This window comes from Aegilops tauschii, chromosome 2 (genome assembly GCF_002575655.3).
Source record: "Aegilops tauschii subsp. strangulata cultivar AL8/78 chromosome 2, Aet v6.0, whole genome shotgun sequence".
Taxonomy (NCBI): domain Eukaryota; kingdom Viridiplantae; phylum Streptophyta; class Magnoliopsida; order Poales; family Poaceae; genus Aegilops; species Aegilops tauschii.
In genome coordinates, this window is record NC_053036.3 from 649,362,032 (window position 1) to 649,434,120 (window position 72,089).

The 72,089-nt window shown below is 43.8% G+C and overlaps 3 protein-coding genes and 1 non-coding gene across 4 annotated transcripts; 3 read left to right on the forward strand and 1 right to left on the reverse strand.

Moving 5' to 3' along the window:
* Nucleotides 1-6,365: 6,365 nt before the first annotated feature.
* On the forward strand, nt 6,366-8,714 carry LOC120973924 (disease resistance protein RGA4-like). The gene is made up of 2 exons (XM_045233505.1): nt 6,366-8,445; nt 8,546-8,714. Exon 1 carries the CDS (start codon nt 6,370-6,372, stop codon nt 8,416-8,418), a length of 2,049 nt encoding a protein of 682 aa, XP_045089440.1. The 5' UTR covers nt 6,366-6,369; the 3' UTR covers nt 8,419-8,445; nt 8,546-8,714.
* Nucleotides 8,715-18,876: 10,162 nt separating this feature from the next.
* On the forward strand, nt 18,877-40,213 carry LOC109784953 (uncharacterized). The gene is made up of 8 exons (XM_040400809.3): nt 18,877-18,959; nt 19,055-19,691; nt 19,810-20,017; nt 33,997-36,129; nt 36,222-37,097; nt 37,462-39,538; nt 39,616-39,663; nt 39,826-40,213. Exons 2-6 carry the CDS (start codon nt 19,103-19,105, stop codon nt 38,738-38,740), a joined length of 5,085 nt encoding a protein of 1,694 aa, XP_040256743.1. The 5' UTR covers nt 18,877-18,959; nt 19,055-19,102; the 3' UTR covers nt 38,741-39,538; nt 39,616-39,663; nt 39,826-40,213.
* LOC141041447 (uncharacterized) lies at nt 38,825-39,526 on the forward strand. Its single transcript, XM_073507597.1, has one exon. The coding sequence runs from the start codon at nt 38,825-38,827 to the stop codon at nt 39,524-39,526; it is 702 nt and encodes a 233-aa protein (XP_073363698.1).
* A 2,893-nt stretch (nt 40,214-43,106) lies between the features above and the next one.
* On the reverse strand, nt 43,107-43,302 carry LOC120975198 (U2 spliceosomal RNA). Its single transcript, XR_005771022.1, has one exon. It is a non-coding gene; the product is annotated as a U2 spliceosomal RNA (small nuclear RNA).
* Between the last annotated feature and the right edge of the window lie 28,787 nt (nt 43,303-72,089).

The following is a 72,089-nucleotide window of genomic DNA, read 5'->3' on the forward strand; positions in this document are numbered from 1 at the left end:
AGTTCACCGTCCCGCAGGAGCGTGACGTACTCAGGGCCCGGTACCATTGGGATCCAGTCAAGAAGGTTTTCGAGACGGGCCCGGTCACGATGGAGTTCATGAGACTGCTGATAATTTTTAATGTACCCCCTAATTTTAGCTTCTGATCAATTTGACTACATGTTTAGTCATATTTGTAAACATCCTTGTTCCTTTTGCAGAGAGAGCAACACAGGATCGCGGACGAAAGCGACTTGCCGTCTGAGGCTTTGGCGAGGCCCAAGTGGGACACCCCATTCAACTGGGCCTTGAACATATTGAAAGGACTCCCGGTGGATACTCGGCCGTCGTATGGACGCGTGCACGGCGTCGGAGATGGCGCCACGTGGAAGAAGTACTACCGTGAGTCCACGGAGGAGAGAAAGGAAAAACGGAGGTTAACTGAAGAAAACATCGGCAAGAAGGTTAGGATTGCGGTTGATAAGAAATCAACCGAGACAGTCAAAGCAGTGGTAGCTGCCGCAAAAGAGGAAATGGCAGCTTCGTATGGTGTGCTGCTTCCGGCTATCGTTGCTTGGAGCAGGGAAAATCCAAATAAAGATGCAGCGGACTTTCCCCTTTCCAACTTCTTCGGGAGTAGCTTGACTAGCGTTGCACCAGCACTTGCTCCCGCACCAGCTCCTGCACCGGCTTCCGCACCTGCTCATAGCAGCCTGTCCTCCGTCTCGGACGTGCTCGGCGGTGCTTCGTCTTTGGCTGAGCTCGATGCCCTCACAATACCTGTCACACCGGCCCTCTTCAATAAATGTATAATCTCCCGTTTCCGTTGCCTTTCGGATGTATCATGTCGCAGACATGTCTTTGCAGGCCGACGAAACCCCGTGCACCATACTGTACACTATTAGCGGCTAGAAGGTGGACGTGGGGAAGGCGACGATAGTGACGCCGAAGGAACCATTGTTCCACAGCCGGCCGATCCCCCCTGACGTCTTCAAGGTTTCCGTGGCAAGTGTCAAACCGGGCCACGAGAATTTGGCTTCTCCAGTACTAGGGGGAGATGACGATGAGACCCCGCGGCGGCTTGGCGATTGCAAGACTTGGGTCTGTTGTGGCCAAAGAGTCTGCTTCGTCTGGAGGCGGCCGGGACACCCACCACGAGCACGCAGCCTCAGCAAGGTATGAACATCAACACCCCACCTACCCAATTAGCACCTCCTGTCGTGCCGGGTGATAGTGGACGGGGTGAGGAAGAGGCTCCATTAGTCGCTGATGACGTCGCCGCCATCGAAGAAGCAATGCATGATGCCATCGACGAGGATGATGATGACCCTCTACAGTATCTCAATACTGGCGCCTATGATGACGGAGGATTGATGGCTCATCAGTATGAGTACTCAGGGTTTGAGCGTCATGAGTCGGTGCCTGAATTGCCGGAGGATGAACGTATTATAGACGACCTTTCGGTAGCAAAGAAGCATAGGAAAAGACTGAGAAAAGGCAACAAAGCTGCTTCTATGGTCCAGCCGCCTTAGTAGCGTCGGGTTCAAGACCATATACCTATCCCCGGTGTGGCAAAATTGCATATCACCAATGAACCAATCCTACCTAAGGCAGTGGTAGAGGCCATATACGACGATCTAAGGAGACTTCATGACGATGCGCTGCGGAGAGAGAAAAGCCTCATCGCCTCAGAAAATCTAGGATAACCACTCTACGTGGTTAACGTGCCGCGGAAAAGGTCGTACGTCGACACATTCCCCGTGGAGAAGTTCTTCCTTCGATTCGATTACATCTTCGACATGTTTCACTTGAAGAAGCTGGATTTTACGTTTGTCCTCCTTTATGCCTTGTACATGAACTACATCATCGGGATTGAGCATATACCTTATATCTGTGTCGTTGACCCGTACTTCATGCACGAGGGCTTCTTGGCAGTCTGCGCAGAGCACCCTGAATACGCAAATGACTACATCGTCGATTTCATGGTCTCCAATAAGGACAAGGAGACGATTCTCGTGCCTTATCATCCCATGTAAGTCATCCGCGCGGATATCCTTCCTTCGATTTCAATCATTCATTTGCATAGTGGAGGCTATTTAATTTGAGGTGTACTTATTTTGCGTAGCCACGGGCGCGCCATCCTCATCATCCTTTACCCCCGATACTCCCACGCTCTTTACTTGGACTCGTCGAAGAACATGAACAAAAAGGATTACACCCACATCAAGTCTGTTCTCGACAGTGCTATCTTTTACTACGGCGTACAGGGTGGAGAGATCAAGGCCAAGAAGGCTAGGAATGGCAGGCCCGCCTTCGGCCATAAGACTGACTTTTGTTGCATCCAGCGAGTGATACTCTTAGTGATGGATTCTATGTCCTACACCACATGCTGAAGTACAGACGGGATCAGCAGAACCTTCGCATGTCAATTACATCCGACGATGCCCATATTCTACAATGGGCAAAGAACGTAGGAGATATCCCGATTCATCGACTTCGAGCAGAGTTCTATCACATCCAACATGAACTTGCCCAAATCATCATGAAGGAGGTCCTCGAAAAAACAGGGATGTTCTACGAGGAAGGGAAAATATCGCGAGAAGACGTCCGAACACGCGTAGCCGCTCAGCGTCTCGACCTGAAGCCTTTCACTAAGCTCGGGGACTATCTCTCCTGACTTGGATGGATGGCGCGACATGTTGGAGTGATTGTCGATATATGACAATGTGTCCGTTTAGTCCATACTTTCTGAATGACAAAACTTTGAGTTATGCACGACGAAACTTCATTTGTGATGTAATTAAACCGTCCTCCTCAACTAGCGAAGATCACTCTAGTTAGGGCATTTTGGGTACGATGAACTTTGTTATTTATGCTTATGATATGTTGCTTCTATTTTTGTCAAGTCCGTCTCTTTCTGTTGCTCAACTATATATGTTGCATATCATCGACTCATGTGACAATGCAGGTGCATAGATCATCGATGACGAAGAAGTGCTACGCCAGGAGTGTACGATGAGTGGCCGGAGTGTCAGGCCCAGGTGTACCGGTTTCTGGTTTCGGAGCGACATCCAGTAGTTAGTTTAGGTTCATGCTAGTGCGAGAGAGGGATACGAACCGACGCCTCAAGAAGTACTACATTATGTATGATGAGACATGTCATGTTACTTGTATAGCTATATCGTGATTATGATGTGACGACATGATTTGTGTTGGATGAATGATGAGACTATTATGTATATGATATAATGAAGCATATTGCATGTTTATGATATGATTAGAATACTGTATAAAACCTATACAAAAACATCGCAAATACGCAGAAAAAAAAGATATGAGAAAATATAGCAGTGGCGCTCTTTAGCGCAGGGGACAGGAAAACGCTACTGCTAAAGCAGTAGCGCGTGTTGACACGTGCTACTGCTAAACGTTAGCTGTAGCGCCTTATCAGTAGCGCGGTAACCCGTGCTACTGATACACCAAATACCCGCGCTACTGCTTGGCTTTTCCCTAGTAGTAAATGGAAACACTAAAACAAGACAACTATGCAATAAAAACAAAATGTGTCAAAAAACAGAACCATTTGTAATGATCTGAACTAAAACTACACTTATGTAACTCTACAAATTCTGAAAAATTAGGGCAACGTAGGAAATTTGTATCACAATACAATATAATTTTTTTAGAAGATTATCATGCTTCAGTAAAATCTGAAAATTCATATACTGGACGCAAAAGTTTTTATTTTTGCACATAATAAAATCAACAAGTATACACACTATCCCAAAGGTTTTACTTGGCACATTATTGAAAGAAAAACACAAAACATGATTACTACATTAGCTTTAAACTTGTAAACACACAAAAATAGAAAATATAAATATTGGGTTGCCTTCCAACAAGCGTTTTTTAAGCCTTTTAGCTAGGCATGATGATTTTAATGATACTTACGTAAGAATAGGAATTGAAACATATAAGAGAGCATCATGAATAATATGGCAAGCACATTTATGCTTAACCCACTTCCTATGCATAGGGATTTTGTACTCAAACAATCTATTGGAGCAAGAATCAACTAGCATAGGATGGTAAAACAAGCATGACTTCAAAACTTTCAACATAAAGAGAGGAAACTTGATGTTGTTGAAATATATATAAGCATATATTCCTCTCTCATAATAATTTCAAGTAGCATCATGAGAAAATTCAACAATATAACTATCACATAAAGCATTCTTTTCATGATCCACAAGCATAGAAATTTTATTACTCTCCACATAAGCAAATTTATTCTCATTCATAATAGTGGGAGCAAACTCAACAAAATGATTATCATGTGGTACTTGACTGACATAACCCAGTTGAACATTAAAATCATGATGACAAGTTTCATTGTTATCATTACTTTTTATAGCATACATGTCATCACCATAATCATCATAGCTAGCCACTTTGTTGTCATAATCAGTTGAAACCTCTTCCAAAATAGTGGAATCATCATTAAATAAAGTCATGACCTATTCAAATCAATTTTCATAATTATTACAATGAGATTCTACACCCTCCAAAATAGTGGGATCACTATTACATGAAGTTGACGCTCTTTCAAAACCACTTTTATTATTGTAATCATCATAAATAGGAGGCATGTTATCATCATAATAAATCTCCGCATCAAAATTAGAGGGGACTAAAAAATACATATTCATCAAACATACCATCCCCAAGCTTATGGCTTTGCATATCATTAGGATCATGTATATTCAAAGAATTTATACTAATATCATTGCAATCATGCTTAACGTTCACACAAAACATTGTGTTAAATTCTTATTTTAACACTTCATAGCAATTATCGGAATTCATATTTTCAAGAAAGACTCCATAAAGATAAAGAATTTTGATGCAACTTCAATTTCATTTTTATTTTTATTTTATAAACAAAATTAGTGAAAAGCAAGAAACTAGAATAATCAATTGCAAGATCTAAAGATATACCTTCAAGCACTCACCTCCCCGGAAACGGAACCAGAAATACCACCCCATATAGCTCGTGGACTCCAAGTCATCGGGTTGATCCACCCTGGTGCTAAAGGGTATACCCAGGGGCCATGAAACCATCAATTAGTTACGACTTCAACCTTCGCACGCTCTCCGCCACACCACTGTAGTTGCTGATGGCCGGCCCACCCACCCTCCTCGAATCCGATCGTAAGCTAATGTCCCACCAAGTCTGACCCCCTTATTTCCCGACCAATGATGTGATGTTGAAACTTTGAGATTATATCATCTGGTCCCCCAACATGACTGCCGGCCAGTCGCTCAAATCGGCACACCAAATGAAACCAACACCGACAAAGGATTGACAACAGGGCGAAAGAAAATCACATGAGCTTTAAAAGTACACGAGTATTCATTCTCAAACTTTGTGAACGTTGTTGCGCCACCTAAATACTTGTTTTTAGCTACAAGGATACTTTTTCCAGCAAAAAATAGACTTTTGGAATATACATGAAAATAAAAATTTGGACTCCACTACAAATTTGACATCAGATTTTTGACCATGGCAAATCAAACATTTTTTATGGCAATTTGTATTTGCCGAGGATGGAAGTTTACTTAGCAAGCATGGCAAATCCATCTCAATTCATTATTTTTTCAGAAAATTGCCGTGCTCGTAAACTAAATTTGTCATCCTGGCCACTAACTAACTTTGTCATAAAAAATGTTCAATTCACCATGCTTAAAATTCCGTCTTCAGATTTTTGGCATTACCCTGGGGGTTGTACGTATTTTTCTGTTTTGCAATATAGAAGACCTGGGCAGGATCAAGAGGTGATCCAACGGCTGGAAACAACCATGACACTAGATCCGGCGGCCTATGGCCCTACAGGTCTGGAAATTTGCTCTTCACACCTATGGGGAGGTGATGTGGAAGTGGAAGTGGAAGTGGAACCGTGGAATTGGATGGGCATAGCGCTGCCTGTACCCGCTGATCTTCTCTTGATCCTGGAGTCCCAGCGGAGGACCTGATCACCACTGCCCGTCTGAGGCTGCCGCGCACACTCTGTCTTGAGCGTGTTGCCTCTACCCTGCAGCCGAGAGGATGGCGGATAATCACACCTGAAGCTCCACATCACCACTGCCAGTATAGATCCGCTGCCGCCGGAGTCTTTTGGCGCGCACACTCCGCGTTGACCATGCCCAGCCTCCGCGCTGAAGGCGAGAGGAAACACGGCTGAAGCTCCCTCCACAGCAGTAGTGATGTTCTGAGCCATCCACTACTCGATCAGCGGTATGCGCCTCCTCACCCCCTCCTTCTGCTTCTCCTTTCCATTGAAGCAACACTGACCTCGCCTTGACATGCATGCAGATCTAGGGGAAAGCGAGATGGAGATTGCCGCAGCGTTAGTCGGTGCCGTAGCTACCGCTGCTGCTACCACCGCTGCGTCCAAGCTCACCACCCTGATAGGCAACCGACATTGTGAGGCGACGGTGAAGGAGAAAGCCCAATTCATCAAAGATGAAGTCCGGTTTATCAATAGTCTCATAAAGTCGATGCCCAAGGAGCTGGGGCTGTCGCCCTTACAGACTCAATGCATTGTACAACTGAGTCGCTTGGCATGTGAAATCGAAGACTGCGTAGATTTGTTCCACACCGGCAAGACCAATACTTTGACTTATGATATTGATCGACTCAAGACCAAATCACTTGAGATGAGAGAACGGATACACACATATTTGGAGATAGAAAAAAAGATGGTCCCCATTGGGACTGATAGACTTGTTGAAGACCACAGACGCTTGCTAGGGACTTCACACTGGGGTGTCGAAAGAGCTTCACAATGGGCTGCTGCTGTCCCCCAAGAGCTTCGGGATCTTCTTGATGACTCGAACCACCGTTTTTGGGTTGATAAGAATTTCAACTGCTTGCTATATTTGTGCTTGTTCCCTCCTAATCAAGATGTCAGTACTAAGCCCCTAATGAGGAGATGGGTGGCTGAAGGACTAGTGGATGGAGCCAATGTCGCTGCTGAGAATCTGCGCTTCTTCATCGACAAAAGTATCATCAGATCCATCCACACAAGCAACAATGGCGAGGTGGAGACATGTCAATCTACCAGCCAGATGCACGCGTGCATCTCTGAGAAGTCCAAGTCCCAGAATTTCGTCCTGGTGTGTGACGGCGCGGCCCGCATAACAGAGCTGGCCGAGGCCCGCAGGCTATCTGTGCATCCTCCCGCAAACGGCATTCCGGAGCTGAATTTGCTTGATGATTTACCTCGTCTACGGACCCTGGCGGTATTCCCTGCTGATGAGGCGAATCCCGACAGGTATGAAGCTGCTCTTGATTTTTTCAGGTATAAAGTGCTGCGGGTGTTGGATCTGAAAAAATGTGCTCCCTTGAGTGAGCAACGTCTCAAGGATATCATAATCAAGCACCCGCAGTTTCTGATGAAATATCTGAGCATCAATTTGGGCAACATTAACGAGCTTCCAAGGTCAATCATGGAACTGAATCAGTTAGAGACACTTGACCTGAGTGGAACTGCTAGCGAAACAGTGACGGTGCACAAAGAAGTCCTCCTGCTGCCCAAACTAAAGCATCTCCTTGGCAAGTTCCAGCTTAACATAATGGAGAGCAACCCATTGAAGTCTCACTCGGGTCTAAGGGACTTCCTGACAAACAAGAGTACACTGGAGACGCTGGAAGGATTTGTGACCGGTACGAGATATGGATTTCAAGCTCTGATGAGTCTGATGAAGTGTTTGAGGATAGTGAAGATATGGTGCAAATCCGACGCAAGTCAAGCAAACCTGGATATTCTTTCAAGCGCCATTAGGAAGTTCATTCGTCGTGGGACCGATGAGCCTCATTGCGGTCGGTCCTTATCGGTCGACTTCGAAGCATGCTTGAGAGGATTCATGAATGAAATAGACCCAGTGACGGCCGGCATACTTGCCTCGCTCCAGCTACACGGCAAACTAAGCCAATTCCCTCCGTTTGTTGCAGGACTTAGTGTTATTGAGGAGTTGTGCCTCTGTTCCACTGGTCTGAGCTGGGAGGTTATTCAAAATGGGTTGATCATGGTGAAGGGGCTGAAATATCTCAGGCTTGTTGAAGATAACCTTGTGCACTTCGACATGCCGCCTAAAGCTGACCACCTCAGGAGCATTGAGCGGATATCCATTGTGTCCTCGCGAAGGCTAGACATAACAATCCCAGATGAGGAGCTGCCACTTCTTGTGTCACTTCAAATCCTCTGTCAAGCTCTGGATGTTAGTCCTGCAACTGCCAACATCCAAATCAACCACATGAACAAGCTGGAGAAAATCACGCTCCATCATCAGCTCGCGAGTGGAATAAGAACTAAATGGGAAGAAGGAACAAGTGGCCATCCCAATAAGCCCGTCCTATCATTCATTAAAGGCCCCTGATCGACAATGCAGATTTCATCAAACAAGGTTAGTTCTCATCTCTTCCCCTCTTTCGTCTTCACCTGGAGTATATATCTTTCATTCTAGTTAATTAAAGCATGCATACTCTTTCACTATGTTGGTGCAGTGCAAATGAACAATGGAGATACCCCCAGCTTTGCTGCCTGCTGGATCTATGCAACAACTTGACCTGAATCCTTCTACAATGAAAAAGTTTCATGCACCCACAATGAAGGGTACAATGAGAGCAAATAAAAAAAACGTCATGGCATTGTTTATGAACAAATGTTTTAGGAGCTTGCTCTCTCGTTGTATGGAGTTTTTACTACAATAAGATTTCATATGTGTTCGATTTACAATTTCCATGTTAGGGGTGTGCATCGGATCATTATATCTTTTGCTTTGATGTTTCGGAGAGATCAGTCCTTCCACTTATTGTACCTTTTGTTTTATACCTTTAAATTAACAACTTTTGCTATTAATGTTGTGTCATCTGTACTTAGGTTGAATCTTTCCTGTTTTGCTCTATGTGTTGAACAAGCTTTGGAGGTCCTGACCGTTGTATTTCTTTCATAGGGTCGTGGTAGTGCTAATTCGGCCAGCAAAAGGAAAACATTTTGCATCGATGGCCGGTCGCGTCCACTCGCTTACGCACCCAGCGATTCAAGCTGCGACAAGTGGGGTGCGAGGAGCCACCCCCACCCACGACGCCTTACTCTTCCCTTAGTCTACTCATAGTAAGGAGTATCATATACTAATATCATGCATATGATACTAGTGTATGATACTATCTTCATAGTGCATAGTATCATAAATTAGTATTATAGATGACCTTATTTATGGCCATGCATGACACAAAGTAGTATATTATTTATTGTATTGCGGTATCTACCTATGGTACTCTAACCCTGTCTCTCTTCTTTAATTCTCTGCCACATCATCATGTTTACTATTCCTGAGTGCATGATACCGGCTATGATACCCCCACTATGGCCAACCTTATCCAGCCACTCACGCTCATTGACCTTTTTCTTTTCTTCTTCACCCACGCTAATCTGCGCGCGGCTGAACCCGGCCGTCCTTCTCCTCCCTCTCACCCCCCGCAGATCTCGTTTTGCCCCAACCCATCTTCTCTTCCTCCCAGTGCCCTGCCCCACCATTGTTTACTGTTTTAGCTGCAACTTGCAAGGTGACGAGTTGCATCCTGCAAGCGGCGAGCTACAACCTCCCGGTGCCCTCCCCCGCCATTGTTTGTGCAGGCACGCGGGCGAGCTGCATCCTTGCAAGGTGGCGAGCGCAATTGCACCGCAGAATGCTGGGAAAACCTTTGCCAGATGCTGGAACCACACCCGGCAGCTGCTACCACGAACGATGCTGTCGTCTTCATTAATGTTGCAACCGTGGGTCAGCGGCACCGACGAGGAACGGGTTTATGGTCGGCGCCGTGGGGCGGCCACCACGGATGCAACACAGAAGGCGGACAAAAAAGTTGATACAGTCAATGGCTTTTGTTACGGTTGACAACGACGAGTATCAGTGGCGAGGCTGGATGACATGCATCGCATGGACGAGGCAAAGAGGTGAGGGCGGTAACAGGTGTTGCAGGGGCGCGAGGGAGAGGGGGGATTGCATGCGGCAAAATACGTGCGGAGGAGAACAAGGAATAGTCGCGAAGCGGGGGGCCAATCCAAGGTCTAGCGCGCAACCGCCGAAATTTAGGCGGGCCGGCGCCTACTACTACCAAAAAATAAAAAGCACCTCTAAAATATAGCCATGAGCAAAGAAACATCATAGTCGGCAACACACCTCGGCTCCCGGTCCTACTAAGCGACCATTTGTACGACATTTTGAAGGATCCGTAAATAAAATAGTATTCATCACTGGTGTGTTGTGTGACTAATGCTGCGTTTATCTCCAACAAGAATTAATGTGGTGGGCCCGTTGAATTTTTTATCCAAAAATTGCAATGCGGCCATCACAAGAAAGGAACATTACAACAAAATATTGATGGGAGCTATCTCTTTTATCGAAAAAGGCTTTCACCCCGCTTTATATATAAAGCACATATCAACATCACCTGGTACAAATGCACGCCATCATAACACATGCACACACCCATGGCAAGATACATAGGCGTTGAGCGCAGCAACACCATCCCTAGCACTATCTTGAAGAGACGAAGCCGCATACGACGAACCGTAGGCTCCAAGACGGCGCCTTCAGAAAGGATACGACACCAGAGCGCGCCACCGCCCGATCCGAGGATCAGAGTTTCCCCTGGAGCCGCACGAAGGGCAGTGAGAGCCGTGACGACGCCTTCAAGAAGGGAACGAGTTTCGCCGCCGCCGGTCCATTCGAAGATAGAACAGGTTTTCACCCCGAACAACACTCACCGCCACCGATCTCCACACCCCGGCTACCAGGCCGCCCACACGACCATGGCCACCAAGCAGCACCAAGCCACAGGCTCGGCCTAAAAGCACCGCGCAACCAACACCCCCAGGGCCGCCGCCCCAGCATCCGAGACCTAGACACCATCTCACCCGAGATCCGCCGCTACCCCAACCAAAGAGACGAGTGGAAAGATCCCGACTTTCCCACCCCTGGACATCCCCAGCGCCGAGACCCAATAGGTCGGCCAAATCAGGCCTCCATCGACACGTCATGCCGCACCGGGCGCGGGACAAGCTCGGTCCTGCTGCACCATGTGTGAGACGAGGTCGGTCCTGCTGCACTGTGCGCGAGACGAGCTCGGTCCGATGACACCGTGCGTGAGATGAGGTCGGTCCCGCCGCACTGGGCGCGAGACGAATGATGGACCGCAACTGGGAGAGGACCAGCTGAGGGAGTCATGGATTAAGGGATCCTCGGATGGTCGAGCTATGTGGCGTGGGCCGGCCTAATGGGCCATGAAGCTACAAGATAGAAGGCCTTTCCTCATGTCCAGATGGGGCTCTCCTTGGCGTGGATAGCAAGCTTGACGGCTAGTCGTATATTTTCCTTTCTCTGTAAACCGACTTTGTATGACCCTAGCTCCCTCCGGTGTCTATATAAACCGGAGGGTTTTGTCCGTAGAGGCAATCATAATCATACAGGCTAGACATCTAGGGTTTGGCCATTACGATCTCGTGGTAGATCAGCTCTTGTAACCCTTATATTCATCAAAGTCAATCAAGCAGGAAGTAGGGTATTACCTCCATTAAGAGGGCCCGAACCTGGGTAAACATCGTGTCCCTGCCTCCTGTTACCCTCGATCCTAAGACGCACAGTTCGGGACCCCTACCCGAGATCCACCGGTTTTGACACTGACATTGGTGCTTTCATTGAGAGTTCCTCCGTGCTGTCGATAGCAGGATCGATGGCTCGCCTCGTCATCAACGACAAAATCACCTCCGGAAGGGCCATAGCTCCTGGGCAGATCCTCCAGATCGGCAATTTCACCATAGGCGCCTGCCCAACCATTAAGCCCGAGGCGGCCCCTCGGATTGCCGAAAATCATCTCCGCATCAACCCTGAAAGTGTCGATAAGATGGATCCGGCCGATGTCTCGTCTTTAAACGAACTGCTAGATCGCATCGCGCCCTGGGGGTCACAACAGATTATGATCTGATTAGGCTTAAACCCGATCAGAGGGAAATCAGGTCTCCACCTGTCACCCACCTGGTGACTGTCCGTGGAAGAACAAGTTGAGGATACCGCTCCTCCTATGCTGAAAACAATCTATGTTTGGATCTCTGAGCCCTACGAGCCAGATACTTATCTTCGAGAAGAGATCATCTGTCCTCCGAACATAGAATCAGGTCCTGAGTCTAAAAACCCCCAGGACACTCCGGATCCTGGACCAATGACTTCAGAAATTTTTCAAAATCCGGATTTCACAGTGGGTCAGGGTTCAGATTTAAGCCCACCCACCCACCACAATCAATACTCTCCAAGCAATTCCGGTCCCCCGGACATATGCGATTTAATGTATATACGACAGCAACCTCAGGAAACAGTCCATCACTTTTGGGCTAGATTCCTACTTGTTAAAAACAAGATCAAAGATTGCCGCGACCATGATGCGGTATCAGTCTTTTGCCGCAACTGTACGGACGAAGCGATCCTCAATGCCCTCAATCGGCGCCACATACTGCACTTTGCAGATTTGGCACACATAGTACAGAAGTATTGCGCAATGGAAAGCGCTTGGAAAGCCCAGACAGCTCGGTGGGAACCACCGGCCTTTAAGCCACCGACCAGCCGGACAAAAAGGATGCACCCTTACGGGGCACCTAATCATCACTTCACGGAAAGAAAAATTAAGCCCTTACCGGGACACATAACTGTCCTTGATGAATGGCTCGACAAGCCCTGTCAGATACACGCAACGCCAAATTCTAAACCAACTCATAGCCTTCGGGCATGTTGGATACTCTGGCAGGTGGCTAAAAGCGAGGAGGCTATTCTCACCAACACTACCCCGGCAAGGCATTCCCCCGAGGACAACGACCTCAATGTGTTCACGGTCTTCGAGACTTTTTCTTCAAACAACTGGCGTAAAAGGGCGCTCCGCGACCTCACCGAAGTCAATCACGTAACCGCAATAAATCCTTGGAACGATATGGCAATAACCTTCAACGCCAATGACGAGCCAAGGGCCCGATTAGTCCGAGCACCAGCCGCTTTGGTTCTAAACCCAATTGTAGACGGCTTTCGCCTCACTAAAGTGCTCATGGATGGCGGCAGCGGATTGAACCTCATCTACGAAGACACACTCAATAAAATGCAAATGGACAGGAGTCGCATTGAGCAAAGTAATACAACCTTTCAAGGAATTATCCCCAGTCGGGAAGCAAGATGCTCGGGGAAAATTAAACTCGACGTGGTATTCGGCACGCCAGAGAACTATAGGTCCAAAGAGATAATCTTCCAGGTGGCCCCTTTCAACAGCGGATACCATGCCCTGTTAGGGCGAGACGCATTCACACGCTTTCAAGCCATACCTCATTACGGGTACAAGAAGCTCAAAATGCACGGGCCCAACTGTGTTATCACTATCGCCAGTGATCCGGACATAGCACTCCATGCCGAAAACAAAACCGCATCACTGGCCCTCGAGGCACTGTCCGAAGCCCTGGCGGCCGAGGAGCTCAGCGCTCTGCGTTCCACAGTGGATAGAGGCGACGTAGTTCTTGATAAAAGGCCTAAATCCACTTCTTTCAAGCCAGTAGACGAAATAGTCAAATTTCAAGTTCACCAGACGGACCCCAAGAAGACAGCTTCCATTGGGGCACAACTGGATCCGACGGTCGACACCGCATTACGCGCGTTATTGCGCAAGAATTGGGACATCTTCGCCTGGCACCCCTTAGATATGCCAGGAATCCTACGCGCGCTGGACGAACATAGTCTCAATATACTGAAGGGATACAAACCAGTCAAGCAAATGTTGCGGCGATTTTCTGAACCCAAATGACAGGCTATGGGTGAGGAGCTAGCCAAGTTACTCGAAGCCGGGTTTATCAGAGAGATCAAACATCCGGACTGGCTAGCAAACCTGGTCATGGTGCCGAAGAAGGATAAATTAGGTGCTTGTGTGTCGACTTCAAAGACCTTAACAAAGCCGACCAGATTATTGATGCAACCGCAGGACACGACTCACTGTGTTTCCTCGATGCATACTCCGGATACCATCAAATCAAAATGAAGGAATCCGACCAAGCCGCAACAGCATTCATCACCCCATATGGGCCATTCTGCTTTAACACCATGCCCTTCGGGCTCAAAAACGCCGGCACCACATACCAATGCATGATTCAAACGTGCCTGGAAAAGCAAATCGGCAAGACAGTTGAGGCATATGTAGATGATGTCGTCATCAAAGCTAAGCATGTCGAGTCATTGGTGGACGACTTGCACCTTACATTCGACAACCTCCGAAGATACGACATACGACTCAATCCGGAAAAGTGCGTTTTCGGCGTTCCCGCCGGAAAATTGCTTGGGTTCATTTTTTCCAGTAGGGGAATCGAAGCAAACCCAGCTAAAATCCGAGCCCTGTCATAGTTGGCTACACCAACAGATCTCAAGCAGGTCCAAAAACTAGCCGGGTGCGTGGCAGCTTTGAGCCGCTTTATCTCCAGATTAGGAGAAAAGGCACTGCCATTGTATTGCCTGCTCCGACGCACCGACCACTTTGCGTGGACGGATACTGCAACGGCCGTACTGGAAGAAATAAAAGCTTTGTTAGCAAGCAACCCAATCCTGGTCGCGCCAAATGTCGGCGGACCCATGTTACTATACATATCTGCAACGCACCAGGTGGTGAGAGCGGTGCTCGTCGTCGAACGAGAGGAAGAGGGACATAAATTCCCACTTCAAAAACCAGTATACTATGTATCGACCGTCCTCACACCATGCAAATCCCGATACCCACACTATCAAAAAATAGCGTATGCGGTCTTCATGGCATCCTGGAAACTGTGGCACTACTTTCAAGAGTGTTCGATCACAGTGGCTTTCGAAGTACCACTTAATGATATCATAAACAACCGGGACGCCACCGGCCGGATTGCCAAATGGGCTATTGAGCTCCTACCATTTGAAATAATGTATAAGCCACGCCGAGCCATTAAATCTCAGGTGTTGGCTGACTTCGTCGCCGAATGGATAGAGGCCGAACTCCCTAAAGAGTACGACACATATTCCAACTGGGTGATGCACTTTGATGGCTCTAAAATGCTAGCCGGACTTGGGGCTGGTGTCGTCTTGACATCCCCCATAGGAGACACAGTCCGTTATGTGCTCCAAATACTGTATACAGACTCTAATAACGCAGCCGAATATGAGGCCCTATTGTATGGTCTTCGAATGGCCGTCTCCATGGGCATACAACGCCTCGAGGTGCACGGGGACTCAAACCTCGCAATATCCCAAATAAACGGAGAATTTGATGCCAAAGATCCGAAGATGTCGGCTTACCGCAACGCCGTACTTAAAATTTCAGCTTGGTTTGAGGGCTCGAGTTTCATCATGTGGCCCGAGAAAGTAATCAAGCAGCGGACATCCTTGCTCGCATGGGCGCTAAGCGCGACCCCGTCCCACCCAATACCTTTGTAGAGAGGCTCTTAAAGCCATCCGTGGTATGGCAGGACGAGAGCAGCAACACCAGTCCGGAGCCGATCATACCCCCAGACTCCAAACACAATTCCGATCTCATCGGGGGCTCGGCCACCGAAATAACACCATCGGCCCATGTAATTATGGCAGTAATCGCCCCATGGACCGAACCCTTCCTGGCCTACCTTGGCAAGAGCTCCCTGAGGACCAGAATGAGGCTCGATGCATCGTTCGACGCTCGAAAGCCTACAAGGTTCATGAAAGAGAGCTCTATAAGAAAAGTACTACCGGAGTCCTTCAAAGATGTATCTCTGAAGAAGAGGGGCGGCAGCTCTTGGCTGAAATCCATGCTGGTTTTGGCGGCCATCACGTCGCAGCCCGGGCCCTTGTAAGTAAGGCCTTCCGTACCGGTTTTCTCTGGCCTACGGCCCGAGCAGACGCACAAGACCTCGACCAACGTTGTGTAGGATGCCTGCTTTTCTCCAATCAAAGCCATATGCTGCCTACCACCCTACAAACAATCCCCATTACTTGGCCTTTTGCGGTCTGGGGGCTTGACATGGTCGGACCCCTTAAAGGGGGAAGCCATAAGAAAAAATACTTGCTGGTCATGGTAGATAAATTCACTAAGGGGATAGAGGCCAAACCAGTTAAAATGGCCGAAGCCAGACCAGTGATAGATTTCACATCCAGTGTCGTACACCGTTATGGTGTCCCACATAGCATCATCACCGATAACGGCTCTAACTTCACAGCCGACGAAGTAAAAACTTGGTGTGCTAATCTGGGCAGCAAGCTCGATTATGCCTCCGTCTATCACCCTCAAACACACGGTCAAGTCGAACGGGCTAATGGCCTGATAATGAGCGGCACTAAACCCAGACTAGTGCGATCCTTAAAGGAGTCAGATAAACACTGGTTTGAGGAGCGAGGGACGAGGCAGAAAAACTTACGCCACAACTCGAAATGGGCCTCACAGCCCAAGAACAGCTCGCAAAGAGCAACGAAACCCGCGATATGCAGGATGGAGCCCGGCGTCAGATTGTGCAGTTGAAGGCCATAATACTCCAGAAGACCTCTGAGGAAAGGATGAATAGGGAATCCTACGCCTCTCAAGAGGAAGGAAACAAAGCACACCCGCTCCTCTTTAGAAGGGTTGGGGAAATTCTCCGCTAAAGCTTTGTCGTCGATGGAAGTTAATCCAGCCCGAACGGAGACTAGATCCGTGGGAGGAAGGTACCCCTGCATCTGAAGCTTTCTAAGATGAGCATGGGATACCGAACAACTCTCCCAGTCGCCTTTTTTAGGGCCGTCGGGTCACGAGGAGGAGCTTGGAGCGCTGGCCATGTTTGGGCAATTTCCTTGGGCTGATTCTAAGGATTTCTGCGTGGTGGGGAATGGTTGCTCAGATCCAATCTCTCTATATAGGCACCTTTCCCGCCTGGTCGAGGGGTTATTTGTAAAAACACCAAAACTGTTCACATTCATTTGACCCGTGGAAGCCGAGGCGACGGCGCTGAAGACACGGTATTTAATGGGCAGCCGAACTCTCATCGATCCAAGTATAATGAAGAACCTGTCTTGCAAAGCCGAAGACAAAAAACCGGATACTACATCGTCATTGAAGGCAAGTTCGGGGGCTACTGAGGGAGTCTTGGATTAAGGGGTCCTCGGATGGTCGAGCTATGTGGCGTGGGCCAGACTAATGGGCCATGAAGGTACAAGATAGAAGGCCTTTCCTCTTGTCCGGATGGGGCTCTCCTTGGCGTGGATAGCAAGCTTGACGGCTAGTCATATAGTTTTCTTTCTCTGTAAACCGACTTTGTATGACCCTAGCTCCCTCCAGTGTCTATATAAACCAGAGGGTTTAGTCCGTAGAGGCAATCATAATCATACAGGCTAGACATCTAGGGTTTGTCCATTACGATCTCGTGGTAGATCAACTCTTGTAACCCTTATATTCATCAAGAGGGCCCGAATCTGGGTAAATATCGTGTCCCTGCCTCCTGTTACCCTCGATCCTAAGACGCACAGTTCGGGACCCCGTACCCGAGATCCGCCGATTTTGACACCGACACCAGCCCTTCGATAAAAGTAGAGCCCAAACGACAAGGAGATGAAGCGAAGGTCGACACGGTCCGACCGCAGACGAGCCGACACCGGAGGAGAACCGGCCGTCGCCGCGGGCAGCGCCGCCGAACCACCGTGTAGCTGCCGCGCTGCCGGACGGCCGCCGCATGGACCCTACAACACCGCGGCCGCCCAAGGCCGGAGCAGCAACCACGCCGGGCCACTGCCCCAACCCGCACCGCCCGCCAGATTCCAGCCGTGAGACCCGGCCGGGCACGCAACCACCCGAAGCCGCTGCTCCGCCGCCACCATCCGCCCCCAGAGAACCAACCAGAGCTGGAGAAGACCGACGCAAGACCTCCCGAGCCGTCCGCAACCCACCGACGCCCAGATCTGATCCAGGACACGGTCACGGGCACGTAGCCGCCGCGTTGCGGGCCGCAGCCGCCAGGACGCCGTCGTGCCGCGGCATGTCGCCGACCGTAGCCGCCGCCGCAGCGCCGCCAGGCCCCACGTGCACCTGACGCCTCCAACGGGCAGGCCACCCCGCGTCGCCCACATCCGAGCGGAGGAGGAAGAAGCCCCCGCCGCCAGCCACCGCAGGGGCTTTGCCCTGGCGGCTCCGGCCAGCGGCGGCGTGGAGGAAGAGCGAGGGAGGAGGCTAGAGATGGGAGACGGCGGCGCCAACCGAGCCGCCCGCGGGGGAGGCGGCGCAGGGTGAGGAGCACGTCTGCACAATCTCAAAACCAGCTATCTCTTTTCTTCGGTGCTATTCATGGTCTATCAGACCCGACGACTTGCGTTGGAGTTAGTTGCGTGTAGAGAAGCTCTTGCCCTTGCTACTGATCTAGGTCTCGATCATCTTCACGTTGCTTCAAATTGCAAAGTGTCATGAAGGATGTGCAAGAATGTTCAAAAGGGGTATATGCCGGCATACTTGAGGAAATTTGAGACTGGATGGTTTCTTGTCCCTCTTGTAACTTTGCTTTCGAAAGTAGGAGCTGTAATTATGAAGCTTATAGCCTAGCTAGCTTTTCTTTATCCTTAGATAATGGCCCTCATATCTTGTTGGGTACGTATCATGACACCGATATCATACCTGTGATTTTGTTACTCGATCGATCAATAAAGCCTAGCAGGTTTCCGTATAAAAAAAGCCATCACGAGAAGTATCGACCGCCCGATACAGAACCAGCTGGCGCATGATCAAAAACGAATATTCCGCTCTCTCCGCCTACAAAGAGACACCCGCCGGCTTGTCGAGTTGGGTTGTTTCACTTTTTATCTCTCGTCTGACAACTCGACAAAAAAAAACTCTCTCCCATCTGGTAGCCTCCGCGTCGTGCTCGTCAAAATTGAGATTGCCTTCGGTAATATTTCCCGTTTGTCTCATATATTATCTGTAGGTTTGCTTCTCATGGATGCGTACAATCAGAAAAACATAATCATCTGGTTTTTACTTCAGGTGTAGATGGATGTTCTGGTAATCTAATTCCTGGCGCTCTCGGCTAAGATGGAGGATCTAGATGCCGCATCGTCTCTGCCGGCGATGGCGGATCCTGATCCTGTTTTGCTTCAAGTGGCGATGCAAGATCCTATTACTGCCTGGCTGGGGCCTGTCGGCCCCCTCCTCCGGAAACTCCATCTCGCACACAGTCTGCCTCCAGATCTGCTCAGAGATGATGATGATATTCGTCGTCTCAAGGACTTATGCATGTGCCTGAAAATTATGTCGGAAGACCAGGACGCTAACTGCATGGTCCAGTGGTGGATGAAGATGGCTCGGGAGCTTTGTTATGACACGGATGATCTCCTAGACGAGTTCAGCGGCATCGGGCTTCATCTCCATTTTCCAGCTCGTGCGAAGGGTGAACTTTCAGGATTACTTGCCCGTGTTAAGGATGCGTGTGAAAGGCGACAGCGTTTCCAGTTGTCTTCTCCAAAGGCTGGCGGGGCGGAAGCCGGTGCCAGCGGCCTCACAGTTCCCATCTCCGGCTGTAGCACAGTTAGTCATGTGGAGCTCCCAGAGCAACTTGTGGAGCTGCTAGCTTTAGACGACGACCAGAAGACACTCAAGGTGATACCTATAACTGGATGTGCAGGTAGGTACAAATCTATCTTAAAACTCCAATTTCAAGCCTTCTCCAACTCCATTAATACTAGAATACATCAAGTTTCTCCTGCACAATTTTTTTTTTTTTACTTTTTAATGATTTGCAGGTGTGGGGAAGACAACAGTTGCAAGAGCCTTGTATCACAGGCATGGGTGGAAATTTCAGTGCCGGGCTTTCGTAACTGTGTCACGGAATCCACATATGAGGGGATTTCTCACTAGCATGCTCTCACAGCTTAAAGCGCCATGGCTCAATGGCTTTCCTGATGTGCCGGACCTTATTCATGCTATCAGCAAACATCTCCGAGGCAAAAGGTAATTAATCTCTATACTACTATATAACCTTAAAAAGTGATAACTGTGTCTAATTCAAAAAATCAGAGAAATTTTTTTAGTGTCATTAAATTATTGATTGTTTATTTCTCGAAAATATTGTGTTCTATTTTTCTTAGAAAGGAAATAGGTGTTCTGGTTGCACCATAACACACATCCTAAGCAACAATTGCTAGGCTTATGGACAGATCCCTACGTGATTTTTGTTACTGACTCATGTGTAAAGTTCTGGTTAACTACGTTGCATGTATACTTGGATATGTATCGGATACGCGACACGGGGACATGCCCGATACGCCAATTTTTTAAAAATATGGATACGGGAATACGTTTATATATAGATATTACATATATTAATTATTAAAAGTAGGGAAAAATAAGGAGCTTCCAGGACAAAGAATGCCTCAGTAGTTCCAGAAAATCTGATTTCCAATAGTGCAAGTACATTTTGAGTAATTTTGTGTTTTCTGTATAGACCTCCTCGGATGTCATTTGACCACCAAAATTTACAAGCCTCTCTAACATTTTTGATGATTATTCCCACAAAGTTTTAGATTTTTTCGAAATATTTTGATATATTTTCTTGCGTGGGCGCACCGTGGGTGCACCAAGGGTAGGTGTAGAAAAACCACTCTCAAAACATATGTAGTTCAGACTAATCATGTTAGAATAAATCCGAGGCACACCGTCGATCATCCGAGGACCAAGCAATCACACGAGCACGACACCGAGATTTGTTAACGAGGTTCACCGATATGGCTACATTCCCGGGGCCTGACTACAGGCGCTCCTCTCCGTCACACCGTCACAATACCTCACCCAGTCGGCCTGGACACCGGCACATGCCGGCGGCTTCCCCTGCGTTCCGGTGCTATTATGTTGGCATAGGTTACATTGTGTGTCTAACCCCGCTATATATGAGAGATCTAGGATACAATTGTCCTACTAGGACACGACTCCATATCCTATCTAAACACAATACAACTACAAGTCCAACTGTAACCTACCTCGTACACTATATTCGACACAACTCTAACAAACTCCACCTTGGCGAATATTCTCCACCACCTTGAATTCGTCCATACTCAAACTTCCATGTACATTGGACTTGAGCTTATCCCATGAGCACCGCTACTACACCAAAGACTCCATATGACTCCACCTGCAACTTGTAGTCCTTTCTTTTCTAGACCACAGTCAACACTCGAGCAAAATTAAGTTCCTTGTTACTCTAGTTTGTGCTCCCAAGTTTCAGAGTATCAGTCCAACGCCATCACACACTGATCACTGACCTGTGTGAAAGTGAACAACTCACATTGGGTGTCACACATAAGAGTTACCTGAACTCAACATCACCGCTCCTTTCTTGACCGCCTGTCTGAAACTCAAATTCGCAGTTGTCTCATCATATGTATGACCACCAGAGCCCTGGCCCGTCTCCATGTCCCGTGCGTACCGCACGCCTCGCCGCTATTACCGCGTTGAGCCTCCGTTGTCCCGGTCGAGTCTCAAGGGTCGTGAAACCACACCACTCAACCCCCACTGCAGAGTACCACCGATCATCACCGACCGATGACGAGTTTCACACTTCCATCAGACCACTGGGCTCCAGTCTGAACTGCATGTCACTCGCTTTTCCTACTGAATAGGCTTCGATTCTCTAGATCCTTACACCGTAGTCCCTCAATCCAGCTCCACCTTCAACATGACTCCATGGTAGATGATCAGTCCACCCCACGCCACGTCGACTTCAAGCTCCGTGTGTACAACACCTTTAATCAACCCCGCGCCATAGTCTTGTCGAAGCCACACAAGCCCTCAGGCGTGCGCCACGTGTTTCCACGCCCTAGAAGTCGGTCACCATCAGCATCACGTTCTTATGTCGCTGTCGCCGATCCCACCACCGTCTTCTGTACCAACCGACTTCCGTCGATCCGTCAGACTGACAAGTCTGACCCAAACGAACTTCCCCGACTGCAGACACATTCCAAACTCCTCAAGCCATCACTGTGACCACCGTCATCCATGCACAAATATGTACCAACAAAGAAAACCAAAGCAAAGTCCACATAGCCTTCCCGAACATACCAAATTAGATCAACAAAGCTAACTAGCTCAAACCCCTAATTCATCACACGTGTGTAGCTGTTCTTTCCTTTTCTTTTCTTTGTCCATGACAGCATCATTATCTGACTAAGCACCTCTCATTGTACAAGGCCTCACGCTGCCATCCGCGCACACGCCTTTGCCTGTACGCTCGCCCGATCGAACCGTGTCGACCGCCGCACGTCCCGCCTGCTGCTGATCCATCGAGTTCGTCGTCTTGTCAGACTTTTCCGATCTCGTCGAGAACCACACTTCCCGCTAATCCATCGAGTTCGTCGTCTTGTCTGACTTTTCCGATCTCGTCCAGAACCACACCTCCCACCGCAGCCAGCTGCATCTCAAACTCGATACTTCTTCCTCTAGATCAACAATCCGCAGCCTCCGGACAACCTGGCTCATGATACCACTTGTTAGAATAAATCTGAGGCACACCGTCGATCATCCGAGGACCAAGCAATCACACGAGCACGACACCGAGATTTGTTAACGAGGTTCACCGATATGGCTACATCCCTGGGGCCTGACTACGAGCGCTCCTCTCCGTGACACCGTCACAATACCGCACCCGGTCGCCCTGGACACCGGCACATGCCGGCGACTTCCCCTGCGTTCCAGCGCTATTATGTTGGCATAGGTTACATTGTGTGTCTAACCCCGCTATATATGAGAGGTCTAGGATACAAGTGTCCTACTAGGACACGACTCCATATCCTATCTAAACAATACAACTACAAGTCCAACTGTAACCTACCTCGTACACTATATTCGACACAACTCTAACAAATCATATATAGCTCAAAGTTCATGATAGGCCTTTCTTTTTCTATTCGGGGTTCCAATGATCATAGTGATGTGCGACTCAGGGGCGCCCCCGCCCCCGCCCCCGTCGTCGCCCCCGCACCCGCCCCGCCGTCGCCCCCATCCTCGCCGCCGACGTCGCTGCCGCCTAGCCCTGGCCTCGTGGCCGCCGGCGTTGTTTCCATGTGTGCCATCCATGTGTACTATGGCATTGTTGCCATGTGCGCCATCCAGGCGTACTATGGCTCTGTTGCGGCTGTGTCCACCCGTCTGCCCTATGAGCCTCACGCTCTTGGTGGCCCTGCTAGAGTTTGGATCAGGAAGGATTCTGTGGGAATAGCTCGACAAGGACACATCAGAGGCAAGGCATGGTCTGCATCAACCTGTCGTGATCGTGTCCCCCCATATCGGCAGAAGTACTTGGAGGGCAAGATGCTGACGGAAACCTACTCGTTAGCGGCCGCCAGGCCCTTGGTGATCCTGGTTGTTGTGATTAGCAAGAAACCTGACGGCAGTGGGGGCGATCAAGGGGCTCCCTCTGCGGATGCTGCCCACCCGAAGCCGCCTGATGATGAAACTTTGGTCATGGCAATGGAGAGGCCGGTTGTGTGCGCTGTGACGGCGACGATGGCGATGGAGAGACCTCACCCACGGGTTCAGCAATAGGACAGGGAAGTACAGAAGGAGAAAACTCCGTTAATAGGACCAGAAGAAATTGTGGAAGCAATCGGTCCAGGGGCCGCCGGTAAACTGACGGGGTCACAGGCGACGCCCCATCAAGTGCAATGAGTTGCTTAAGCTGGAACTGTCGGGGGGTGGCCAACAAACCAACAGTTCGCAACTTGGTTGGCATGGTGAAATCTGCGAAAGCAAAATTAGTTTTTTCTGTGAGACCTGACAAAGTTCGGGAAAAAGTTAAGCGTTTGTGTGGTAGAATAGGATTAAGAAGTTTTCGGGAGTTAGTAGTGATGGTTTGAGTGGAGGACTAGCCCTGTTATGGTTTGAAACTTTATATGTGGAAGTTCAGTCTGAAAGATATATATTGATGCGTATGTGCGGCTCTCTGATCATGACCCTTTGTGGCGAATGACTTGTGTGTATGGGGAACCACGTATAGAGAACATACACCGTATGTGGACACACATGAGAGACCTAAAACAAACTTCTGATTTACCATGGTGTGCCATTGGAGACTTCAATGAAGCAATGTGGTCCTTTGAACACTTCTCGCTTACACCATGTAATGATTACCAGATGTTGGCATTTCGGGATACTCTAGAGGTGTGTGAGCTTATTGATCTCGGTTTCTCTAGCTTACCTTTTACCTATGATAACAAGCAACGTGGAAGGAAGAATGGGCGGGTGAGGCTTGATAGAGCGGTGGTGGACAACTGATGGCAAGATATTTTCTCGGAAGCTAGGGCGGTCCACAATGTTTCGCCATGCTCTGATCATACGCCACTAGTACTGGAATGCATCAAAGAAGATGTGTACAGCGTCTGGTGCAATTTTCGCAGGTATGAAATGTTTTGGGAACGTGATGCTTCTTTACCTGAGAAAGTTGCTGCTTCTTGGGAGCTACCAGGCCGCAAATTCAGTCTGGGTGACATTCGAGCATAACTAAGTAAGCTCATGTTTGATCTTCATGCTTGGAGCAAAATGAAATTTGGTAACATCACGCGGGAGATTGAGAGATCCAGAAGTCGTTTGGAGGAACTAATGAATATGAATGCGGACCGTAGTGAAATACGTGTTCTATCTGATCATATGCATGAGCTCTTATATCATGAGGAAATGATGTGGATGCAGCGCAGACGAGTGGATTGGCTCAGGGAAGGTGATAGGAACACGATTTTTTTCCAGAACCGAGCTAAGTGGCGGGCTAGAAAGAACAAGGTGAAACGCTGATAGATGATGCTGATTGCAGCCATGGGGACAGGTCGGTCATGGGAGGTATGGCTACGGCCTTTTTCCAAACACTTTTTACATGTGACAATAAACTTGATTTGCATCCCTTGTACCTTTATTCCAAGAAAGAGTTTCACTTGAGATGAATAACCAATTGTGTGCGGAGTTTACTGAGAAAGAAATTTCAGATAGTTTGTTCCAGATGGGTCCGTTGAAAGCCCCGGGAAAGGATGGATTTCCATCAAGGTTTTCCCAGAAAAATTGGGTGGTGATGAAGGGGGAAGTTGTCTTGGCTGTCAAAGAATTCTTCCGCATAGGACATATGCGAGATGACGTAAATGACACGGTAATGGTGCTTATTCCAAAAGTTGATCATCTGATCCGGCTTACAGATTTCGGACTAATAAGTCGCTGCAATGTCATTTATAAAATTGCGGTGAAGTGCTTGGTAAATAGGTTGCAACTGATTACTGATAATGCGATGTTAGCCTTTGAGTGCCTGCATTTTATTCAGCATGGGGAAAAACCAGAAAATAGCTTCTGTGCATACAAACTGGATATTTCAAAAGCATATGATAGGGTGGAGTAGGGGTTACTTGGAGAAAGCAGTGATCAAGTTGGCCTTCTCTCATCAGTGGGTACAATGGATAATGTCATGTGTTACCTCGGTAAGATATTCCGTCAAACTTAATGGAGCCATCTTGGATTCCTTTGCACCGTCGCATGCTCTTCGGCAAGGTGACCCCCTGTCTCCTTTCTTATTTTTGTTTGTGGTTGATGGTTTATCCGCGTTGTTGAGACAGGTAGTTGAGCCACAAGCTATAGAACCTATCAGGATATGTAATAGGGCACCGGGAATATCACACTTGTTGTTTGCTGATGCTACTTTTCTGTTCTTCAAAGCAAATGTTGCACATGACACTTATGTGAAGGATGTCATCCAACGATATGCATGTGCCACGGGTCAGCTTATAAACCCACATAAGTGTTTTGTCCAGTTTGGTAATAAATGTCCTCTAGTTATGCAAACCGGAGTCAAACAAGTGCTTCAAGTGCATAATTCTAAATTCAAAGAGAAATACCTTGGCTTACCTACACCTGATGGGCGCATGCACAAAGGGAAATTTCAGATGTTGCAGGCAAGTCTAACTAAAAGAATCATGGCTTGGGGGGACAGTCTTTCCAAATTAGGGAAGGAAACTTTGGTGAAATCTCTCCTTCAAGCCATACCAACCTATATTGTGGGAGTGTTTAAGTTGTCGTGCTCAGTATGTGATGATCTCACACGGCTTGTGAGAAATTTCTGGTGGGGCTCAAAGCAAGGACAAAGGAAAACTCATTGGCTTGCTTGGGAGAAAATTATCGAGCCAAAGGGGAAGGGTGGACCTGGTTTCCATGACTTTCGCCTGTTCAACCAAGCCCTCCTCGCAAGAAAAGCTTGGCTCCTTTTAACCAAACCAAATTCGTTATGCTCCCAGGTATTGAAGGCAACATACTATCCTAACGACTTGCTTGATGACACTGTTTTTTCCGGTAATGCATCACCAACATGGCATGCTATCCCGCATGGTCTTGAGCTCCTTAAACAGGGGCTCATATGGCGGGTCGGGAATGGCGAATCTATTCACATATGGCTCGACCCCTGGCTCCCACGACCCACGTCACATAGGCCGATCACATCTCGCTCCACCAGCCGCCTTCGGCGTGTGCCTAAGCTCCTCGATGCCAACGGACGGCGGCGCACCGATCTCCTCCAGCAGCACTTTTGGGACCCAGACGTCCAATGTATATTGGCTATCAAGGCCAACCCACGGCGTCTGGAGGGCGTCCTTTTGTGGGCGCCTGATATATGAGGCATCTTCAGCGTCCGAAGTGCATACAGGCTTGCACTGGAGAAACAGAACTACACTATCATGTGCGCCACGAGCAGGGCACCGGATGGCATGCGTGCCATCTAGAAGTAAGTGTGGTGGTGCACTGCCCCGCCTAAGGTACGAGTGTTTGCCTGGCGGATCACAACAAATTCTTTGGCCCCTCTTTCAAAAAAAGAGGAAACTTGAAACATCTAACGTATGTGCTCTTTGTGGTATGGAATGCGAGAACCCATTCCATGCACTATGTAGGTGCCCTCTTGCCCAGCAACTATGGTCGGCAATGGCGGATATATGGACATTGCCCAAGGTGGAAACTATGACCAATACTGGCCCTGAATGGATCATTCATCTTTTGGATGGGTGCACAACGGATATTCGACTCCCTGTTATCATGACACTTAGACGGAATTGGCATGTACAGAATGAGGTGTACCATGGAAAGCCAGCTCCGTTAGTGGAAGCGTCATGTCGATTAATATATTGAAACTCTACTGAACATCCAGCAGCGTCCTAATGCCGATATCGTCAAGGGGAAGACTGTGGTCCTCTATGATGATCCTAAAGGGAAGCGGAATGCACATGAAATGAGAACCTGCATAAAGCCGATGGAGCACTGGAGGAAGCCATCACAAGGCTCGGTGAAACTAAACGTTGATGGCTCGTGGGTTCATGAAGAAGGTATAGGAGGCGCGGGTATGATTCTCCGGGATGATACAGGTGCTGTCATTTTTTTTATCGTGTCGATTCATCCCATGCTGTGTGAGTGCACTCGAAGCGGAGATGGCCAGCATCAAGGAGGGGGTGACCCTTGCACTGGATAACAACATGGAGCATCTTGTTATTGAGACGGATTGTGCGACGGCAGCACATATGATCAATGGCCAAAGCTCAGATAGATCACCGGGGGCAGGATGGTAAATGATGTTAGGCATTTACTTAGTTTTTTTTTTTTTTGCGGGGAAGACATTTACTTAGTTTGAGATCACATGAAATAAATATCATAGAGCGTAACCAGAATGGGGCGAGCCATGCGTTAGCTCGTATGGGCGAGCCATCCTTTAAACTGTTGTCTGGATGCGGTGTGTGCCAGATGAGATTGAGGCTATTTGTAAACTGGACTGGTCAAGCGATGATTAATTAATAGATGATGTGTTTTACCCGCCAAAAAAAAAAAGAATATAGTGATGTGCGCTGGGAGGTGTATTCCACTCCATATTCATATCTTTGCAGACTTTTTCGAACAATTCAGGTCCTACACCTGGTATGCATCAAAACAGCATACACCTGTTTGTCACGAGAACGAGCCTCTCCACGGACTACTGCATTTTCCCAGCAGTAGGTTTCTCACATGGGGCAGTGTTTCTAGTGCGCTTAATTACCGGAGATCTCTTTAAATTGTACTGTACGACTGATTTCTGGGACCAATTCAGCTGCTTCCCGCGATCACCACGTGTCTCAGTTTGTCACGAGTCGGTACAGACGGGAAGCGCTTGGTTTGTACCATTCATGTCGGTCATGTACGCAATATTTCATCCCTCCACGGACTGCTGCATTTTCCCAGTAGTAGATTGCTCACACGCGGCCGTATTTCTTGGACACTAAATTACCGGAAATCTATTTAAATTGCCCGACTGATTTTTGGGAACAAATCAGCCGCTTTCCACCATCACCACATGTCTCGGTTTGTCACGGGAAACGCTCGGTTTTTATCATTCATGTCGGTCATGTACGCAATGTTGTTGTTCCCTACGTGTCTCTCCCTGGACAGCTTTACAGGAAATCTCTCCAAATTGCCCAACTGATTTCTGCCAACAGATAAGCCGCTTTCCCATGATCACCACGCGTCTCGGTATGGGCCCATGCAGCGCTCTGCCTCTTGAGCCCATCTTCTTCTTCTTTCCTGCGTGCCTGCGTTTATTATCTCACGCCGCGAAGCACAACCACATCTTTCGAAATCATTAGTTGTGGATTACTCGTTGCAAAGATTACTCTAACTCTCCTATTTGCGACAAGTGGCGCATATGCAGCGTGCCACTTGTCACAACCTGTGAGTTTTCCCTTTTTTCATAGATTCGTTTATTCAAAACGTTTTATATCTTAAACCGTGCGTCCAAATCTCAAACCGCTTTCACTGTTCGATTCCTCGTGTCGAGATCTTCAAACCTAGATCCCATGTTGACAGGTTTTGACGAACATTTTTTCATGAAAAAAAAACCGGACGAAAAAACCAAACCGGGAGCAAGGGTTTTTTCCGTTTCCGAGGAGGCACGGCCGCGAAATCACAACCGTGCCTCTCGCGGAAGCAAAACCGTGACTCTCGCGGAAGAAGAAAAAATAGAAAACGCGTTTTTTTCGTTTTCGAGGAGGCACGGCCGTGACTCTCGCGAAAGCACAACCGTGCCTCTCGCGGAAGCAAAACCGTGACACTCGCGAAAGGAAAAAAAACGCATTTTTTCGTTTTCGAGAGGCACGGTCGTGACTCTCACGAAAGCATAACTGTGCCTCTCGCGGAAGCAAAATCGTGACTCTCGCGAAAAAAAAACAGAAAACGAGTTTTTTTTCGTTTCCGAGAGGCACGGCCGTAACTCTCGCGAAAGCACAACCGTGCCTCTCGCGGAAGCAAAACCGTGACTCTCGCGAAAGAAAAAAAAATAGAAAACATATTTTTTTTCTGTTTCCTAGAGGCACGGCCCTGACTCTCGCGAAAACACACGTGTGCCTCTTGCGGAAGTAAAACCGTGACTCTCGCTAAAGGAAAAAAATTCGTTTCCGAGAGGCACGGCCGTGACTCTCGCGAAAGCAAAATCGCGCCTCTCGCGGAAGCAAAACCGTGACTCTAACGAAAGGGAAAAAAGAAAAAGCGTTTTTTCACGAATTTTTCTTTGGTCGAAAAGCTAAGGACGACCGGTGGAAAACCAAAACGTCAAAAACATCCGTTAAAAAACCGTTTAAAAAGCCAAAAACGCGTGCGGAAAAAAAAATCCAGAGGATGCACCCAAAGCGCGACACGTGACAAATGGCTGAGAGCGCGCCAAGTGACGCTGATCGGTACGAGGCTTCCAAAGGAGCGCTCGTGAACTAGTTGCTCTCCACATCTTCTCCTTCCTTGGGTGCGTTTGACCACTTCACCCTCTTCTACCCTTCACTCGCGCGGAGCCAATCTCTTTAGTCATCGTGTGGTCGCCATAACAACCATTACAGTTGTCATATGCCGGGCTGGACTATACCTCGCTTTATGCGAGATAGAAACCAGCGCTCGCCAACAGTGCTAATAGCTAGTGGGCCGGTCCAGCAAAATCTTGATTTTTCTTCTCCGTTTCCTTCTGTTTTGCATTTTTGTCTTTTATTTTGTTTATGCTTTCTTCTCTTTTATTTTTTTATTTTATTTCCCCTTTTTCCTTTCATTTTTAAGCGTTCATCACATATTTCAAAATTGCTAATCATGTATTTGGAATATATAAAAATATGGAAAATTCATTCTACCACCCAGTGGTAGTTATCCCACATATCTCATATAGTACCATATGGTATTATATATATAACTTTATTATTATAAATATGTTCATATATTATATATAACATATTTCAAAGTGAGTTACATGAAAAAATTGCGAGTCGACCCATATTTTTTATTATATTTGTGAAATACGTATATATTTGTATGTAAATAAGGGCATACTTAAAATACGATGCATACTACCTAAAAACTAGTATGTATATACTACGTAAACATTCTTATATACTACATAGTACATGTACATACTCCGATTTGATAGATACTACATACAATGTATAAAACTGAAGTGGTAGTAAATACCACTGATGATATAAAATTTGTCTAATATAATAATATATAGCGTGAGTGTAGAATAGATTATTCTACACCCCAGTAACGGTACATATAGAATATAGTAGCACAGTATGTAAAATATAGTAATTTTCGTAAAAATGAAGTAAATTACAAACTTATGTAGTAAAAAATATATTTTTCTAATTACTACATTTTATACAATATTTTACTAGATTTTGTATATATCCTTACTAGGGGGTGTAGAATAAGCTATTCTACACTCACGCTTAGAATGATGTAATGCTATTTATCACCTAGGATGCAGAATAAGTTATTTTTCATCCGAGGTAACTTTACTATCATTTCACAAATAAATTACATTTGAAATACCAATAGTTACATTCATATTGATTCACTACGTAAAATTTGACATAAGAAAACAGAATTATATGCCATAAGACCAGAAAAATTGCATTTTATGTATATTTTACACTATGTTTTTACATTTGTAAGTTTACATAACATAAAATATATTTTTACGGCGACTATATATTTTCTTACGGTCTCTTTTTACGTACGAAATAAGACAAAATTTATGAAATGTAAAATTATGGTGCATTGATATTAAAATAGAGGGAGGGTGAAGAATAACTATTCCTCACCCATATTGAAACAAAAATTCAAACAAAAATGGTACACATATATTTGAAATATTATAAAATATATATAAAACACATATTCAAACAAAAATTTAATTCATATTGAAAAAAATGTTGATACACATATATTTGAAATATGCTAAATGGGTACAAATTTTGTCCAAATTTATATAAAAATGGTACACCGTTTATGAAAAAAAACTAGACATTAGAAGCATATATTTAAAAATGTTAATCATTGATTTAAAAATTTTCAACCCGTGTATAGAAAGTGTTCCTGGTGTTTGTAAAAATGTACACGGTCTATGGAAACAAGTAGACAGCGGCAAATATTAGTAATGTCTTTGAATTTTTGTTAAATGATATAAAAAAATTTATATGTATAACAAGAATGTATAATGTGTATGAAAAATAAAATACTCATCAAAAACTTATAATTGAAAAATATTAATAACATATTTGAAAATGCTCAACGTGTACGCAAAATATGTTTCAGTTGTATATGAAAAATTCTCATGAATTTATAAAATTTTAAACGTGTATAAAAATGTTAAACATGTATGTAAAAATGTTTCTAATGTTTACTAAAAAATTATTTCCATTTCAGAAAATTTTCACCATGTATTTGGAAAATGTTTAAAAAAAATTGTTCGAAACATGTATTGAAGAAAAAATATGCATCATGTATTTTAAAAATGTTCAAACCATATGAAGCAAAATGTTGCACATGTACACTAAGAATGTACATGGTGTGCTAAAAAAAAGTAGACATTTGTTGAACAAAAAAGTAACTGTTGAAAACCAGCAAAAACAACAAAGAAAAACGAAGAAAACCAAGAAAGAAAGGAGTGTGATACCTGGCTTGGTTTCAGTTGTCCCGTTCTCAAAATTTTCTTTCTCCCTGATTTTTATTCTCATCCCGGTTCACAGATTTTTATTACTCGCCTTGTTTTATGTCGGTTAGTCTACCAAGGCGAGAGAAAACGTGCTGAGCTACTAAGCCCAATAACCAACTCATCCATACTTCTCTTGTTGACAAATGCACATAAATAAGGGAATTTGAACCCTTCTTCTTTTCTATCTTGTCACAAAAAGTATTAAGTTTAGGGTTGGTAACTTTGGCATGAGCAAAGTGATAACTTTGACATTAACATCTTGGTAGCTTCTACAGTAACTGCATGGTAACAAATAGCATGATAAGGATGTAGCTATATCATGAGAAGCTTGTTAATTATAGCATGAGAAGCATGCTAGCTTTCGCTTGGACATCATGGTAACTTTACACAGAAGTTACCGGGTATATTTAAACAACTTTCCCCCTTGGATCAAATTTACCACAGTGTTTTGTACATAAGTTATCAAGTCTAATGTATGTTTACACATGAATGCATGTTATTTAGACATAAATTAACGATTGTATGTTTCTCAACAACATTTCCCCCCGCAGGTAAATAGGTTATCAGTACTACGTCACGTATAATAGCATGCTACTTATACATAAGTTACTGAGGGTATGTTTTTCAACAGCCTGTTTTTCTTGGGTCAAAAGTTATCGTAGTTTTCTTACATAGGTTATCAGGTCTATGGTGTGTACATTATCATGCTATTTCCGGGGTTATGCATTCACGAAAAAAATACCCGGGTAAAAGTTACCGCGGTGTTTGTATGTAAGTTCTTTTGTTTGCGGTGCATATATTACCATGCTACTTACACAGAAGTTACCGGGGTTATGTTTTCAACAATTTTTTTCCCTCTGGCCAAAAAGCCACCACGGTATTCTTATGTGAGTTATCAGGTCCGTGGTGCGTATATTACAATGCTATTTACATAGAAGTTATCGGGGGTATGTTTTCAACAACTTTTTTCGTCCGAGCAAAATTACCATGGTGATTATAGGCAAGTTATTAGATTTGCGGTACGTAAATTGCGATCCTATTTACATAGAAGTTATCGGGTATGTTTAAAAAACTTTTTTCGGGGTCAAAATATATGGAAACATGAACAAATTATGCACTAGAGAAAATCGATCTGAAGATAACAAAGAAAAAAATATTTTTGTTTTATATAGAAATAGGGAAAGTTCAAGTATCTTTTTTCCGTTTATTTAACAACACACCACTAGAACATATTTCTGATGGCTGAAAAGGGAAATCTAGTAGGAAAACTAAAAAATGGGTGAGTTGGTAGTGCATTGGGTAAATTACTTCTACACACAAAAGGTTGTAGGTTTAATCCTCCTACAAGCTCTTTAGTTCTTTTTGTCTCACCATAGATCTCATATAGTTAGCATGAATGACAACATTCTGGATTGCCTTCAATCTAACCAACAAACACTAGTCCATAAGTTGGCTAGTTGGCTATAGTTAGCTAAAGTCTTAACCAACCCACTAGAGTTCAAATCCTACCTTGTCCAAAAATTTTACGTTACTTAACCACCTTTATGGATTGGTCCCTATAGCCCCGCAAAAAAATCACAAGGAAAAACCCCAAAAAACAGAACAGAGAGAATGATCGACAGAAAAAGATGCATGGGCGCTACGGGCTAACCTATGTTATCCTTGCAATAAACAAGGAACATTTTTTTGGGTCCCCATTAATGTGAAATGAAGCAAAAAAAAAAAAATAACTTACCTGCAAACACCTATGAGGATGGAGAATGGTTAAAATGTAAAGACATGTCTTCAATTTAGGTAGGCTTAATTCCTGATAACTAAAATGGTGAACAAGGTATAAATAATTTGTTGTATTTTCAATAGATGTTGTCTCTTGAACAAGGTATATATTATTTTGTTATTTTTGTGTGACCTAACATAAATAATTCTGCAGGTACTTCATTGTAATCGATGATTTATGGACTGCATCAGTATGGAATATTATTAGCCGTGCTTTTCCCCGGGGTGATTCTTGCAGCAGAATAATAACGACTACACAAATTGATGATGTAGCATTGGCATGCTGTGGTTATTACCCAGTCCATATATACAAGATGGAACCTCTTAATGATTATAAATATCTAGAGTTATTCTTCGGTATCAAAGAAGTTCCAAACATCCAAAAGGAAAAGTGGCTACGTGAGGACAAAGAATATTTCGAACAGATGAAAGACGTGCTAAACCTTATCTACAGCAGTCTTCCACCTCGCCTGAAGACATGTCTGCTATATCTCAGCATGTATGCACATGGCTACGTGATCAAGAAGGATGAGTTGCTGAAGCTGTGGGTAGCTGAGGGTTTTCTCAGTGCTGTGGGAGAACAAGGCCCAGAAGAAATTGCCCAGCGTTATTTTGATGAGCTTGTCAGCAGAGGAATGGTCCAAGCCGTGGACACCACTTATCACGGCGAGGTATTGTCATGTTCAGTTCACCAGATTGTACTGGATTTCATTAGGCACAAATCCAGAGAGGAAAATTTTATCATCACTATTGACTATGATCAATCAACTCTAGCACTTCCTGAGAAAGTTCGCCGATTGTCCGCCCAGTTTGGAGGGGTAAAAAGTGCATACATACCAGAAAGCATCGTAACATCCAATGTTCGGTCTCTTATATTTTGGGGTTTCTTCAAGTGTTTATCTTCTTCCTTTGTGGATTATAGATTTCTTCGTATTCTGATTCTTCATATTTGGGCTGATGAAGACAACGAGAGTCTTGACCTCACTGGAATCGGGGAGTTATTTCTTTTGAAGTATCTTGAGATTGAATGTAATAACACCATCAAACTTCCAGGCACAGACATGATTCGATGGCTGCAACCCTTGGAGACACTGAAAGTACATGCAAAAGTAGTTGCTTTTCCATCAGATATTGTTCTTCTGGATAGATTACTGCACCTCCGCCTTCTGAGCGAGTATATTCAACACAGTGTAGTTGCCCACATGACATCTTTACGCACTCTTGGGTATTTTGATATCGGCAGTCACTCAGAAGAAAATATATTGCATCTTGGACGGCTGAAAAATCTTCAGGATCTTCAGCTCACATGTACTACCGTACAGCCAGCAGAAAATCTGGAAAGAAATGTACAGCTCCTAGGCTCTATTCTTGCCGAACTCACCGTCTTGCAGTCCCTAACTCTGGTACCATCTGCTTCAGGCTCGTCTTGTGTAAATATCCCTGAGGATGGCTTCAACATGGTGACTCCTCCTCCGGACCTGCTTCTTCGGACGATTGAACTGTCGCGGCACTGTTGCATCTTCTTCACCCTCCCTAAGTGGTTTGGAGAGCTGAGGAAACTGTGCATTATAAAGATTGCAATTAGGGAGTTGTCAGGGGAAGATATTGATATCCTGAAAAAATTATCTGCCCTCACTGCTCTCACCCTGTATATCCAGAAACCTCCTGCAGGAAGGATCCTGATGGACAACGAAGGATTCCAAGTACTCGCCTACTTCAAGTTCATGTGTGCTGAACCATGCATGTTCTTTGCGGAAGGAGCAGTGCCCAAAGTCCAAAAGCTCAAATTAGGCTTCAATTTAAACAAAATGGAACCACATGCCATTGAAATTGTTGGCTTCCATCACTTGATTGGACTTAGAGAGGTCTGTATAAAATTTGGGGTTCAGGATGCTGAGGAATTCAACATAAACGATGCGGAGTCTGAATTGGAGGCCGCTATTAGAAATCATCCAAACACACCTGTGATCAGAGTACAGCGTGTTGATGTGATTTCTTACACCAAGGAGGGTCAGAGTACCGCGACTGAAGAAATAGAGGGAAAACTTCAGGAGATTCAAGAAGGCAAGAAGCAGATCACGGAACATTTGGAGGAACAAGAGGAAAATCTACAGAAGATTCACATAGACAAGAAAATTATTCATGTAGAAGAGGAAAATAGACTGGAGATTAATGTGGACAAGAAAAGGATATCTGAAATTTGGGAGATACAAGACAAAAATAAACTGGAGATTCAGGAAGACAAGAAACAGACAAGAAACAGACCACCAACGCAAGTTGAGAGCAGGTACGGTTTTACTTCTGAGGCCAAAACATGCCATTTGGCTAATCTTCTTAGGGTTACCATTCCCATTTCTTCATCACATTCAATCTTTCCAGACATGCGAGAACAGATCGTGTTTCCAGTCCCCTAAAGCATCACGCACAATCACTCGTCTTCGCCATAGGGGCCATGGGCTCCCTCCTTCTCAAACTGGGCGAGGTTATCAAGGATGAGTACAAGCTACAGAAGGGAGTTCAGAAAAAGGTCAAGTCCTTCTCTGCCGAGCTGGATGTTATGCGTGCTGCCCTTGGCAAGGTGGCAGATGTGCCATGGGATCAGCTCGATGAGCAGGTCAACCTTTGGGCTGCCGATGTTAGGGAGCTGTCTTACTACATGGAGGACGTTGTCGACTCTTTCTTGATGCGTGTTGAGGGTTGTGGCTCCGACGCAAATCAGGCCAGATTCAAGAAGCTCATGGCCAATATGGCAAACCAGTTTAAAAAGGGCAAGGCTCGCCATGAGATTTCCACAGCAATCAACGAAATCCACAAACGGTTGCAAGATGTCACCAGACGACATGAAAGGTATAATCTTGCTAATCTACCTGCAGCCACAAGGACCACAGTTGACCCTTTCTTGGAGGTTCTATATGGAGATAAGAAGAATATCATCGGCCTAGATAAAGCAAGGGACGATATTATCAAGAAGATCACTGAGGGGGACCTTGTGTCCAAGGCGCAACTCAAGATACTCTCTATTGTCGGATTTGGAGGATTGGGCAAGACTACACTTGCCAGAGAAGTATATGAAACCCTTCCAACAAAATTTGATTACAAAGCATTTGTCTCTGTGTCTCGGAATCAGGACATGCATAAAGTATTAAGCAATCTTCTCTTTAAACTTGACAAAAAAAGGCATGCTAGTCTGAATGCAGCAAACTTGGACGTTGAGCAGCTCATCATCGTAGTCCGAGAACTGCTTAGCAAGAAAAGGTACGCCGCACCGATCCAACCAACCATGTCATTTATATTGCTGCAGATGCCATCCACGCTAGTGGCACATACATCTCCAGTACATAACACACTATTTGTGGTCGCGTGCACACTGTTCTGTGGGGCCGTGGTAGTACATTCAAAGTTTTGGGTTGTGAGTCGGTATTGAGCCCCTTTCCCAAACACCCAGCCATCAAAGTTTCTTGGCATTCAAATCTAAGAATCAAACACACCCACTGCTCAAGTGGTAACAATAGTACCTCATTGCATTATCGAAGTGGTTGTGGTTGACATGCTTCCATGCTTTTGGTAAATATTTGTTTCGTTTTGCTAACTTGTAGCTCTCGTGTTGCCATGTGCATAGGTACTTCATAATTATTGATGATTTATGGAATAAAGTGGCATGGACAACAATCAGATATGCACTTATCGACGGTGGGTGTGGAAGTATAATAATCACTACAACCCGCCTTTTGGATGTCTCAGAAATTTGCTGCTCTTCTAAAGATGATATGATTCATCAGATGAAACCTCTCTCTTACCATGACTCCCATAAACTTTTCTATGGAAGAATATTTTCAAGTGAAGTGTGTCCTTCTGGATTCGAGCAAGTATCCAGAGAGATCCTGAAGAAATGTGCCGGGGTGCCATTAGCCATCATCAGTCTTGCTAGTTATTTGGCTAATAATCAGAGGGCCAACCAAATTGACCAATGGTATGTTTTGCTCAATTCTATTGGCCATGGACTTCAAAATGGTGATGATCATGTCAAGAAGATGAAGAGGATATTATCATTGAGCTATTATGATCTCTCTCCTTATTTGAAGACTTGCCTTTTATATCTAAGTATCTTTCCAGAGGATCATCAAATTAGCAGAGATGAGTTGATAAGTATATGGATTTGTGGAGGATTTATCCAAGTAAAAGATGAAACTGCTAGCCTGCTTGAGCTTGGAGAGAGCTACTTCAATGAGCTAGTAAACAGAAACATGATCATGCCGATAAACATACATGCTGATGGAAGGGTTGAAGCTTGTTGCGTACATGATATCATGCTGGATCTTATATTTGAATTAGCAAGTGGAGAAAACTTTGTTACTATACTGGATGTTATCAAGGGAGGCACACCTTTGGCAAAGAAGTTCTGCAGATTGGACATCCAGAAGAGCATGACAGATCTCACCAATGCTCAGATGGCTACCACAAGCATGACAAAAGTGAGGTCTTTTAGCATTTTTAGTCCTGCTATTACTAAAAGGATCCCCCCTCTTTCTATATTTCAATTTTTAGGGGTATTGGATCTGGAAGGTTGTGATCTTCAAGGTGTTGACCTTAGGCATGTTGAGAACTTGTTACTCTTGAGACACCTGGGGTTAAGGGGTACAAAGGTTGGCAATCTTCCCAAGGAAATAGGAAAGCTACAGCTTTTGCAGACACTGGACTTGCACTGGACCAATTCAACAGAATTGCCGTCGAGTGTTTTTCAGCTAGGGAATTTGATGTGCCTAATCCTTGATTCAAATATGCAACTACCAAAAGGGTTCTGCAACCTGACATGCCTTGAACAGCTGAAGGGAGACGGGGTGGGCCATTTCTCTGCCGACAGTGCAGAAGAGCTGGGCCGCCTGGACAGGCTAAGGTAGCTCTCCTTTAAGTGGGATTCCAGGAGAAAAACTCCAAGACGATTATTTGCGGAGCCGGATAATCTGAGGAGAACTAACGAACCTATGACTCATTTCATATACCCTAGTCTGAAAGGAAAAGAAGGTGTAGTTGAGACCCTAGGAAATCACCTGAAAATTGATAAAGCTTTGATTGAGTCCCTAGGCAACCTGCCCGAACTCGAGAGTCTGGAGATCTCCTCTGCTGGTCCTTGGGATGCCAACCTTATGCAGGATTGGGTGCCGTCTCCAAACCTCCGCAGGCTTAAATATGACGGACATCTCGAGAGCTTGCCTACATGGATTTGTTCTTCGTCGCTTCCCCTACTCTCCAACCTATATCTATATGTTACTAAAGTGCGATTTGAGGATATCCAGATCCTTGGGATGCTGCCGGCTCTCCGTTATGTCACTCTCATGTCAGATCTAGGTGATGGCAAGAACACAGTGGAAAAGTTGGTGCTTACCGTTGGTGCCTTCCCCAGAGCAAGAGTGTGCCTTTTTCACAATCTTTTACTGGTGCACCCTACGTTCCAACCAGGAGCTATGCCAATGGTTCAACGCCTTCGCTTCGGTCTCCGAGTGAATGACATTCTCAGTCCTGAGTTCGATTTGAGCATAAGGAACCTTGATTCGCTCAAGAAACTCAGAATTGACCTTTTCAATGAGGGAAGCAGACCTGGGGATTATTCTCAACCCATGGACGTGCTGAGGCGTGTGGCAGATGAGCATCCCAAAAGCCCCACCCTTCGTGCCGATAAATACTGACATGATGGAGAGGTACTTCTGTCGTTTCTGCATTAATTCAGTTCCCTGTTTATTTTGGCTTCTCTAACAATTGTTTCTTCCAATTTCAGGCCGAGTCGAGTTGAGCCGAGCGATGAACAAAATCCTGTGTCCTGAAGGTCCGTGCGGTTGTTTTCTACATCAGGCATGTGCTAGTTAGTAACTAGTAAACGCATTATTCTTTCAGCATCTTCTTCAGCTCTCCACTGTCTGTTTACTTCAGCATTTTCCTTGTGCAACCTGCACTGTATGTGATTCTTTGTCTCTGCCTTTGGTTTCAGCTAGTAGGAGGTGATTTCGTTGGCGGCATCGACTCTCCATCGTGCAATTCTCCATCCTCCCGGTCACTATTTTCATTTCATGTTCCTTCTGTGTAAGTGAGATGAACTTCTGTGTGCTTTTGCCTGTACATATTTATTTGGTGAAACTGATTTGTTCAGTGTGTAATAAGGCTAGTTGGTTGTGCGCCAGGTTTTTTGTCCCTTAGGTTATGTTCCCAGAGAACGTAACTAGAGGGTTTTCCTGGTGTGCGATGAACTCAGCGAACCTATTTCCCTTTCTATTGTTGTGTTGAATACTGTCTACATTCTTGTAAGATAAAATCGCATGATCCTCTATTATGTTCTTGCTTTCCTCGGTTCAGGAACCATTACATTTCTAAGGTCCTAAGTTCACTGCTTGAAAGCTACCTAGTTCATGATTTTTTCGATAAAGCTACCTAGTTCATGATGAACTATCCTATTTCCACTTTCCTTCCAAATGAGTAGTTTATGATGTACAACTTCACTTTTTTTTTATGTTTTCCTGTTGGCTTGTTTGCCCAGCGCCGACCTGCTGCTGCTTGCTACTTTTTTTGGTTCTAGCCTTGCGCAGCTGGGGAATTCGCCGGTACTGCCCCCTTGGCTACTGCTAAATGGAGCGCCAATGAGCCACCGTCCACTGGAGTGAATAGCATGTGCTAGAAATACATGATTTTTTTTCTGTAGCTTTCATCAAAAAGTATTTCATCATGAAAATTTACAGAGAAGTAGTATACATCCCTATATTCATTTGTATTTTTTTCAGAAATTTCAAAACGTGAAAAATATGATTTTTAGCTTTTATCAAGAAAAAAACAAGCCCCAGCAGGCATTTCCGTACAATGAGGTCTTGATAGATGGGCACGAATGTTATATCTAACCTATTGCGAGATGTAGCGTCTCGTCCCGTACAATCTTCTTCTTTCGTGCGTTCCGGTGTCACCTGCGCCTACAACTAAGAAATGGTGTCAATACAGTTAGAATGTATAATGTTCATTACGTACCTAGAAAATGTTCAACGTTTATTTAAAAAATGTCTACCACGTATGAAAGTTTGTACGTTGTATTATTTTTAAAATGTTCATCATGGGTTAACAAAAATGATCATTGTATATTGAATAATTTTTCACTATGTATCCTAGAAATGTTCAACATATTTAAAAGTTTCACCATGTATCTTAAAAAATCTTAAACGTATGTAAAAAATATCATCATGCATTTAGGAAAACGTTTGATGTGTGTTTCGAAAAAATATTCAATGTTGCGTTTAAAATGTTCACATTGTATTTTTTTAAACGTTCGCCATGTATTCTATATATGGTCAATGTGCATTTGACGAATGCTCAGCGTGTGTCTAAAAATGTTCGACATCTATCTGAAAAATGTTTAACATGCATTCCAAAACAATTCAACGTGTACTTGGAAAAACACCAACGTGAATTCAAAATAGAAAAATGGTGCAAATAAGATGAAAGAAATTGAAAATGGAAAACCCAACGAAAACTGATAAAATGGTACAAAAAACCACCGAGAAAATTTAAACGAAAATACTGGCCAGAACCTTCTCAAGACCAGACAGAAGGTTCTGCAAACTAGAGTCTTTGTACATAAAAGCTTCTAAAACCCGCCCTATTGGGTTGGTCAATCAGGAGCTCTTCTTCCTGGACATCACTAGGCTTCTCTCTGTCTAGTTTCCTGGAACCTCTTGTTTCTGGACGTCGGAGTGCTGCCGGATTACCACATTGAAACGCGGGATTACCTCGAAGGGGTCGTCTACTTCCAATCTCGATCGGCGGATCATCTTGCTTAAATTCTCGTGTCTGGGAGGTATAACCTAGCTGAGGAAATCATCACGCTTCACCGACAAGCTACACCGCTTATGCTACTCTGCTCATCAGTGACTTTGATCACGCGCATCTTCATAGTGTTCTTGGGTGTAATCGTGTAGCATAATTTTTTTGTGTAGCATGTCCCACTACAAGGTCGTGGGCGCCGAGCGGCGGCTAAGACACAGGGGCCAGGGCCATAAGGAGATCGTCCTGGAGCAGCAGAGAAAGGAGATGGGCGGCTAGTAGCGAACAAGGTATTAGGGAGAGAGGGGGGTCAATGGCAGAAGCCGGCGCTGACAGAGATTCTTTGGTGTGCCGCCATGGAGTTGGTTTATTTTCTGTTGCAGGAAAAATTGGAATAGAAAAGCACTAGGTCCCACGAGGGTATGTTTGCTATTTAATAAAAGGTGGCAAGTTGTTGACCGCTTGACTAACGGAATTCCTTTTACATGTAATGGAAGTGGTATTTTGGCATGAAAAACTGAGACTGTAGTGCTATTTTGACAAGTTAGTTTTCACTAGTTGTACTTTGACATGTTTGTTTAGGTAGGCATTTTGGCATGTTTGATTTTTTTTGATTGGGGTGTGCCGAGCCCTGGGGTGTGTTTGGTACCATGTATGGACCTAGCCTAGTTGTTCTCCTCTCATACATGCTGAGTGTAGACATGCTGTGTCCATGCATTTGCTGTTGTTTGGTAGCGGTGTATGCGCTGAGACATGCTGAGTTGAGACTTTGTTTGGCATCCTGCATGTGTTTCGACATGCTGAACAATTTCAAATTCCGAATAATTATTTTAAATGGTGAGAAATTGAAAAAATGTGGGAAAAAATTAAACATATTTTGAAATTCTGAACTTTTATAGAGAATATAAACTAAATTTGAAATTCTAAATATTTTTTGAAAATCTAAAATTCTGAACATTTTAAAAAATTTAAAAAAAATTGGAAGCCTGAACTTTTTTGAAATTTTTTCGAAAAATTGAATTTTGATTTTTTTTAAATAAATTAATTCTGAACTTTTCTGAAATTTAAATAAATTTTGAAATAATGAACATTTTTTAAAATTGAAACGAAGTTTTAAATTCTAAACATTTTCTGAAAATTTCAACAAATCTTGAAATTCTGAACAATTCAATTTTTTTTGAAATTGTGAACATTTTCAATTTTTTTTTGAAATTCTGAATATTATTTGTATTTCTTTTTGAAAAATTAAACAAAATTTGAAATTCTGAACAAGTTTTAAAAATTTAAACATATCTGGATGTGGTCTATTGGATGGGGACGAGGGTCGTGTCCGGGATGCATGAGATGGGCATAGCTGAGGGCCCTTTTTGCATCAGTTGAGCATAGCCAATGTGAGCCCATGCACCCTACCAAACAAGCAAAAGTGAGTCGGATTGAGAACTTTTAACCTCATGCACCCTCCCATGCACCCTACCAAACACACCCCTAGTAGTTGTGCAGCACTAGCGCGACACAAAGGACCCATGTCGCAAGCTACATACCGGGATCCTTCTCAACAGAAAAAAATCAATTTCATATTATTTAGACTTAAAAATCTACATACCAAATATCAAACTGATAAGACCGATACTACACTTGATCTTAACCAAAAGGCCTAGAAAAGCATGTCTGATTTTGATTAGTGGTATTTCGGTTATTATCTCAACAATCTTTTTTTTAACACAGTACAGATAGAAACGCTCATACATATGCGCATACCCTCACGCCTATGAATGTACACACGCACAACCTACCCCAATGAGCAGCTTCGAGAGACTCAGCCCGCATATCATTTTCAGATTTACGAAATCACCGTAGGTGCCTCGTTGTCGACGGAAACGTCTCCTCCCGCTGAAAGCGCATCGCCGAAAATCCTGAAATAATGGATACCACTGTACCTCTAACCATCCAATCACAGGTTGGTTCGCATCTCAAATAATAGTCTTAGCCAACGATTAGCAACCATTCCAATTCGATACGAGCCTTCACGAGGGGAGCTCCTGTTCGACGCGTTTTGCATCGAACAGCCGAGCAAACGCACATACGATGCTATGTTGGGCCAGCCCATTTGCGGGTGCGGTAGCAAACGGCGCAAACTGAAAATCCCGCAGAAAATGAAGTACGCTAGCTAGGGATCAAACTCCAGCCCTCCCGCTAGTAAACGCATGCAGCTAGCCACGGGAGACGACGACAGTTGTTGTCTAGTACACAGCCCGAAATGTTCAAGAACTAACATCAGTGCCAGATTCTGAAACATTTTTTGAAAATTCTAAATGCGAACATTTTTGTACTGTAGCACCTAGAACTGTAGCTGTCTTTTTCTTAATTCCGAACAATTTTTCAAATTTGCGAAATATTCTGAATTTGTGAACAAAAATTGAAACATGAACATTTTTTGAACTTCTGAACAAATTTTGAATAGCAAGAACATTTTTTGAATTTTTGAACAATATTTGAAAATGGGAACATTTTTCGTAAAAGCACGAACTTTTTATAAATTGTGAACCAAAATTGGAAACGGGAACATTTTTGGAACTTCTCAACACTTTTTTAATAGCAAGAACATTTTTTAAATTCTCGAACAATTTTGGAATTTCTGAACAAAATTTTAAAACGGAAACATTTTTCGTAAAAATAAGAACAGTTTTTTAATTTCTGAACCAAAATTGAAAACAGGAACATTTTTCAAACTTCTGCACAATTTTTGAAAACCACAATTTTTTTAAAAGAGAACATTTTTCGAATTTCTGAACAAAATTCGAAAGTGGAAATATTTTTTGAAATTTGAAACTATTTATGATAAATGCAAACTTTTTTGAAATGGACGAACATTTTTCCAAAAGCAAAACTTTTTTTGAAATAAATAAAAATAAAATGAAAAAGGGAAAATTAAAAATAGAAAAGAAAAAAGGAGAGGAAGAAAAAAAGAAAAAAAGAAAAAGACGAAAAGGAAACAAAAAAGAAGAAATAAAAAGTAAAATAGAAAACCAGCTGAATGAACCTTCTAGAAGGTTCCCAAAACCGATGAAAACCGGCTGGGAAACTTCTAGAAAGTTCCCAAAACCGAAACTGCCTACAGTGGTAGATGGGCCGGCCCATCTGATCGCTCCCCTATGGGTTCGCTCGACATTTTGACGCAACGAACATCCAATAGGAATTTCCCTTCACGAGCGTGTAGCGTCATATGTTGGGTTGTTGTGGCCCAACTAAGAGAAAGACTAAATAGGCCTATAGCTCTTTCTAGATGGGCGAGATCGAGACATTACTCAGCCTCGCCTATGGCGTCTGCACATTTAGCCCGGTCCAGCAACCGGGTTTCTAGTTAGCCGTTGCTCGTTGGGGTCGCTGCTCGGCGATGTAGCACACGCTCACTACTAGGTCGTTGTATGGTGGCTTTCACACTGTATAAACATAGTTTTCAAATACATGTTTTGAACATTTTTTAATATACATGTTAACCATTTTCGTGTGCCTGACCTCCATCTCGCTACAATGGAGACACAGTCAACTCAATCCTATTTAGATTTAACGTAAAACACGGTGGATACAGTGCAAACGTGCACACCCAAAGTGAGGCTAACGGACCAGTCCATTTGAAGTTTATTTTCCATGTCATTTTCCCACCAGCTTAAAAAAAACAGTGCGTAGCTGGCTTTTCGTTTTCTATGTTTCTTTCTATCTGTTTTCTTCTAATCTTCATTTTTTATTTTTCTTCTAATCTTCACGAATAGAGCTGTCGATCGACCCCTGTCCGGTTTTGTCGATCGGGGATTCCGAGTCAGCATGGACAGTTGTTGAGAGGAAGAAGAAACGACGTTCAAGGATGGCGCTGTCGTCGGCACCGGCGACCAGCCAGATCGGCGATATCCGGGCTGCGCGGTCGTTGCGTTTGAATTGCCTCCTGGGCCGCAATGGGCCTGGCGAGTGCGTTGATGGTTTGGGCTCGCAAGACGCTGGGTATTTGGCCCAATGCGAGCCGAGGGTGATTGGGCCGATTCTAGATGGGTATGAGGCCCAGGCTGACTCGGAACCCAATGCCCCGATCGACAAAACCGGCCAGGGGTCGATCGACGGCTCTGTTCGTGAAAGTTGTGACCATCCTCGTGCTGCGCCTCGTGAAATTAGGGTTCGCCCGCGCCACGTGCTGCCGGGGTTTCCCGCTTGATGTGACCATCAATAGCAAAGTAAAGGATATTGCATGTGTCATAGAAGCTCCGCCACACATTAATCAAGAGGAGAAAGATGCACGTAACGTCAACGCTTCTTTGCAAGCAACTATACAAACTTCATCTGTGTTTTATATCGGTTCTATTTGCATGGAGGTGCCACCAGCCGAGCCAAAGAAAAATACGGTGACGCCAAACTTCAGGACTCCTTCAAGATGGTAATCTAGAGTGTGCAAGGAATATATCATTTATCTTTATTTGATTAGATGCTATGTGATCAACGTGACCGGAATATTTAATTAGTTTCGTTATACTAATTAGAGAGTCCTAGTACTAGAGATGTTTTTGAAGTCTGCACGTGAGCTTTAAAATAGGAAAAGATTAGAGGTTCGGTTGCCAGCTTTTGGGCAGGTTTGTTTTGATTCGTACGAGTCCAATTAGGAGTCATAGTCCCGTGCCTACGTGCACTATAAAAGACCGATAGGTTGATCATGTAAGGGGGGAATTTTTTAGCTGGAAAATATACACAAAAGGCATCATGTTGGATGCGCCAAAATAGCCGTGATTTGTTTGCTGATCCTTGAGGGTTTCAGGAGCTGCTACGCGGGGTGTGATTTGATCTTACTCTTGCGCAGATTTTGATCTTTGGTCTTCTCGCGAATCGCTTAATCCGAAGAGCTACCTATTGCTTCTTTGTCTATTTCTATTATCACGACAATTGTTCGTCGCTGAATTTTGTGTACCGTGAAAGATCGGGCCTACGAACGACTCGTCGTCTGGTCGGGTCACATCAAGTGGTATTCAGAGCAAGGTTGATCACGGTATAAATTTCTCTCTCTAGTTCTTCAGTTGATCTACTTGAGTTGCTACAATGGTGAATTCTCAGAAATCAAATTCAAGTGTGCATGGTGCACATGAAGGAGATGCGGAAGACGAGCTGCCCTTGCCCACCTATGATCCGAGTGTTGCGCCGGCTATCGTGCTAGGATTGAAGGCAACTCGTGACTATGTGCTGAATCTAGTGGGGAGGCACATCGACAAGGTTGAGGAAAGTCTAGGAAAAAAGATTGCTGATTTGACTGAGGCCGTTCATCGGTTGAGACCACGTTCACCACCTAGTGATGGATCTGCTGCACCGCGTCGTCATCGACAATTATCTGGACAACGGGTAGGCGAACAAGTTCGCAACAATGGTGAGCATCAAGACCATCAGTCTGAGGGGGCTGGTAGCTATTATGACCCTCCACGGCGTGCTTATAACCATCATGGAGGTGGTCTACACCATGGAGGAGGACATGAACATCCGCGGCGCGCCTACGAAGATGATGGTATTGGAAGAATAAAATTTTCCATACCGTCATTTAGCGGCAAAGACAAACCGGATGATTATTTGCAGTGGGAGATGCGCGTGGATTAGATTTTTGATGGACAGCGGTACACCGAGGAGAAAAAGGTTCGTGATGCATCTATTGAGTTCACAGGCTATGCTTTAATATGGTGGAACCAATTATGTCGCGTGGGAGGACGTTCAGAGTCTTGGAATCAGATGAAGAGTATCATGAAGAGACGCTTTGTTTCGGAGCACTTCACTAGGACCTTGTACACACGCTTGCAGGAGCTTCGACAAGGTAACTCTAGTGTTGAGGAGTATTATAAGGAGATGGAAATATTATTGATTCGTACAGGGGTAGAGGAGCAAGAAGAGGCTACAATGGCATGATTCATGCATGGTCTGAAATCAGAGGTACGAGATCGTGTCGATATGGTAGAATATAATGGATTATAAGGATTATTACACCATGCCATTCGAGCGGAGCAACAAGTAAAGCGTCGTGCCAGTCATGATAATTCATCAAACTCGGTGCGACATAATTTTCAGAGAGAGGGTGGTGGTAATAGTGGTTTCAAATCTGATTCTAAGTCGGCTACCAAGGAACTATCTCCATCCAAGGTTGAATCGTCTCGTGCTTCTAACTCTCGTACCAGTGATATTGTGTGCTTTAAGTGTGGTGGCAGGGGGCATAAGAAGTTTGAGTGTCCGAATGAGAGGAGAGTACTCCTCACCGAAGAAGGATACATGTCTGCGAGCGATGGAGCAAAAAATACTGACACGTCTAGTGAGAAATCTGAAGATGATGAAAAAGTGACCGCAAGTATTGAAGCTGCAGAAGCAAACCCATCATTAATGGTGCAACGGGTGCAAGAAGATCATATATAGGATAAGGGGCAGCGATGGAATATTTTTCAGTCTGAGTGTAAGATCAACAAGACCAATTGCAAGGTGATCATAGATGGTCGAAACTACACCAATGCAGTCAGCAAAGGCTTAGTTGATGCTTTAGGGTTGCCTGCATGGAAGCACCCACAACCCCATCGTGTCGAGTGGATGTATCATATTGGGAAGTTGAAGGTTACTCACAAGGTGTGTGTTAATTTCTCTATTGAAGATTATACTGATATGGTCATTTGTGATGTTATACCCATGGATGCATGCCACTTGTTATTGGGAAGGCCATGGCAATACGACCATAACGCAACGCATGAAGGTCGAACCAACACGTATTCATTCTGGAATGCTGGGAAGCGACATGTGTTGCGACCGATGTTTGATAGTGCAATCAAGGTGGATGTCGTTGTTTCATTATTGAAGAAACCTGAGAAAACAAAATTAAAACCGAGGATGGTTTTTCTTAAAGGAGGAGTTGATGATGTGACCATCAATAGCAAAGTAAAGGATATCGCATGTGTTATAGAAGCTCCGCCACACATTAATCGAGAGGAGAAAGATGCATGTAACGTCAACGCTTCTGTGCAAGCAACTATACAAACTCCATCTGTGTTTTACATCGGTTCTATTTGCATGAAGATGCCACCAGCCGAGTGATGCCAAACTTCAGGACTCCTCCAAGATGGTAATCTAGAGCGTGCAAGGAATATATCATTTGTCTTTATTTGATTAGATGCTATGTGATCAACGTGGCTGGAATATTTAATTAGTTTCCTTATACTAATTAGAGAGTCCTAGTACTAAAGATGTTTTTGAAGTCTGTACGTGAGCTTTAAAATAGGAAAAGATTAGAGGTCGGTTGCCAGCTTTTGGGCAGGTTTGTTTTGATTCATACGAGTCCAATTAGGATTCCTAGTCCCGTGCCTGCGTGCACTATAAAAAGACCGATAGGTTGATCGTGTAAGGGGGGAATTATTTAGTTGGAAAATATACACAAAAGGCATCATGTTGGATGCGCCAAAATAGCTGTGATTTGTTTGCTGATCCTTGAGGGTTTCAGGAGCTGCTACGCGTGGTGTGATTTGATCTTGCGCAGATTTTGATCTTTGGTCTTCTCGCGAATCGCTTGATCCGAAGAGCTACCTATTGCTTCTATGTCTATTTCTATTATCACGACAATTGTTCGTCGCTGAATTTTGTGTACCGTGAAAGATCGGGCCTACGAACGACTCGTCGTCTGGTCAGGTCACATCACCGCTCGTCAGCCGGGTCGCGCCGCTCGCATCCCACACTCGAGGCCATGGCTGGCCGGGGTGGCAGCGGACCGCTGCAGCAACAGGCTGCTGCGTCGGTGCCTCCGGCTGCTGGCGCGCCGCGGGTGCCGCAACATCATGTGGCTGGAACACAGCACCAGCAGCCCCGGATGGCTGCGACCCAGCAAACGCAGGCGAGGGCCGGCGTGCAGCGTCCTTTTGGTCGGGTGGCCGTGGAGGCACCAGCCGCTGGCCGTGGCGCGCAGCGTCCCGCCTCCGACATGGGCGCGGGCGCGGCTGCTGCTGGTCGCGGGCACGGCTACGGGCCTGGCCTGGCGTTGGCCGGTTTCGACACCAACCAGAATCCCCCGCGAGGTCGGTTGGGCTCCTGTCTACAGGCGGTGGCCGTGGATATGCATGGCAGGGAGATGGCGGTCTAGGCAGTGGTTTCAATGGTCCGCCGGGAGGTTACCGTGATGCGACTGCTGAGGGCTTCAACGGACCTCCGGGCGGCTTTGTGGAGGGTTGCTACTTCTTGAGCCTTTGTTGGTTTTTTCCTTTGAAGAGGAAAGGGTGATGCAGCAAAGTAGAGATGAGTATTTTTCTCAGTTAAGAACCAAGGTATCAATCCAGTAGGAGAAGAACGCGCAAATCACCAATACCTGCACAAACAATCAAACACTTGCACCCAACGCGATAAAGGGGTTGTCAATCCCTTCACGGTCACTTGCGAAGGTGAGATCTGATAGACATAGATAAAACTAAACAAAAGATAAAGTAAATATTTTTGGATTTTTTGGTTTATAGATCTGAAAGTAAAAGATTGCAAAATAGTAGATCGAAAATTAATGTTGGGAAATGTAGCATGCAATTTCAAAAAAATTCCTACGCTCACGCAAGATCTATCTAGGATATGCATAGCAACGAGAGCGGGAGAGTGTGTCCACGTACCCTCGTAGACCGAAAGCGGAAGCATTTGACAACGCGGTTGATGTAGTCGAACTTTCTTCTCGTTCCGACTGATCAAGCACCGAACGTACGACACCTCCGAGTTTTGCACACGTTCAGCTCGATGACGTCCCTCGAACTCTTGATCTAGCAAAGTGTCGAGGAAGTAGATGAGTTCCGTCAGTACGACGGCGTGGTGACGGTGATGGTGAAGTGATCTGCGTAGGGCTTCGCCTGAGCACTACGAAGATATGACCGGAGGCGTAAACTGTGGAGGGGGGCGCCGCACACGGCTAACAATTGTTGGTTTGTGTTCAAGGCGCCCCCTTCCCCCCCCCCCCCCCCACACACACACACACACACACACACACACACATATATATATATATATATATATATATATATATATATATATATATATATATATATATATATATATATATATATATTATATAGGTGGGATGGGGAGGAGAGGCAGCCAGGGGCGCCCTAGGGTTGGCCGCTGATGACCCACAAGTATAGGGGATCAATTGTAGCTCTTTTCGATAAGTAAGAGTGTCAAACCCAACAAGGAGCAGAAGGAAATGACAAGTAGTTTCCAGTAAGGTGATGTCTGCAAGTGCTGAAATTATAAGTAGCTGGGTAGTTTGATAGCAAGATAATTTGTAACGAGCAAGTAATGATAGTAGTAACAAAAGTGCAGCAAAGTAGCCCAATCCTTTTGAGGCAAAGGACAAGCCAGAACGGTCTCTTATAATAAGCAAAGCGTTCTTGAGGGTACACGGGAATTTTATCTAGTCACTTTCATCATGTTTGTTTAATTCGTGTTCGCTACTTTGATAATTTTATATGTGGGTGGACCGGTGCTTAGGTGCTGTTCTTACTTGAACAAACATCCTACTTATGATTAACCCTCCTGCAAGCATCCGCAACTACGAGAAAAGTATTAAGAATAAATTCTAACCATAACATTAAACTTTGCGATCCAATCGGTCCCTTACGGAATAACACATAAACTGGGGTTTAAGCTTCTGTCACTCTCGCAACCCATCATCTAATTGCTACTCCACAATGCATTCCCTTAGGCCCAAATATGGCGAAGTGTCATGTAGTCGACGTTCACATGACACCACTAAGGGAATCACAACATACATACTATCAAAATATCGAACACATATCAAATTCACAAGATTACTTGCAACATGATTTCTCCCGTGACCTCAAGAACAAAGGTAACTACTCACAAATGATAAACATGCTCATGATAAGAGGGGTATTAAATAGCATATTGGATTTGAACATATAATCTTGCACCAAATAAACCATATAGTAGTCAACTACAAGATGTAATCAACACTACTAGTCACCCACAAGTACCAATCTATAGTTCCGGTAACAAGATTGAAGACAAGAGATGAAATAGGGTTTGAGAGGAGATGGTTCTGTTGAAAATGTTGATGGAGATTACCCTTCCCAAGATGGGAGAGTTGTTGGTGAGGATGATGACGATGATATCCCCCTCCGGGAGGGAAGTTCCCCCGGCGGAATCGCTCCGCTGGAGGGCAAAAGTGCTCCTGCCCAAGTTCCGCCTCGAGGCAGCGGCGCTTCGTCCCGAAAGTCCTCCTCTTATTTTTTCGGGGTCAAAATGACTTATATACCAAAAGATGGGCACCGGAGGTGGGCCGAGGATGCCACAACCCCCAGGGCGTGCCAGGGGGCCCTGGCGCGCCCAGGTGGGTTGTGCCCACCTGGTGGCCCCCCTCTGGTAGTTATTTGCTCCAATAATTCTTATATATTCCATCAAAATTCCCCGTGAAGTTTCAGCTCATTTGAAGTTGTGCAGAATAGGTAGCCTGATGTAGCTTTTCCAGGTCCAGATTTCCAGCTGCGAGAATTCTCCCCCTTGGTGTGTACCTTGCATATTATGAGAGAAAAGGCATTATAATTACTCCAAAAAGCATTATTATGGATAAAAACATTATAAATAACTGTAAGAAAACATGATGCAAAATGGACGTTTCAACTCCCCCAAGCTTGGACCTCGCTTGTCCTCAAGCGAAAACCGAAATTGAAAAACATGTCCACATGCTTTGAGAGAGAGGTGTCGATAAAAAACAAAATACGGACATAGAAGCATCATGTTGATTATTATAACAGCGACAAAATTAAACATAGGAATTTTATCATAGAACTTTCATCATATACTTCTCATGCATAAGTAATAGTTCATCACACAAACGAAGTATAAAGCAAAAACTCTATTAGAAACCAACAAACTATGTTCTCAGTGAACTTTGCAACTACAATTCATCATCTTTTTAGGAAGGGTCATGTGCCGGAGCCTTTAGGAAAGTACACATACTCAATCATCATATAGTCTTCTATGATTGCTAACACTCACCTTGTACCCATGAGCAAAACGTTTCAAACGGACACATAGAAAGATAGGGGCTTATGGTTTCACCTCCCAACATACTCACCTCACGGGTGACGTCAACAATAATAACTCATGCCACCCATATTCAACTGGACATATGTGCCTAGATCTTTCCTCACCACATGATGCTTGCCAAAGGAGAAAAATAAAAGGAATAGAGAGAAAAACTTTGACTCTTGCATAAAAGTAAAAGATAGGCCCTTCGCAGAGGCAAGCAGAGGTTGCCATCCACTTCTTTGTTTGTATGCTCAATCCCTTGGTGCAAAAGAACGTCACGTTACATTGCCCCTTGTGATAGAGACCTTCATTATGCAGTCTGTCGCTTTTATTCTTCACCATCACAAGTTCGTGCAATGCTCAATTTTCTCTTACACTAAATGATCTTACATTTTTAGAAGCAATTTTTATTGCCTTTTTGCACCGATGACAACTTACTTGAGGGATCTTGGTCAATCCCTAGGTAGGTATGGTGGACACTTGAAAATAGATTTGGGTTTAAGGGTTTTTGGATGCACAAGTAGTATCTCTACTTAGTACATAATTTTTGGCTAGCAAAGATAGGGGGCAAGCACCACATGTTAACGGACCTATGACAATACGACTTCTATGTGAATATGAACAAACATAAATCATTAAGTTGTCTTCCTTGTCCAACGTCAACAATTTTGGCATATAATATTTTGACGAGGGCTCACAATCAGAAAAGATTTCTAGGATAGTATATTTATATGTGAATCTACTCTTCCCTTATTAATTCTTTCATGAGTTGCATCATTGACTAATGCTATGTTTGTCAATCTCTAATAAAATTTTCTACTTATACTTTTCCTTATGTGGTGCCATCACCTACCATAGGATTAGTATATACTATTTTCTTTATTTATTTCCTTTCTTTTATTTGTTTCCTTTCTTATTTCTTTCTTTTATTTGCAACATGAAAGTAAAGAAAACAAAAACTCATACTAAGCTTTATTATATAACTTGCACACGATTACAAGGATAGATCACTAAGCAAACTCTCAAAGAAGAAAGGATCAAACTAAACTTTTACTCATCTAAAGCAAAAGGATCGAACTAAAATAAGTAAAAAAAGATAGTGGGATGATACGATACCGGGGCACCTCCCCCAAGCTTAGCGGAAGCCAAGGGGAGTGCCCATACCCGATACTCAATTCTCCTTTGGTGGTGAAGAGGATGATGGTGGTGGTGAAGCGATTCTATCCTTAAGGATCAAGCTATTCTCCAATCGACGGATGATGCTTCGGAGGTGGGTGATGTGTTCTTGATGCAGAATATTTTCACGAGTGAGATACTTATTTTGTATGCGAACTATCTCAATAATGCGAAAGGCTTCAATCTCAGTAGGAGCAAGATGAATAAGGTAAGGTTTAAGGATATCTTCCTCCTCCTCATCAGCTGGCAGTGCTTGTTCGAAGACCGGAGGATTGTCTACGGTGACCTCCTTGCTCTCAGCTCCTCCGACAGCTCCCGTGGGCTCTTCTCTCTTCAGCTCGATCTTCATCAACCAAGCATCCTCTTCCACATTGTTGGAGGAAGACGAAGACATGATGCCTGGCCCAACAGATCTGACAGGAAACAGCAAGAAACGAGAACATGGGATTTCTCCGAGATACGGTGATCAACAGGTACGGGAAGTATATATAGATTTTTTATCTTGGAGGACAAGCATAAGGTAGAAAAACAGAGTATAGAAGGTGTCCCAGGTGGGGACAACCCACCTGGCGTGCCCTGGTGTATTGTGCCCACCAGGGGACGCTTCCTGGAAGTTTCTTTATTACCAAAATTCTAAAATATTCCAAAACTGATAAAAAATATTTTCGTGGATTTTTCGGAGTCCGTTTACTTACCGTATCATGTACCTCCTTATTTTCACAATTCTGGAGTGTTCTGGAAGGACTCTTTTATGTGTTCTTCCGGTGTCATAGTTTGGATAATATTACTTTCAATATTAATAGGCGTACCTGAGATATAATGCTTTATTCGTTGCCCATTGACAACCTTCGGGTTAGTACCTTCGGAAGTATTTATTTTGATGGCTCCAGACCGGTAGACCTCCTCCATGACGTATGGGCCTTCCCATTTCGGGAGGAGTTTTCCTGCAAAGAATCTGAAATGAGAGTTGTACAAAAGAACATATTCTCCAACTTTAAACTCACGCTTTTGAATTCTTTTGTCATGCCATCTTTTTACTTTTTCTTTAAATAATTTTGCATTTTCATAAGCTTGGGTTCTCCATTCATCTAATGAGCTAATATCAAATAACCTCTTTTCACCAGCAAGTTTGAAATCATAGTTGAGTTCCTTGATTGGCCAATATGCTTTATGTTCTAACTCAAGAGGCAAATGACATGATTTTCCATAAACCATTTTATAAGGAGACATACCCATAGGATTTTTATATGCTGTTCTATAAGCCCAAAGTGCATCATCTAATTTTTAGACCAATTCTTCCTGGACCTATTGACCGTCTTTTGCAAAATTAATTTTATTTCTCTATTGCTAAGTTCAACTTGACCACTAGACTGAGGATGATAAGGTGATGCAATTCTATGGTTAACATCGTACTTGGCAAACATTTTACGAAAGGCACCATGAATAAAGTGTGAACCACCATCAGTCATTAAATATCTAGGGACTCCAAACCTTGGGAAAATAACTTCCTTAAGCATTTTAATAGAGGTGTTGTGATCAACACTACTAGTTGGAATAGCTTCTACCCATTTAGTAACATAATCAACAACAACCAAAATATGTGTATACCCATTAGAGGAAGGAAAATGTCCCATGTAATCAAATCCCCAAACATCAAATGGTTCAACAGCAAGTGAATAATTCATAGGCATTTCTTGACGCTTACCGATATTACCTAACCTTTGACATTCATCACAATATAAGACAAACTTACGGGCATCCTTGAAGAGAGTAGGCCAATAAAATCCAGATTGCAATACCTTGTGAGCAGTTCTATCTCCAGCATGATGCCCTCCATAAGCTTCGGAGTGACATTTCCATAGGATTTGTCCCTGTTCATGCTCAGGTACACAACGTCTAATAATACCATCTACTCCTTTATAAAGATGTGGGCCATCCCAAAAGTAATGTCTTAAATCATAGAAGAATTTTTTTATTTTGTTGGTATGTAAAGCTAGGTGGTAAATATTTAGCAACAATGTAAATAGCATAATCAACATACCAAGGAGTACCATGAGAAACATTTATTGCAGCTAACTGCTCATCAGGAAAACTATCATCAATAGGTAGTGGGTCATCAAGCACATTTTCAAGCCTAGACAAATTATCAGCCACTAGGTTCTCAGCTCCTTTTCTCTCAATGATATGTAAATAAAATTCTTGTAACAAGAGAACCCATCGAATAAGTCTAGGTGTAGAATCTTTCTTTTCCATAATATATTTAATAGCAGCATGGTCTGTGTGAATAGTTACTTTGGAATCAACAATATAAGGTCTAAATTTATCACAGACAAACACAACTGCTAAGAATTCCTTTTCAGTAGTAGCATAATTTCTTTGAGCACTGTCTAGAGTTTTACTAGCATAATGAATGCCATTGAGTTTCTTATCAACTCTTTGTCCTAGAACAGCACCAACAGCATAATCACTAGCATCACACATAATTTCAAAAGGCAAGTTCCAATGAGGTGGTTGAACAATAGGTGCAAAAATTAAAGCTTTCTTAAGTGTTTCAAAGGCTTCTAAACAGTCATCATCAAAAACAAAAGGAATATCCTTCTGCAAGAGATTAGTAAGAGGCCTAGAAATTTTCGAAAAGTCTTTGATAAATATCCTATAGAAACCAGCATGACCTAGGAAATTACGAATACCTTTTATATTTTTAGGACATGAAATTTTCTCAATTGCATCAACCTTAGCTTGATCCACTTCAATACCTCTTTCAGAAATTTCATGACCCAAGACAATGCCTTCATTAACCATAAAGTGGCACTTCTCCCAATTCAAGAAAAGATTTGTTTGTTCACATCTCTGCAAAACTCGATGAAGATTGCTTAAACAATCATCAAAAGACTTCCCGTAAACAGAAAAGCCATCCATGAAAACCTCAACAATCTTTTCACAAAAGTCAGAGAATATAGCAGTCATACATCTTTGAAAGGTAGCAGGAGCAATACATAAACCAAAAGGCATACATCTATAAGCATAAGTTCCAAAGGGACAAGTAAAAGTGGTATTTTCTTGATCGGGTTGAGAAACAGGTATCTGTGAAAAGCCAGAATATCCACCAAGGAAGCAAAAGTGCGTGTGCTTAGATAATCTTTCAAGCATTTGATCAATAAAAGGTAGAGGGTAATGATCTTTTCTAGTTGCTTTGTTTAATTTTCTAAAATCAGTTACGATTCTATAGCCTGTGACAATTCTTTGTGGAATAAGTTCATTCTTATCATTAGGAACAACAATTATACCGCCTTTCTTAGGAACACAATGAACAGGACTTACCCATCTACTATCAGCTATAGGATAGATTATACCTGCTTCCAGAAGTTTTAATATTTCCATTCTTACCACTTCTTTCATCTTTGGATTTAACCGACGTTGGTGATCAACAACGGGTTTAGCATCAGGTTCCATATTAATTTTGTGCTGACATAGAGTGGGACCAATGCCCTTTAAATCATGAAGAGTATATCCAACAGCTGCTCGGTGCTTCCTTAGAACTTTCAATAATCTTTCTTCTTCATGTTCTAAAAGGTTAGCACTAATAATAACATGATATATCTTCTTTTCATCAAGATAAGCATATTTCAAAGTGTCTGGCTATTGTTTTAATTCAAACACAGGATCACCTTTAGGTGGAGGAGGACCTCCTAGAGTTTAAATAGGCAAATTGTGATTAAGCAGAGGACGTTGTTCAAAGAAAATTTTATCTATTTCATTTCTTTCATGCATATGAAAATAATTTTCATGGTCTAGCAAATATTGTTCTAAAGGATCAGTAGGTGGTACAACAATAGAAGCAAGACTAATTAATTCATCCTTACTAGGCAATTCTTTTTCATGAAGATTTCTACTAAACTTGGAAAAATTAAAATCATGAAACTCATCACCAAAGCTAACACCAACAGTTTGTTTCTTACAGTCTATCTTAGCATTATCTGTATTCAAGAAAGTTCTACCAAAAATAATGTGACAAAAGTCATCTTGTGGGGAACCAATAACAAGAAAATCAGTAGGGTATTTTATTTTCCCACACAAGACTTCAACGTCTCTAACAATCCCAAATGATGATATGGTGTCTCTATTAGCAAGTTTAATAGTAACATCTATTTCTTCTAACTCTCCAGGTGCTATGTCTTTCATAATTTCTTGATATAAGGTGTAAGGAATAGCACTCACACTAGCACCCATGTCACATAAACCATGATAACAGTGATCTCCTATTTTAACTGAGATGACAGGCATGCCAACAACAGGTCTATGTTGATCTTTTTTATCAGGTTTGGCAATTCTAGCAGCTTCTTCACAGAAGTAAATAACATGCCCATCCAAATCCTCTTCCAAGAGATCTTTAACCATAGCAATACTAGGTTCAACTTTAATTTGTTCATCAGGTTTAGGTGTTCTAATATAGCTTTTGTTAACCACAGTTGAGACTTTAGCATGTTCCTTTATCCTAACAGGGAAAGGCGGTTTCTCAATATAAGCAGAAGGAACAACTAGATCAACATTATAAAGTATAGTTTGTTCTTTAACTGGTACTGGTTCTTTAATTTCTTCTTTAATAGGTGGGTGATATTTAAACCACTTCTCTTTAGGGAGTTCAACATGAGTAGCAAATGATTCACAAAAGGAGGCTACTATCTCAGAGTCAAGTCCATATTTAGTGCTAAACTTTTGAAAAGCATCGGTATCCACAAAAGATTTAACACAATCATACTCAAGTTTAATACCTGACTCTTTACCTTTGTCGAGTTCCCAATCTTCAGAGTTGCGTTTAATTCTTTCCAAAAGATCCCACTGGAATTCAATAGTCTTCTTCATAAAGGAACCAACACAAGAAGTATCAAGCATGGTTTGATCATTACGAGAAAGCCGAGCATAAATTTTTTGGATAATAATTTCCCTTGAGAGCTCATGATTGGGGCATGAATATAACACTGAATTAAGCCTCCCCCAAGCTAGATCGATACTTTCTCCTTCACGAGGCCAAACATTATATATATTATTCCGATCATGATGAACTAGATGCATAGGATAATTTTTTTGGTGGAACTCCAATTTCAAGCGATTCCAATTCCATGATCCAATGTCATCGCATAGCCTATACCATGCCAATGATTTTCCCTTCAAAGATAAAGGGAAAACCTTCTTCATAACTTTATCCTCGGGTAAGCCTGCAAGCTTAATCAATCCACAAATTTGTTCCACATATATCAAGTGCATATCAGGATGTTCGGTTCCATCTCTTGCATAAGGAATAGCTAGCTGTTGTTCTATCATACCCGAAGGAATTTCATATTCAATATTTTCAGTAGGTGCAGTAGGTTGAGGGGTAGCTAATTGTGGTTCCAAACGAGGTGAAGATACCCCGAACAAAACCCTCAAAGGATTGTTTTCCATAGTAACAAGTGACAATAAATTTCAGCACACTATATTAATGTTTCCTTACCAAATTCCACTTACCAAAGGCGCTTCACTCCCCGGCAACGGCGCCAGAAAATATCCTTTATGACCCACAAGTATAGGGGATCAATTGTAGCTCTTTACGATAAGTAAGAGTGTCGAACCCAAGGAGGAGCAGAAGGAAATGACAAGTAGTTTCCAGTAAGGTGATGTGTGCAAGTGCTGAAATTATAAGTAGCTGGGTAGTTTGATAGCAAGATAATTTATAACGAGCAAGTAACGATAGTAGTAAAAAAAAGTGCAGCAAAGTAGCCCAATCCTTTTGAGGCCAAGGACAGGCCAAAATGGTCTCTTATAATAAGCCAAGCATTCTTGAGGGTACACGGGAATTTCATCTAGTCACTTTCCTCATGTTGGTTTAATTCGTGTTCGCTACTTTGATAATTTAACATGTGGGTGGACCGGTGCTTAGGTGTTGTTCTTACTTGAACAAACATCCTAATTATTATTAACACTCCCGCAAGCATCCGCAACTACAAGAAAAGTATTAAGAATAAATTCTAACCATAGCATTAAACTTTGCGATCCAATCGGTCCCTTACGGAATAGCGCATAAACTAGGGTTTAAGCTTCTGTCACTCTAGCAACCCATCATCTAATTGCTACTCCACAATGCATTCCCTTAGGCCCAAATATGGTGAAGTGTCATGTAGTCGATGTTCACATGACACCACTAAGGGAATCACAACATACATACTATCAAAATATCGAACACATATCAAATTCACACGAGTACTTGCAACATGATTTCTCCCGTGACCTCAAGAACAAAGGTAACTACTCACAAAATATAATCATGCTCATGATTAGAGGGGTATTAAATAGCATATTAGATCTGAACATATAATCTTCCACCAAATAAACCATATAGTAGTCAACTACAAGATGTAATCAACACTACTAGTCACCCACAAGTACCAATCTATAGTTCCGGTAACAAGATTGAACACAAGAGATGAACTAGGGTTTGAGAGGAGATGGTGCTGTTGAAGATGTTGATGGAGATTGACCTCCCCAAGATGGGAGAGTTGTTTGTGAGGACGATGAAGATGATGTCCCCCTCCGGGAGGGAAGTTCCCCCGACGGAATCGCTCCTACATAATCTACGAAGATCTTTATCGGTCGAACCGTTGTGACAACATACGTAATTCCCTTTGTCCATCGGTATGTTACTTGCCTGAGATTCGATCGTTGGTATCTCTATACCTAGTTCAATCTCGTTACCAGCAAGTCTCTTTACTCGTTCCGTAATACATAACCTCGTGACCAACTCCTTAGTCATTTGCTTGCAAGCTTGTGATGTGTATTACCGAGAGGGCCCAGAGATACCTCTCCGATACTCGGAGTGACAAATCATAATCTCGATCTATGCCAACTCAACAAACACCTTCGGAGATACCTGTAGAGCATCTTTATGATCACCCAGTTACGTTGTGACGTTTGATAGCACACAAGGTATTCCTCGGGTATCCATTAGTTGCATAATCTCATAGTCGAAGGAATATGTATTTGACATGAAGAAAGCAATACCAATAAACTGAACGATCACTATGCTAAGCTAACGGATGGGTCTTGTCCATCACATCATTCTCCTAATATAATGATGTGATCCCATTATCAAATGACAACACATGTCTATGGTTAGGAAACCTTAACCATCTTTGATCAACGAGCTAGTCTAGTAGAGGCTTACTCGAGACATAGTATTTGTTTACGTATCCACACATGTATTTAAGTTTCTGGTCAATATAATTCTATCATGAATAATAAACCTTTGTCATGATTAAGGAAATATAATAATAAGCATTTTATTATTGCCTCTAGGGCATATTACCATTAGTCTCCCACTTGCACTAGAGTCAATAATCTAGTTCACATCGCCATGTGATTAACACCCATAGAGTAAAATGTGTGATCATGTTTTGCTTGTGAGAGAGGTTTTAGTCAACGGGTCTGCCACATTCAGATCTGTATGTATTTTGCAAATTTCTATGTCTACAATGCCCTGCATGGAGTTAATCTAGCTAATTGCTCCTACTTTCAATACGTATCCAGATTGATACTGAGAGTCATCTGGATTAGTGTCAAAGCTTGCATCGACGTAATCCTTTTACGACGAACTCTTTATCACCTCCATAACCAAGAAACATTTCCTTAGTCCTCTCTTAGGTAAGTAAGGATAATTTTTACCGCTGTCAAGTGATCTACTCCTGCATCACTATTGTAACCCCCTTGCTAAACTCATGGCAAGGTACACAAGATGTCTGGTACAGAGCATGGCATACTTTATAGAACCTATGGCTGAGGCATAGAGAATGACTTTCATTATCTCTCTATTTTATGCCGTGGTCGGGCTTTGAGTCTTAATCAAGTTCACACCTTGTAACACAAGCAAGAACCCTTTCTTTGACTGGTCCATTTTGAACTTCTTCAAAACTTTATCAAGGTATGTGCTTTGTGATAGTCCTATTAAGCGTTTCGATCTATCTCTATAAATCTTGATGCCCAATATATAAGCACCTTCACCGAGGTCTTTCATTGAAAAATTCTTGTTCAAGTATCCTTTTATGCTATCCAGAAATTCTATATGATCTCCAATCAACAATATGTCATCTCCCACTCACTTTCTTGTAAATACAGGCTTCACCGAAAGTCTGTATAAAACCATATGCTTTGATCACCTCATTAAAGCGTATATTCCAACTCTGAGATGCTTGCACCAGTCCATAGATGGATCGCTGGAGCTTGCACACTTTGTTAGCACCTTTAGGATCGATAAAACCTTTTGGTTGCATCATATACAACTCTTCTTTACGAAATTCATTAAGGAATGCAGTTTTGACATCCATTTGCCAGATTTCATAAAATGCGGCAATTGCTAACATGATTCGGACAGACTTAAGCATCGCTACGAGTGATAAAATCTCATCATAGTCAACACCTTGAACTTGTCGAAAACCTTTCTCGACAAGTCGAGCTTTGTAGATAGTAACACTACCATCAGTGTCCGTCTTCCTCTTGAAGATCCATTTATTCTCAATGGCTTGCCGATCATCGGGCAGGTCCACCAAAGTCCACACTTTGCTCTTATACATGGATCCTATCTCAGATTTTATGGCCTCAAGCCATCTGTTGGAATCTGGGCTCATCATAGTTCGTAGGTTCGCCATGGTCTAATAACATGACTTCCAGGACAGGATTACTGTACCACTCTGGTGCGGAATGTGCTCTGTTCGACCTACGAGGTCTAGTAGTAACTTGATCCGAAGTTTTATGATCATCATCATTAGCTTCCTCTCTAGTTGGTGTAGGCATCATGGGAACGGATATCACTGATGTGCTACTTTCCAATTCGAGAGAAGGTACAATTACCTCATCAAGTTCTACTTTCCTCCCACTCACTTCTTTCTAGAGAAACTCCTTCTCTAGAAAGGTTCCATTCTCGGCAACAAAGATCTGGCCTTCGGATCTGTGGTAGAATGTGTACCCAATTGTTTCCTTAGGGTATCGGTATGTATTATTTCCAATAAGTCATTGGCTCGCTCCATTGTTCTAGAGAATGGAGTTTTAGTCACCTTGCCCATGAGGCATGGTTCGCAAGTATCAAATGATTCATAATTAAGTGATTTGAAAAGTCCATCTACATTGGGTTTCTTCATGTGCTTTACATCAATATGACCTAAACGGCAGTGCCACAAGTATGTTGCACTATCATTATCAACTTTTACGTTGGGTGTATGACCATAGAAGGTTTTATTCATGTAAACAGAACAACAATTATTCTCTGACTTAAATGAATAAACGCATTGCAATAAACATGATCCAATCATATTCATGCTCAACGCAAACACCGAATAACATTTATTCAGGTTCAACACTAATCCCGAAGGTAAAGGGAGTATGCGATGGTGATCTTATCAACCTTGGAATCACTTCCAACACACCTCGTTACCTTGCCCCTAACTAGTCTCTGTTCATTTTCAACTCCTGTTTCGAGTTACTAATCTTAGCAACTGAATTGGTATCAGATACCCTGGGGTTACTATGAACACTAGTAAAGTACACATCAATAACATGTATATCAAATATACCTTTGTTCACTTTGCCATCCTCCTTATCCGCCAATTATTTGGGGTAGTTCCGTTTCCAGTGACCATTCCCTTTGAATTAGAAGCACTCAGTTTCAGGCTTAGGTCTAGCTTTGGGCTTCTTCACGGGAGTGGCACCTTGCTTGCCATTCTTCATGAAGTTCCCATTCTTTCCCTTACCCATTTTCTTGAAACTAGTGTTTTTCTTAACCATCAACACTTGATGCTCTTTCTTGATTTCTACCTTCGTCGATTTTAGCATCACGAAGAGCTTGGGAATTGTTTTCTTCATCCCTTGCATATTATAGTTCATCACGAAGTTCTAGTAGCTTGGTGATAGTGACTACAGAACTCTGTCAATCACTATCTTCTCTGGAAGATTAACTCCCACTTGATTCAAGCGATTCTAGTACTCAGACATTCTGAGCACATGCTCACTGGTTGAGCTGTTCTCCTCCATCTTGTAGGCAAAGTACTTGTCAGAGGTCTCATACCTCTCGACATGGGCATGAGTTTGAAATACCAATTTCATCTCTTGGAACATCTCATACGCTCTGTGGCATTAAAAACATTTTTGAAGTCACGGTTCTAAGCCGTAAAGCGTGGCGAACTGAACTATTAAGTAGTTATCATATTGAGCTTGCCAAACAGAGGCGGAGCCAGGATTTAGACATAGGGGGGGCCAAGATGATGGTAAAGCCAGAATAATTTTTTGCTTCACAAACTACCTAATAGTTTTATATCCAAGTATCATTGAAATTTTATTTTGCCTAGGTACACACAATTTTATTTTTCAGCTTGATCGTGTCTAGCTATAGCTAATATAGGTCAATAATTCCACATACGCACCAAGAAGTTGATATTCAAACTACTCCAAAATATGACATGACATGCCTGGGTACAAAACATTGTCATATGGAAATTTATGATATACAGAAAACAACAATTATTGTATACAGGTCTGAATGAAAAATCATCACTAGTATTATAAAATTTGGTTGTTGTATTAGGAAAAATTGATCAGTATTGTCAAAATACATACCTAGAGAGCAAAACCTAGAGCCTCACCGTCCCCTCTGCCGCTAGGTCATAGTAGATCGGCTGGTTGTCGTTGGCAGACGCGTAATAACCATCAATGCTTACCAATGCAGCCGTTCTCGATGAAGCATTGATCGATCCGAGCTTTCAAACGGTTTGTAGGTGCCTATGACCTAGCATAGCAACGCATCACAAATCACATAGCCAAAATAAATAAAATATGATTTATAACACTACAAGATGAGAACTGAGAGGGATTAGTAAAAGTATATTAACCTTGGTCAATTCGTTGGCTCCAGACTTAAGAATTGGCGAGAGGATCAGCCTGCGTTGCCGTATGAACCGAATCACGGACATGGATAGTAGAGGCGGTAGGCGGGTAGGCGGGATGGGCACACGACGGCAGCGGCGTATCACTAATCCACCCACGCACATGCTAATGACGGGAGGGATTCCCAGTGCCGAGGAGACCTGAGCAGAGGCCAAACGCCAAATCAGGCCTTGCAATGGACTTGCACACAAACAACTTTTTCATGGGCTTTCACATAGGCCTGGTTTCTTTTTCTTTTCTCATAATTCACGTCAAGATAGGGGGGCCATGTACTTCTGTACGTGAAACATATCGCTAATTAACTAGCGTATACTCGATGATTACTCGATCGATAGGGGGCCAGGCCCCTGCTCGCCCCCCCTTGTCTCCGCCACTGTTGCCAAACATTCATAACGTCTGCATCTGCTCCTGCAATAGGTTTTTCACCTAGTGGTGCATCAAGGACATAATTCTTCTGTGCAGCAATGAGGATAATCCTGAGATCACGGACGCAGTCCACATCATTGCTACTATCACCTTTCAACTTAGTTTTCTCTAGGAACACATCAGAAACATAGGGGAGCTACAAGGCGAGCTATTCATCTACAACATAATTTGCAAATACTATCAGGACTAAGTTCATGATAAATTAAAGTTCAATTAATCAAATTACTTAAGAACTCCCACTTAGATAGACATCCCTCAAGTCATCTAAATGATACGTGATCCAAATCAACTAAACCATGTCCGATCATCACATGAGATGGAGTATTCATCAATGGTGAACATCTCTATGTTGATCATATCTACTATATGATTCATGTTCGACCTTTCGGTCTCCAGTGTTCCGAGGCCATGTCTGTACATGCCAGGCTCGTCATGTTTAACCTGAGTATTCCGCATGTGCAAAATTGTCTTGCACCTGTTGTATGAGAACGTAGAGTCTATCACACCCGATCATCACGTGGTGTCTCAACACGATGAACTGTCGCAACGGTGCATACTCAGGGAGAACACTTATACCTTGAAATTTAGTTAAGGATCATCTTATAATGCTACCGCCGTACTAAGCAAAATAAGATGCATAAAATATAAACATCACATGCAATCAAAATATGTGACATGATATGGCCATCATCATCTGTGCTTTTGATCTCCATCTCCAAAGCATCGTCATGATCTCAATTGTCACTGGCTTGATACCTTGATCTCCATCGTAGCGTCGTGGTCGTCTCGCCAACTATTGCTTCTACATATCACTAACTCATAGTGATAAAGTAAAGCAATTACATGGAGTTTGCATTTCATACAATAAAGAGACAACCATAAGGCTCCTGCCGGTTGCCAGTAACTTTTACAAAACATGATCATCTCATACAATAACGTATATCACATCATGTCTTGACCATATCACATCACAACATGCCCTGCAAAAACAAATTAGATGTCCTCTACTTTGTTGTTGCAAGTTTTACGTGGATGCTACGGGCTTCTAGAAACAACCGTTCTTACCTACGCATCAAAACCACAACGGTGATTTATCAAGTTTGTTGTTTTAACCTTCAACAAGGACCGGCCACGGTCAAATTCAATTCAACTAAAGTAGGAGGAACAGACACTCGCCAGCCACCTTTATGCAAAACTAGTTGCATGTCTGTCATTGGAACCGGTCTCATGAACGTGGTCATGTAAGGTTGGTCCGGGCCGCTTCATCCAACAATACCACCGAATCAAAATAAGACATTGGTGGTAAGCAGTATGATGATCACCGCCCACAACTATGTTTGTTCTACTCGTGCATATCATCTATGCATAGACCAGACTCGGATGCCACTGTTGGGAAACATAGCATGCAATTTCAAAAAAAATCCTACGCTCACGCAAGATCTATCTAGGAGATGCATAGCAACGAGAGGGGGAGAGTGTGTCCACGTACCCTTGTAGACCGAAAGCGGAAGCGTTTGACAACGCGGTTGATGTAGTCGAACTTTCTTCTTGTTCCGACGGATCAAGCACCGAACGTACGGCACCTCCGAGTTCTGCACACGTTCAGCTCGATGACGTCCCTCGAACTCTTGATCCACTAAAGTGTCAAGGAAGTAGATGAGTTTCGTCAGCACGACGGCGTGGTGATGGTGCTGGTGAAGTGATCCGCGCAGGGCTTCGCCTAAGCACTACGAAGATATGACCGGAGGCGTAAACTGTGGAGGGGGGGCGCCGCACACGGCTAATAATTGTTGGTGTGTGTTCTAGGCGCCCCCTCCCCACATATATATAGTTGGGAGGGGGAGGAGAGGCAGACAAGGCCGCCCTAGGGTTGGCTGCCGCCCCCTAGGGGCCCTGCCTTGCCCTGCGCCCCCCTTTACATGGATGCATGAAGGGGAAGGAAAGAGGGGGGTGAGGGAAGGAAGTGGGAATCCTAATCCACACTTTCCTTTCCCTCCCCCCTTTCCTTCTCCTCCTCCTATAGCCTTATAGGGCGCACCAACCCCTTTTGGGCTGCTGTGTTCCTTCACAAGGTCCATATGGCCCATAGGATTGCAGGGGGTACCCGAAACACCTTCTAGTGACCCGGTAAGTACCCGATACCCTCCGGAACACTTCCGGTGCCCGAATACCATCGTCCTATATATCAATCTTTACCTGTCGACCATTTTGAGACTCCTCATCATGTTCGTGATCTCATCCGGAACTCCGAACAACATTCGTTCACCAAATCACATAACTCATATAACTAAATCGTCATCGAACGTTAAGCGTGCGGACCCTACGGGTTCGAGAACTATGTAGACATGACCAAGACACCTGTCTAGTCAATATCCAATAGTGGAACCTGGATGCTTATATTGGCTCCTACATATTCTATGAAGATCTTTATCGGTCGAACCATTATGACAGCATACGTAATTCCCTTTGTCCATCGGTATGTTACTTGCCCGAGATTCGATCATCGGTATCTTCATACCTAGTTCAATATCGTTACCGGCAAGTCTCTTTACTCGTTTTGTAATACATCATCCTGCAACTAACTCTTTAGTCACTTTGCTTGCAAGGCTTCTTATGATGTGTATTACCGAGAGGGCCCAGAGATACCTCTCTGATACTCGGAGTGACAAATCCTAATCTCGATCTATGTCAACCCAACAAACACCTTTGGAGATACCTGTAGAGCATCTTTATAATCACCCAGTTACGTTGTGACGTTTGATAGCACACAAGGCATTCGTACGGTATCCGGGAGTTGCATAATCTCATAGTCGAAGGAATATGTATTTGACATAAAGAAAGCAATAGCAATAAAACTCAGCGATCAATATGCTATGCTAACGGATGGGTCTTGTCCATCAAATCACTCTCCTAATGATGTGATACCGTTCATCAAATGACAACACATGTCTATGGTTAGGAAACTTAACCATCTTTGATTAACGAGCTAGTCTAGTAGAGGCTTACTAGGGACACGGTGTTTTATCTATGTATCCACACATGTATCATGTTTCCGATTACTACAATTCTAGCATGAATAATAAAAATTTATCATGATATAAGGAAATATAAAATAACAACTTTATCATTGCCTCTAGGGCATATTTCCTTCAACTAATGTGATGGAAAATAGACCCCGGGGCCATAGGTTTCACTAGAGGCTTCTCTCTTGAAGGCAACTAATACGGCGGGTGAACAAATTACTATCGAGCAATTGATAGAAAAGCACAATGTTATGACGATATCCAAGGCGATGATTATGCAATATAGGCATCACGTCCGTGTCAAGTAGACCGACTCCTGCCTGTATCTACTACTATTACTCCACACATCGACCGCTATCCAGCATGCATCTAGAGTATTAAGTTCATAAAGAAAGGAGTAACGCCTTAAATAAGATGACATGATGTAGAGGAATAAACTCATGCAATAGGATGTAAACCCCATCTTTTTATTCTCGATGGCAACAATACAATACGTGCCTCGCTACCCCTACTTTGTCACTCGGTGAGGACACCGCAAGATTGAACCCAAAGCTAAGCACCTCTCCCATTGCAAGGAAAACCAATCTAGTTGGCCAAAGCAAACCGATAGTTCGAAGAGAAATACAAAGACACCAAATCATGCATATAAAAATTCAGAGAAGATTCAAATAATATTCATAGATAAGCTGATCATAAATCCACAATTCATCAGATCTCGACAAACACACCGCAAAACAAGATTACATCGGATAGATCTCCAAGAACATTTAGGAGAACATGGTATTGAGATTCAAAGAGAGAGAAGAAGCCATCTAGCTACTAGCTATGGACCCATAGGTATCTGCTAAACAACTCATGCTTCATCAGAAGGGCAATAGGGTCGATGTAGATGCCCTCCATGATCGAATCCCCCTCCGGCAGGATGCCGAAAAAGGCCCCAAGATGGGATCTCAAGGGAACAGAAGGTTGCGGCTGTGGAAAAGTGTTTTCGTGGATGCTTCTGGTGGTTTGGGAATATATGTGAATATATAGGACAAATGTTAGGTTAGAGGAGTGCTGAGGAGGTGGCAAGGCAGGGGGCGCCCCCCCTAGGGCGCGCCCTCCCCCTTGCCGCCACCTCGCGGCTCTTCTGACTTGAACTCCAAGTCTCCTGGGTGTCTTCTGGTCCATGAAAAATTATCGCGAAAGTTTTATTCCGTTTGGACTCCGTTTGATATTCCTTTTCTGCGAAGCTGAAAAACAAGGAAAAAACAGAAGCTGGCACTGGGCTCTAGGTTAAAAAGCTAGTCCCAAAAATAATATAAAATAGCATATTAATGCATATAAAATATCCACAACAGATAATATAATAGCATGGAATAATGATACATTGGAGACGTATCAAGATCCTCAAGTTCGACATGTGCAGAGTGCCGAGCACTATCTGCATCATGGAGTTTGCTCCTTGGAAGAAGGAGCCACTAGGAACGCCACTTCCTCAGATTTGGGTTTGTTTTTCGGGGGCTCCGCCGAAGCCTTTGCATAACTCCCGGATCACCTGGAACCTGGGGTCGCTCATTGGTAAGACTGAGAAGGTGGACATGCCTTTCACCCGTGCAAATGGCGTGGCACGTCTGCTGGTGAGCGTCCTAGATGTTGAGCTTGTTCCTGATGTGGTGAAGTGGCTCCACGGCGGTTTGATTTATGAGCTAGAGATAGATATGGAAAGTCCACCGTTGTTCGAGCCAACGGATGGGATCTTGGATATGGACACGACCGAGGGGGACTGTAAGTGCATCTAGTGCCACCCCTAGTTGGTTTTGGAGTATTGACGACAAACTTGGTTGAGGGACTAATGTGTTTGTGAGAATTGCAGGATAACACAGGTAGTAGTCCCTTATTGATTCGGTTTACCTACCAGAGATGACCCCTAAAAATGTGTGAAGACACTGAAGACAATGGTGGTTCTGGAAGACATTCACGATGAAGATTATGACATGAGAAGACATTCATATGAAGACTATGTAGTGCGAAGACATAGTTGTTTCGTAGTTTCCTTTTCTTCTTTGTTGAGTCATAGAAACCACCGTACTTTTAAGTGGGGTCCAAGTGAACAAAGTCAGAGTGACTGAAGTGATGCTCAACCGAATCCTATGTCTTAAAGCGAAGACAATGAGAGAAAATCTTATCCAGAGCTGGATGAGTCAGCTTTACTTGTATCCCAAGTCAAGCTGCCGCGTGTGTTTGAAATCCGACCGTTGGACATGTGTCGGTTCCTTAGTGACCCAGGGTCATTTCGGACAAATCAAGTCGGGTTGCCTCCTGGCTATATATAGCCCACCCCCTACACCATAAATTGGTGGTGGCTCAGAGTTAGTGCACGGCTTTTTTCATTTGAGAGCAACCTACCTCCGAAGCATTTGAGAGAGAGATCCTTGCGAGGACAAAGCCCTAAACACCCAGAGCCAAAGAGTGTTAGGCATCACTGAAGTCTTTCTGCCCGCGTGACCTGAAGACTTGTTACACTTGACGACTGTGAATCCTCCAGCCGGTTAGGCGTCGCGTTCTGAGCATCCAGGAGTCATTGTGGATCGCTTGTGAACGAAGTCTGTGAAGGTTTGGAAGTCTACCTTGAAGACTTACCAGAGTGATTGGGCAAGGACTGGGTGTCCTCAGCTCAATGGGAATAAGGTGAAGACGCGATCTTCTGAGTTAAATCTCAGCCTCCCTAACCAGACGTACAGTTGTCACAGCAACTGGAACTGGTCTACCAAATCCTTGTCTTTACCAAGCAACTGGTTCTATCCTTCACTTCCCTTTACTTTACCGTTTTTCTTCGTGAAGTCATTGCTTGCCTATATGATCTGATTGACTTAACTGAGTGAAGACTGTTTACTGTTTGGCTTCATACTGTTTTCCATCCTGATCCATACTACCTAGATGCTGATAGTCTTCGTGCTTTCACTTCATTGCATACTTGACTATGGCTTGTCTAGTGTAGTCTATCTTCCGCTACATATCAATAGGTTCATTTCTATCGTTTCTCTTCAAAGACCTCGTGTTTTGAAGACTTACATAAAAATCGCCTATTCACCCCCACTCTAGTCGATAACTAGCACTTTCAATTGGTATCAGAGCAAGGTGCTCCCTTGTTCTGTGTGATTCGGTTTAACCACCTAGAGTTTTAGCTATGTCGACTGCAAGGATAATCAAGGTCTCCGTTGCGTGCCATGTCTTCAATGGCACTGATTACCCCTACTGGAAGAACAAGATGTGCATGCATCTCTAAGCCATTGACGTTGACCTCTGGTATGTCGTCAAGAATGGCGTTCCCAAGGTCGGTGAAGGTGTCACCGCTGCTGATGTCAAGAGGTTCATTCAACTGGATTCGACTGCCAAGAACATCATCTATGGTCATCTGACCAAAGGACAGTACGGCCGTGTGAGTACACTAGAAACTGCGAAGCTAGTCTGGGATTGGCTCTCCAAGGTCAACGAGGGCGTCTCAACTCAGAGAGATTCAAGGATTGATGTTCTTTGCAACCTCTTCAACCGCTTTAAAAGAAACGACAATGAGAATGTCCAGCTGACATTTGATCGCCTCACTGATATCACAAATGAGCTTCGAGCACTTGGCGCCATTGAGATCACCAAGCACGAAATCGTCAAGAAGCTCCTGAGATCACTTGACAGCTCATTCGACACTCTGGCCTTGATGATTCAAGAACGTCCTGACTTCAGGACTCTCGATCCGTCTAACATACTTGAGAGGCTCAACACACATGATTTTCAGTTATCTAAGAAGAGAGATATCTATGGC

Coding starts and splice junctions, on each gene's coding strand:
- LOC120973924 (XM_045233505.1), top strand. CDS start 6,370: ATGGAGATTGCCGCAGCGTTAGTCGGTGCCGTAGCTACCGCTGCTGCT.
- LOC109784953 (XM_040400809.3), top strand. CDS start 19,103: ATGGAGGATCTAGATGCCGCATCGTCTCTGCCGGCGATGGCGGATCCT. Junction 19,692..19,809: donor ACCTATAACTGGATGTGCAG/GTAGGTACAAAT, acceptor AATGATTTGCAG/GTGTGGGGAAGACAACAGTT. Junction 36,130..36,221: donor CCAACGCAAGTTGAGAGCAG/GTACGGTTTTAC, acceptor CAATCTTTCCAG/ACATGCGAGAACAGATCGTG.
- LOC141041447 (XM_073507597.1), top strand. CDS start 38,825: ATGACTCATTTCATATACCCTAGTCTGAAAGGAAAAGAAGGTGTAGTT.